General features: G+C 43.6%; 5 protein-coding genes across 10 annotated transcripts in view; 2 read left to right on the top strand and 3 right to left on the bottom strand.

Annotated features, from left to right (window-relative positions):
• Positions 1-5,601, bottom strand: part of LOC111955376 (oxysterol-binding protein-related protein 10) — an 88,653-nt gene extending 83,052 nt beyond the window's left edge. For both annotated transcript variants that reach the window (XM_023975602.2, XM_023975603.2), the window contains exon 1: positions 5,073-5,601. In XM_023975602.2, coding sequence (XP_023831370.1) covers positions 5,073-5,338 — 266 coding nt within the window. In that variant the 5' untranslated portion in view covers positions 5,339-5,601. The remainder of the gene's footprint in view (positions 1-5,072) is intronic.
• Positions 5,602-28,866: 23,265 nt separating this feature from the next.
• LOC111954742 (transmembrane protein 42) lies at positions 28,867-30,632 on the top strand. Its single transcript, XM_023974644.2, has 3 exons — positions 28,867-29,142; positions 29,785-29,931; positions 30,141-30,632. Exons 1-3 carry the CDS (start codon positions 28,966-28,968, stop codon positions 30,270-30,272), a joined length of 456 nt encoding a protein of 151 aa, XP_023830412.1. The 5' UTR covers positions 28,867-28,965; the 3' UTR covers positions 30,273-30,632.
• Positions 30,633-33,041: 2,409 nt separating this feature from the next.
• LOC111954964 (palmitoyltransferase ZDHHC3) lies at positions 33,042-43,738 on the bottom strand. 4 transcript variants are annotated; one of them, XM_070436230.1, is made up of 7 exons: positions 43,670-43,738; positions 38,856-39,190; positions 38,353-38,477; positions 37,389-37,485; positions 37,006-37,087; positions 36,449-36,579; positions 33,042-36,119 (listed from the first exon to the last, which is right to left on the bottom strand). In XM_070436230.1, the coding sequence occupies exons 1-7, from the start codon at positions 43,698-43,700 to the stop codon at positions 35,961-35,963; spliced, it is 960 nt and encodes a 319-aa protein (XP_070292331.1). In that variant the 5' UTR covers positions 43,701-43,738; the 3' UTR covers positions 33,042-35,960. The 4 variants fall into 4 exon arrangements, with proteins under 4 accessions (XP_070292331.1, XP_023830712.1, XP_023830714.1 ...); XM_023974944.3 differs by lacking the exon at positions 43,670-43,738 and adding an exon at positions 43,513-43,607; XM_023974946.2 differs by lacking the exon at positions 43,670-43,738 and adding an exon at positions 42,936-43,460 and having other exon boundaries at positions 38,856-39,193.
• Positions 43,739-50,610: 6,872 nt separating this feature from the next.
• Positions 50,611-52,095, top strand: LOC111955320 (tetranectin). Its single transcript, XM_023975522.2, has 3 exons — positions 50,611-50,861; positions 51,190-51,288; positions 51,407-52,095. Exons 1-3 carry the CDS (start codon positions 50,765-50,767, stop codon positions 51,802-51,804), a joined length of 594 nt encoding a protein of 197 aa, XP_023831290.1. The 5' UTR covers positions 50,611-50,764; the 3' UTR covers positions 51,805-52,095.
• A 136-nt stretch (positions 52,096-52,231) lies between these two features.
• Positions 52,232-69,620, bottom strand: LOC111955319 (CUB domain-containing protein 1-like). Of its 2 annotated transcripts, none has more exons than XM_023975521.2 (11): positions 69,396-69,620; positions 60,194-60,427; positions 59,568-59,918; positions 59,237-59,446; positions 58,706-59,065; positions 58,191-58,553; positions 57,717-57,914; positions 57,122-57,484; positions 56,125-56,481; positions 53,766-53,850; positions 52,232-53,630 (listed from the first exon to the last, which is right to left on the bottom strand). In XM_023975521.2, exons 1-11 carry the CDS (start codon positions 69,460-69,462, stop codon positions 53,114-53,116), a joined length of 3,105 nt encoding a protein of 1,034 aa, XP_023831289.1. In that variant the 5' UTR covers positions 69,463-69,620; the 3' UTR covers positions 52,232-53,113. The 2 variants fall into 2 exon arrangements, with proteins under 2 accessions (XP_023831289.1, XP_070292193.1); XM_070436092.1 differs by lacking the exon at positions 69,396-69,620 and adding an exon at positions 60,986-61,721 and having other exon boundaries at positions 52,233-53,630.
• Positions 69,621-71,587: the final 1,967 nt, after the last annotated feature.

The raw sequence follows: 71,587 nt of genomic DNA, 5'->3' as shown, positions 1-71,587 counted from the left end.
GAATTGAAGGGGCACACGCCGCAACACAATAGCACAGCAGGAAAAGCTTTCAACGTGGTTGCTCTCATTATTGACAAGTAGCAGCCAGGTAGGCACACCACTGCTATGACTCAGGTAGGTTCAATAGGCTAGCATTATTTTTCCCTTGACTGAAGAAAACAAAATTATACAGATCATTTGAGTTCTGGTATGGGATTTCATATCTTCAGCTGCTGCTCACTGTAGCTCACCCGTCTTATTTCTATGTACACATTGACGTGGGCCCTCAGACATGGCAACAACCCAGATCAATGAACCAAAACTAAATTTAAACTTGAAAGCCAAGACACCCAGCACTCTTTTTAAATTGAATATGGGACAGTTACCATGAACTCCAAATTACCCATTTGCCTCAAATACACCTATAATTTTGTAGTATTTTGTTCTTGTGGAAGAATCATCTTGAAACCCAACTCCTCGTGGCGTTTTACACTGCTTGGTGTGTAGTACAAGCGAACCTTTCGAAAGCGGTAGAGAATGTGTGTGCGTATATGCATCTCGCTCAGGTTGTGGTGAGAAAGGGTCACATACCCTTCAAACAGCTTTGGTTTTGAATCAATAACCACTATGAATCAATAACCACTCACCTCATTCTAAAAACACACCACATGTGCCAGCCCAAGTACCTTGCAGTCCTCATACACTACACTATTCTAGTGTATGAGCCCAGGACTGGGTGTCTGGTAAACACGTGTCACTATGTAGGGGCAGCTCAGCCAGGCTGGTGCATTTGGAGGTGGGCTGGGGACAGAAGGCCTGGAAGAGCAGCCATCCTAGCTGGGTGTTTGGGGCTGTGTCCCCAAATTACACCCTTTTCCCTATGTAGTGCACTACTTATGACTAGGGAATAAGATGCCATTTGAAAACAGCCACTATATCAAATCACCTGCTGCTCTGTTCTCCTCTACCAGCTTCCCACTCTCTCCGACCTCTTTCGCCGACCATACAGTACAGCATGTGTGTGTTCTAGCACACTGCTGTCCCTCAGCTCATCTCTGCAGCCCTATAGATACAGTGGGCCACACTGCACAGTGATATTTCACCAGGAATAATACCAGGATTCCCTGTTTACAACTGTTGGGAGTGTAAAGTCCCACAGAAAAAAAACACTAGTTTGTCATCATACTGGCCATTTTTTATTGTGAATTTGATGTATGAAACAGAATCCCTTTTGGTTCTCTTTTTGTCTAGAAGTGTATTCAAGTGGCCAATTAGGCACTATGACCATAAACCTTTTCTCTGTCATGACGACTTCTTCGTCCAGAAACAGACGCCTCAAGTTCTCAACTGGCAGCTTCATTAAACAGTACCCGCAAAACACCAGTCTCAACGTCAACAGTGAAGAGGCCACTCTGGGATGCTGGCCTTCTAGGCAGAGTTCCTCTGTCCAGTGTGTGTTCTTTTGCTCATCTTAATCTTTTCTTTTTATTGGCTTTTTTTGAGACATGGCTTTTTCTTGGAAACTCTGCATAAAAGGCCAGCATCCTGGAGTCACCTCTTCACTCTTGATGTTGAGACTGGTGTTTTGCAGGTACTATTTAATGAAGCTGCCAGCTGAGGATTTGTGAGGCGTCTGTTTCTCAAACTAGAAACTCTAATGTACTTGTCCTCTTGCTCAGTTGTGCACCGGGGCCTCCCACTTCTTTCTATTCTGGTTAGAGCCAGTTTGTGCTGTTCTGTGACGGGAGTAGTACACAGCGTTGTACGAGATCTTCAGTTTCTTGGCAATTTCTCGCATGGAATAGCTTTCATTTCTCAGAACAAGAATAGACTGACGAGTTTCAGAAGAAAGTTCTTTGTTTCTGGACATTTGAGCCTGTAAATCGAACCCACAAATGCTGATGCTCCAGATACTCAACTAGTCTAAAGATGGCCAGTTGTATTGCTTGTAGTAACCATAAAAAAAAGTGTTAAACAAAGCAAAATATATTTTATATATTTGAGAATTTTTTTATATTTGAGATCATCCGTTCACCTACTCTGCGTCTCACAAAGGAATCAAAAATCTCAAATTTGGACTCATCGGACCAAAGGACAGATTTCCACCGGTCTAATGTCCATTGGTCGTGTTTCTTGGCCCAAGTAAGTCTCTTCTTATTATTTGTGTTCTTTAGTAGTGGTTTCTTTGCAGCAATTTGACCACGAAGGCCTGATTCACGCAGTCTCCTCTGAACAGTTGATGTTGAGATGTGTCTGTTACTTGAACTCTGTGAAGCATTTATTTGGGCTGCAATTTCTGAGGCTGGTAACCAATGAACTTGTCCTCTGCAGCAGAGGTAACTCTGGGTCTTCCTTTCCTGTGGCGGTCCTCATGAGAGCCAGTTTCATCATAGCGCTTTATGGTTTTCACAACTGCACTTAAAGAATGTTCTTGACATTTTCCGTATTGACTGACCTTCATGTCTGAAAGTAATGATGGACTGTTGTTTCTCTTTGCTTATTTGAGCTGTTCTTGCCATAATATGGACTTGGTCTTTTACCAAATAGGGCTACCTTGACACAACACAACTGATTGTCTCAAACACATTAAGGAAAGAAATTCTAAAAATGTACTTTTAACATGGCACATTGTTAATTGAAATGCATTCCAGGTGACTACCTCATGAAGCTGGTTGAGAGAATGCCAAAGAGTGTGCAGAGCTGTCAAGGCAAAGGGTGGCTATTTGAAGAACCTCAAATATAAAATATATTTTGATTTGTTTAACACTTTTTTGGTTACTACATGATTCCATGTATTATTTCATAGTTTTGATGTCTTCACTATTATTCTACAATGTAGAAAATAATACAAATAATGAAACCCTTGAATGAGTAGGTGTTCTAAAACTTTTGACCGGTAGTGTACATACACACATTTTTTGTGTGCCTGTTTTGCATGTTATTTTGGAATTAATGTGTGTCACATATCACTTTAAAAACAATGTCAAATAAAATGTAAAAAAAACATTGAGTTAATAAAGCCGCATACAAACACGGTCTCTTTTTTCTTTCTTGAGTAAGGCAGCTCCAAAATGCAGGTGTTTCAGCCTAGCTCAGTGCTTTGTGGTGGTGGGGCAGGCAGCAGAATATACAGAGAGTGGGGGTTGGTAATGTTCTCTAGTTGCGCCGTGATTGGCTCAGTGTTCTGTCACTCATGGGGACACTACGTCACTGAAAAATCTAAGGGTAGAGCTGGAAAATTCAAGCACCATGGGTGCTGCCATAGAGTTACATTGGAAGTGCCCATCCAAGATGGCTCAAGGTCATTGGCCACAGATAAAATGATGTCAAATCATGTTATATCTACTGTAGCTTTGATTGGACTGATCAAGTCAACATCATACTTTCAAAATCTTAGCTAGCAGTCATCATGAATCAAGTCGACAATCTACGGGCAAATCCTTTTCAAATGAAGAGAAATTATAGATAAAACGACTATGAACATTACACAACAAGTTGGAAATCGCAAATTCAACAATGAGTGGTTTGGAAGGAATCAGTGGCTAACTGCAAACATTGCAAAGCAATCACTAGCCTGCTATTCAGTGGAGTGGGTGTGTGGTCCAAGTCTGGGTTTAAGGGTCTCTTTTCCATACTTAAAAAGGATAAACATTCAACATTGGCCATGCTGTCAATCCAGCATGACTTCTGCCGCGCTCAAAACAACTGGAAACTCGGAACTGGGAAAACTGACTTCAGAGAGTTCAAGAAAACTGGGAACTCGTTAAAAAACTAGCTCCAACTGGGAAAATGCATTTTGAGCGGTCATCCAAATCGAAATTGCAAGTTGGGAACCCGTGTCTCTTTCACTGACGTCATCATGATTCAACCTTGTTTTTTTTTCTAGTTCCCAGTTGTCTTGAAAGAACCATAATTCCAGAGAATGCCAGACTTTGATAAAAGTTTGATTACAAAATTTTCCCATGAAGGACCGTTGCACCACCTTCCTGTTCAAGTGAGCACAGCACAGCAAGGTGAGTCCAAAAATATCTGGTATGCAGCGGCATAAATTATGTAATATGCTAGGGAGATATGTACACTGTAGCTAAGAAAGTAATACTAAGTGTATGTTATGTAGTGAGCTGTTAGTAGCCCATGTGCCTCAACCTCATAATTTCGCCAACCGTTCTGACTTGGTGGTAAACATTTAGCCTATTTTAGAGAAATGTAAACATAAAATATTGTAAGAGCTTTCATTGTCTGCTTAAATTCCCCCTTTATTTATCATACGGTTCTGACTTGGTGTACAGGGAGAATACTGTAAGATAGCCAGGTCTAGCAGTGGTAAGGTGTTGGGACAGCTTTATGTAGGCCCTAACAGTTTCTGGGCACTGTTTGTCACTGTTATAGTGCATTGAATGCATTGTTAGGGGTTGTGTAGTGTCTTTGCTGGCATGCACCTAAAAAAAAATATGGGGGGGGTTTGCCCCACCAAGATTTACCAGCTAAAAATCGCCACTGGTTGTAGAGAAGGCCTGCCCCAGTATCTATGCGTTAGAGATGTTGACTATGCAGGGAAGGCCTACAAATGCTAAATCATGCATGAGCAACTTTATTGTTATCCAATATGCACAGGCTCTGTAGCTGGCAAAATTACAATGTTTCAATTTTATAGTCTATGGCTGCAACCTTGTAGCCTTTGAAACAGTGACACGTTATCACTCCACACACGACTGACCTTTGCAGTACAAGGTGGAGGAAAAACTAACAGCATGTATGCACCAAGGAACATTACACTTTATGACACTACCCACTGGGCACAGACGTCAGTTCAACGTCTAGTTTTGATTTACATTTGAGTGAGTTGTCAACCAATGTGAATTCAACGTGTAACCAACAAAAAAATCTCACATTGTCATTGGATTTAGGTTAAAAGTTTGATGGAAACCATGACGAAATGCCCTTACATTGATTACTTTTTGCAAATCCAATCAGTTTTCCACGTCGATTCAATGTCACATAGATTTATGGGGTTGAAATGACGTAGAAACAACGTTGATTCAGCCAGTTTTTAACCAGTGGGTAAGAACCTCATGATTTAAAGTGCTGCTTACCTGTTCTGCCATCCTTGAATTAAGTTTGTGTATTTGCTCAACACTCCTTCTAACTGACGCTTACACGCTTGCTGAAAATGCATACTGTTTCCCAATAAACCTCCCCGACTCACTCCTCCACCGGCCCCGCTCCCAAGTGAAGCCGAGCCGGGGCTGTGAGAACCAGCTCGTCCGATCTTTCTCGCCGAATTCCCCTTGTCCGACAGCAGTGAACCAGAGTTCGTTTTATTTGTCCCAGGATGCGGACTGCAGATCGTCTTCTCCATACTGACGACGGGACAGACGGAGTCGAGCACAGCAAGGATAATTTTTTGCTAGAACATTGTGGTAAACACAGTCATGTATGTCTACTGGCCTAAATCAAAAGGTTAAATATGTAATATTCATGTTTCCCTGGTGATTTGAGCGTCCCTCTCTGCCCAAGAAACCAGGCATAATTTCCCGCATGAAGAGCACTGCTGTAGTTCCCTTGCTGCTGCGACGGAATCACCGTGGCGCTCTAACGTTTACGTTTCATTGGGAAATCACAGTGCAGACACCCCCTCTCCTGACTCTCTCAACCAACCCCCTCATATAACAGTCCAATCTTATTACACATCACAACCAAGAACACAGCTACAGAATGCCCCGAAGCGCACCGCTCACCATCATCCCCAAAATAGCTGAATAATATTATTTTCTAGTAATTCCAATCAGCTATACAACTAATTCACGTGGTATTCATCCATATGATGTAGGCCTAAATAGGCGAATGCACATTTTATTTTTAGGGGTAGCCTATCTCAATCACAGTAAATGAACGGTATTCTCAGACATATCGTATCTGACAACATGGTTCAAATTAAATAGTAATTTTCCATGAAGAAAAAGTGTGTGACTTGCTTCAGCTCTTTGAAAGTATTGTTGTGGTAATGCAAGAAGTTTAAAACGTTTTACTTAATTGAAGCGGTGAAATATAGTCAAAGTAACAAATATGAAAATATCTGTCTGGTCTGATTACTTTGACAGACTACTATATCAACCGTATTACTTTGGAGTGTGGAGCGGTTGTATCGCATATTTCAACACAAATAAAACTACTACACTTTTATACACTCTTCTACTAGAAGACCATAATATTTACTCATAAGGAATTAGAAAAGTTTTAGGCTATCATTTGGAGAGAAATATGATGGTGCCTCTGGTGGAGGAAGTTTGGAAGTTTGTTTTACAGTAGCTACAGTAACCTCCCCTCAACCATACATTGACAGTGCATTTGTAAAGTATTCAGACCCCTTCCCTTTTTCCACATTTTGTTACGTTACAGCCTTATTCTAAAATGTATTGAATATTTTTCCCCCCTCATCAATCTACACACAATACCCTGTAATGACAAAGCAAAAACAGTTTTTTAGACATTTTTTAAAATGTATTAAAAATAAAAACAGAAATACCTTATTTACATAACTATTCAGACCCTTTGCTATGAGACTCAAAATTGAACTCAGGTGCATCCTGTTTCCATTGATCATTCTTGAGATGTTTCTACAACTTGACTGGAGTCCACCTGTGGTAAATTCAATTGATTGGACATAATTTGGAAAGGCACACACCTGTCTATATAAGGTCCCACAGTTGATAGTGCATGTCAGAGCAAAAACTAAATCAGGAGGTCGAAGGAATTGTCCGTAGAGCTCCAAGACAGGATTGTGTGCAGGCACAGATCTGGGGAAGGATACAGTATCTACTGTAGATATTTGATTGGACTGATCATGTCAACATCATACTTTCAAAATCTTAGCTAGCAGTCATCATCATGAATCAAGTCGACAATCTACTGGCAAATCCTTTTCTATCCTTGTCATGTAAAGAGAAATGACGAGGAGAAATTATAAATAAAACGTATCGGTGCTCATCGACCATTGGACATGAACATTACACAACAAGTTGGAAATCGCAAATTCAACAATGAGTGGTTTGAAAGCAATCAGTGGCCTGATATTCAGTGGAGTGGGTGTGTGGTCCAAGTCTGGGTTTAAGGGTCTCTTTTCCAAGCTTAAAAGGATAAACATTCAACACTGGCCATGCTGTCAATCCAGCATGACGTCTGCCGCGTTCAAAACAACTGGAAACTCGGAACTGGGAAATCTCAGACTTCAGAGAGTTCAAGACAACAGGGAACAAGCTACGACTGGGAAAATACGTTTTGAACGGTTATCCAACTAGGAATTCCAAGTCGAGAACTCGGGCCTAAAGATCACTGACTTCATGATTCAACCTTGTTTTTTTCCGATATCCCAGTTGTTTTGAAAGCACTATAAATCCAGAGAATGACAGAATTTAATGACAATGTTTGATGACAAAATTTGCCCACGAAGGACTGCCGAGCCACCTACCTGTTCAAGTGAGCACAGCACAACAAGGTGTGTCCAAAAATGCATTGTATGCTGCTGTATAAATGATGTAATATGCCAGCGAGATATGTATACCGTAGCTAAGAAAGTAATACTGAGTGTGTGTTGTGTAGTAAGCTGTTAGTAGCCCATGTGCCTCACCTTAATCATTTGGTCCCTTTTCACCTCATAACTTAACATACTGTTCTGACTTGGTGGTGCACATTTAGCCTATAGCCTGTTTTAGAGAAATGTCATCATTGAATATTATAAGAGCTTTCATTGTCTGCTTATACGCCCCCTATTTATCCTATGGTTCTGACTTGGTGTACAGCGAGAATACTATAAGAACGGCCCATGTTCTGAATTCTGTCGCAGTACATTTAAAAATTGCTGAACAAATATTCATATTAACTTCGTCCGTCCTAGCTCGCTCATTAATGTCTTAATTGAAATTACGGATTGCCTCTTATCCTCTCGTCATCCCCTTATGCCATAGTTTGTACATCTCAATTATCAGTAGAAACCACATGTGCTTTAGGCAAGTCAGCCATATCAGGTATGTTTTTTTTAAGCATTAAATGAGGCTGAATGAACTGTTTCGATGCCAGACAAGGCTCCACTGATAGCAAGGTGCTACACCTGGTTGGGACTGTTGGGACTGCTGTAGGCCCTAACAGTTTGTGGGCACCATTTGTCACCGTTATAGTGCAATTAATGTATTGTGTAGTGTTGTGTTGTGTAGTGGCTTTGCTGGCATGCATCTACAAAAAATGGTTTACATTGCCCCACCAAGATTTACAAGCTTAAATAGGCACGGGTTACTCCACAATACTAACCTAAATGACAGAGTGAAAAGAAAGAAGCTTGTACAGAATACAAATATTCCAAAACATGCATCCTGTTTGCAATAAGGCACTGAAGTAAAACTGCAAAACATTAACTTTATCTACTGAATACAAAGCATTATGTTTGGGGCAAATCCAACACCATACATCACTGAGTACCACTCTTCACATTTTCAAACATGGTCGTGGCTGCATCATGTTATGGATATGCTTGTCATCGGCAAGGACTAGGGAGTTATTTAGGATAAAAAGACACGGAATAGAGCTAAGCATAGGCAAAATCCTAGAGGAAACCTGGTTCAGTCTGCTTCCAACAGACACTGGGAGACAAATGCATCTTTCAACATAAGGCCAAATATACACTTGAGTTGCTTACCAAGGCGACATTGAATGTTCCTGAGTTGCCTAGTTACAGTTTTGACTTAAATCGACATGAAAATCAATGGCAAGACTTAAAAAATGGCTGTCTAGGGCCTCCCGGGTGGCGCAGTGGTCTAGAGCACTGCATCGCAGTGCTATCCTGCGCCACCAGAGTCTGGGTTCGCGCCCAGGCTCTGTCGCAGCCGCCGCGACCGGGAGGTCCGTGGGGCGACGCACAATTGGCTTAGCGCCGTCCGGGTTAGGGAGGTTTGGCCGGTAGGGATATCCTTGTCTCATCGCGCTCCAGCGACTCCTGTGGTGGGCCGGGCGCAGTGCGCGCTAACCGAGGGGGGCGGGTGCACGGTGTTTCCTCCGACACATTGGTGCGGCTGGCTTCCGGGTTGGAGGCGCGCTGTGTTAAGAAGCAGTGCGGCTTGGTTGGGTTGTTGCTCGGAGGACGCATGACTTTCGACCTTCGTCTCTCCCGAGCCCGTACGGGAGTTGTAGCGATGAGACAAGATAGTAATTACTAGCGATTGGATACTACGAAAAATTGGGGAGAAAAGGGGATAAATTTTTTAAAAATAAAATAAAATAAAAAATGGCTGTCTAGCAATGATCAACAACCAACTTGACAGGGCTTGAATAATTTTTTTAAGAATAATGGGCAAATATTGTACAATCCCGGTGTGCAAAGCTCTTATAGATGTACTCTCCCACTTTATTTGGAATGGAAAGACCTCGAGTCAAATTGAATGTTTTACACTTACCTTATAAAGCTGGAGGTGTCGGACTACCTCATATGAAAATGTATCTCTGGGCCACGCAACCTCGTTCACTTAAACAATGGACAGCAGACTATCCTTGTGCTTGGAGTAGTATTGAAGACATAAATGTGATGCCCTATGATTTCAAATGTATTCACTACTTTGGGTCCAAGGCTGTAAAGAAAAAAAAAATGACAATCAAATGATTTTCAATTCAATTTGTGCTTGGAAAAATGTACTTCAATTCATGAAATGGAAGAAAACCATAATGCCAGGCACAATTATGTGGAATAACCCCACATTACCTCCAGCATTTAATGACAATACCTAAGTCCTGGTTCTTAAGTGGCATTGTGAATTTTTAACAATATGTACTATAAAGACTCTGCACTGTCATTCAATAAATTCCAAGAAGAAGTTGGGTTAAGTTCTTACAACTAAGAAATCTTAGTCCACAGACAGTGCAGAGCCCACAGGCTCCATCTAATCAAACAAGTCCTGTCGTCTTGATGTTGGAAGATTTAGGCATGAACACACCCCATGGTGTGTGGGGGAGAGGAGTATGATTTCATAGATATTCAGTAAATGGTTAAGGCCTATTGTTGATTTACAGAGCATAGACATACATCTGTGTCCCAAATGGTATCTGATTCCCTATATCGTGCACTACGTTTGACCGGAGCCCCATGGCCCTGGTCAAAAGTAGCGCACTATATCGGGAATAGGGTTCCATTTGGAACGTAGTTCCAGTCTCCCTGTGGAAGATGCAGTGGCATGCTGGCCTTCATACCTTTGATTTACCATGGGTTCTTGACACAAGAGGACTGGGTACATGAATTGCTCAGTCTTCCTGTTCATCCCCTGCATTCATAAAACCCTTCATTCCTCTGCTAGCAGTCGTAATGTATATTCATGGTTCCACCCTTCACCCGTATAGGCATGCATACACAAATGCACACACACACACACCTTGTCAGTATGCAGGGTCAGTAGCCCCCTCTAGTCCATTGAGTACTTACTGTGGAGTGTGGTGGGCTTTGTGAATAATGCATGTGTAGAGCAAACATCCACAATCTTTGGCAGGCCTCACATGACCAGATGTCAAGTCTTTCAGTGAGCTGCATGACCCAGAGAATAACAAAATGACACTTACCATCCATTTGCTACATTAAAATGAAAGTGATTATCACTACATAAAGATTCAATCACAATATTACGCTAACTGTTGTCTGGATTTCATGTTCTACTCCCCCAAAAATATGAGAGAGAGAGAGAGACTGTAACGTAGACGCAGGGAGTCAGGAAGCAGGTGCAGTTAGTGAGTTTAATGACAACGAACATGGAATGATACAAAACAAGAGAAGCGTCTGACATGGAAACACAAACAACACTACCTGATGACTGACAAAACAGAGTGCTAGATAAATGGTAAGTAATGAAAGTAGTAATGAAGTCCTGGTGTGACTGATGATAGGACGCAGGTGTGCGTAATGATGGTTGCCAGGTGTGAGTAAAGATGGGTTGCCAGGACCGGTGGTTAGTAGTCCGGTGACTTCGAGCGCCGGAGCTGGAAAGCGGGAGTAGATGTAAAAGAGAGAGAAAGAGAGAGAGATGAGCCTGGAGAAGAGTCCCCTAAGCAAGCTGGTCCTGGGGCTCTGTTCACAAACACAAACAGACCCCACAGAGCCTCAGGACAGCAACACAATTAGACCCAACCAAATCAATTCCCTGACACATTGGAAATAATTAACAACAACAAAACAGAGCAAACTAGAATGCTATTTGGCCCTAAACAGAGAGTACACAGTGAGTACACAATACCTGACCACTGTGACTGACTCACAATTAAGGAAAGCTTTGACTATGTACAGACTCAGTGAGCATAGCTGTCACGATCGTGTGGAGGAGAGACGGACCAAAACGCAGCATGTGGAAAATAAGCCATCTTCTTTTATTTTACTACGAAGATGAACATGAAACGAAACACTATTACAAACTATACAAAACAACAAACGACCGTGAAGCTATAAACGTAGTACGCGCACGCGCTACAAACATTCAACATAGACAATTCCCCACAAACAGCTAAAGCCTATGGTTGCCTTAAATATGGCTCCCAATCAGAGACAACAATAACCAGCTGTCTCTAATTGAGACCCAATTCAGGCAACCATAGACTTTCCTAGATACCTACACTCAACCATAGACACAGCTAGACTACTATACTAAACATAAACCCAACTACTCTAATAAACCCCCTAAACCTTACAACCACCCTAGACACTACAAAAACCACATACATTCCCCATGTCACACCCTGACCTAACCAAAATAATTAAGAAAACAAAGAATACTAAGGCCAGGGCATGACAATAGCATTGCTATTGAAAAAGTCACCGTAGGCACCGTACACTGCCCACAAAATGAGGTGGAAACTGAGCTGCACTTCCTAAATTCCTGCCAAATGTATGACCATATTAGAGATAAATACTTCCCTCAGATTACACAGAGCCACAAAGAACTCGAAAAACAAATCCAACATTTGATAAATACACCTATCTATTTGTGAAATAGCACAGTGTGCAGTCAGCAGCAAGATTTGTGACCTGTTGCCACAAGAAAAGGGCAACCGGTGAAGAACAAGCACCATTGTAAATACAACCCATATTTATGTTTATTTATTGTCCCTTTTGTACTTTAACTATTTGCACATCGTTACAACACTGTATATAGACATAATATGACATTTGTTATGACTCTATTCCATTGGAACTTTTGAGTGTAATGTTTACTGTTCATTTTTATTGTTAATTTCACTTTTGTTTATTATCTATTTCACTTGCTTTGGCAATGTAAACACATGTTCCCCATGCCAACGAATTGAATAGAGAGAGAGATTTCTCAAGTAGCCTGACAAGGACAGGGATAGCATCAGACAAGCTGTCTGAAATGTGTTCACATTGACTGGGATTCTGTTCAATTTCAGCCACCTTCCTGGATGTGTACGTAACCCTTACTGAGCCTTATATACATGTTATCCTTGTTCCTTTTCCATTTGGCTGTTGTATACAGAACACACATTGGTGCTTGTAAGAAATGACTATACAACGAAGAGTGCTTACGCGGCACTTCTGTTATCACTGCAGGTTTGCAAACCAACAGAGACCTTGAGGTTGTCTCAGCTGCTGCCCGTGTCAGGCACCATATAACTCCTTTACGAGCACAGACCTTGCCAACAAACTTTGAGAACTTGGCAGTCACTGAAATGGAACATTCAGACAGTAGATGCTACTCTAGAATGGCCCATTTAGTCCATGGCTAGAGGGCCAAATTTCACATATTTGTCCACTTTGGTGGTGACAAAGTCTACTAAGATTTTCATGAAGGTCCATGTCTGTGGGTTATATTTTGGTATGATAACCACTTATCGGAGGTGGCTGGGTAAATGTGGTTATCCCTGGCATTAATGTTATGACCAATATGTGGTTAGTTGGGCCAACAGGAATGTGGGTAGGACATTTTATTACCCGGGGACAATCTTTGAAAACGAAGGACATTTAATAAGGTATAAACAAATGAAGGTATGAAACGATAGGAATGGTAATGCTATCTCCAAGGGCCCATCCTGGGAGGTCAAAGGTGATACATGTCAGCATTCTGGGGTATATCAAGACAGAATGGGCCGTATTGGGATGTACTCTATTATCACATGGTACTCTAGGTCACGGTTTCCAAAAGTCGGTCCTGCCCCCCCCCCCCAAGCTTACAGAACAGGGCCGCTGAGTGCTGAAATGCGTAGCACATAAAAATCGTTTGTCCTCGGTTGCCACCTTCACTACTGTCACGTTCCTGACCTGTTTTCTGTTGTTTTTGTATGTGTTTAGTCGGTCAGGGCGTGAGTTGGGGTGGGCATTCTATGTTATGTGTATCTATGTTGGTTAATGGGTTACCTGATATGGTTCTCAATTAGAGGCAGGTGTAATTCATTTCCTCTGATTGAGAACCATATTAAGGTAGGATGTTCTCACTGTTTGTTTGTGGGTGATTGTCTTCCGTGTCTGTGTTTGTCGCGCCACACGGGACTGTTTCGGTTTGTGTAGTCTATTCCTGTTCTGCGTGTTTATGTAAGTTTTTCCAGTTCAGGTCTGTCTACGTCGTTTTGTTATTTTGTTAATTATCAAGTGTAGTTCGTTTTCGTCTTGTTTAATAAATTCATCATGTCTTCATTACCCGTTGCGTCTTGGTCCAATCTCTCTCCTCAAGACGATCGTTACAGAATCACCCACCAACCAAGGATCAAGCAACGGGGGAGAAACAGCAACAACAGCGCACGAAGGAGAATGGAACATGGGAGGACGTTTTGGACGGCAAGGGTTCTACACATGGGAGGAGATACTGGCTGGAAAAGATCGCCTCCCATGGGAGCAGCTGGAGCGATTAGGAGAGCAGAGGCAACCGGAGAGAGGACCGGCGTTATGAGGGTACGCGCTAGCACAAGCCGTGAGTCAAGCCCAAAAATTTCTTGGGCTGAAGGGTAGTGTGGCGAAGTCAGGTAGGAGACCTGCGCCAACTCCCTGTACTTACCGTGGAGAGCGAGAGTACGGGCAGACACCGTGTTACGCAGGAGAGCGCACGGTGTCTCCTGTACGTGTGCATAGCCCGGTGCGGTACATACCAGCTCCTCCTATCTGCCAGGCTAGATTGAGCATTGAGCCAAGTGCCATGAAGCCGGCTCTACATATATGGCCTCTCAGTACGTCTCCTTGGGCCGGCTTACATGGCACCAGCCTTACGCATGGGTCCCCGGTTCGCCTACATAGCCCGGTGCGGGTTATTCCACCTCCCCGCACTGGTCGGGCTACGGGGAGCATACAACCAGGTAAGGTTGGGCAGGCTCAGTGCTCAAGGGAGCCAGTACGCCTGCACGGTCGGTATTTCCGGCGCCACCTCCCCGCCCCAGCCCAGTACCACCAGTGCCAACACCACGCACCAGGCTTCCTGTGCGTCTCCAGAGCCCAGTTCCTCCTCCACGCACTAGCCCTGTGGTGCGTGTCTCCAGCCCATTACCACCAGTGCCTACACCACGCACCAAGCCTCCTGTGCGTTTCCAGAGTCCTGTGCGTCCTGTTGCTGCTCCCCGCCTAGCCCTGAGATGCGTGTCCCCAGCCGGTACCACCAGTTCCGGCACCACGCACCAGCCTAATGTGCGTCTCCAGGGTCCAGTATGCCCTGTTCCTTCTCCCCGCACTAGCCTTCAGGTGCGTGTCCCCAGCCCGCCGTACCACCAGTCTGGCACCACGCACCAGGCCTACAGTGCGCCTCAGCCGGCCAGAGTCTGCAGTCTGCCCAACGCCGTCTGAGCTGCCCGCTCTGCCAAGTGCCATCTGAGCCATCCGTCTGCACAGCGCCATCTGAGCCATCCGTCTGCACAGCGCCATCTGAGCCATCCGTCTGCACAGCGCCATCTGAGCCATCCGTCTGTCCAGCGCCGTCTGAGCCATCCGTCTGTCCGAGCCGTCCCGTCCAGTCAGGAGCCGCTAGAGCCATTCGTCAGTCAGGATCTGCCAGCCGCAACCAGACAGGATCTGCCAGAGCCGCCAACCAGACAGGATCTGCCAGAGCCGCCAACCAGACAGGATCTGCCAGAGCCGCCAACCAGACAGATCTGCCAGAGCCGCCAACCAGACAGGATCTGCCAGAGCCGCCAACCAGACAGGATCTGCCAGAGCCGCCAGTCAGCCAGGATCTGCCAGAGCCGCCAGTCAGCCAGGATCTGCCAGAGCCGCCAGTCAGCCAGGATCTGCCAGAGCGCAGTCAGCCAGGATCTGCCAGAGCCGCCAGTCAGCCAGGATCTGCCAGAGCCGCCAGTCAGCCAGGATCTGCCAGAGCCGCCAGTCAGCCAGGATCTGCCAGAGCCGCCAGTCAGCCAGGATCTGCCGTCCTTCAGTCCGGAGCTGCCGTCCTTCAGTCCGGAGCTGCCGTCCTTCAGTCCGGAGCTGCCGTCCTTCAGTCCGGAGCTGCCGTCCTCAGTCCGGAGCTGCCCTCACCGGAGCTGCGCCCTCAGTCGGAGCTGCCGTCCCTCAGTCCGGAGCTGCCGTCCCTCAGTCCGGAGCTGCCCCTTATCCCGGTGCTGCCCCTTATCCGGCCGTGCTGCCCTTGTCCGCTCGCCCCTGTGCGCTGTGCTGTCTTTTGTGGTGGCTGTTATTTAGTGGTGTGTAGTTGGTGTATGAGGTGGGTGAGTGCTACAATGATGACATGGTGGGTGGACCACGCCCAGAGCCTGACGCCACCGGACAGATGCCCACCCAGACCCTCCCCTAGACTTATGCTGGTGCGTCCGGAGTTCGCACCTTGAGGGGGGGGGTTATGTCACGTTCCTGACCTGTTTTTGTATGTGTTTAGTCGGTCAGGCGTGAGTTGGGTGGGCATTCTATGTTATGTGTATCTATGTTGTTAATGGGTTACCTGATATGGTTCTCAATTAGAGGCAGGTGTAATTCATTTCCTCTGTGTCAGGTTTGGCCAGGACTGTTCTGTTTTTTTGTCACTAGATGTCCCCATTGCACCTTTTTTGTACCTTTTGTTTTTCCCTTGCTCTAATTATTGTTTGCACCTGTATGTCGTTCCTTGTTAGTATTTCATCCCTGTGTGTTCCTCAGTTCCTTGCTCAGTGTTTGTATGTTAGCACCCAGCCCCAGCCCCAGCCCAAGCCTTGTTGTGAACATATATTTTTCTCTTGTTGGATTTTCCAGAGGTTCTCTGGTTTTGTTCTTTTGTATTTTGTATTAGTCTTTTGAGGTTTGTTTTTCCCTTGCTGTTTTTACCACTTTGTGGATTTTCTTTGTATTTTGGAAGATATCTATTTTTATTTAAACCACCATCTCTAGTACTGCTGTGTCTGCTCATCTTCTGGTTCTGCCGATTTAGTGACTGTTTCTCGCACCGGGTCCTGACAGAAACACTGAGCCATTAAAATGAACCAGAGGCAGCCAGTACCCAGGACTTTTTCCCATGCTGTCCCACCACGAGGGACTGTCCAACGTCACGAAGCTGCTCTGGTTCAGCAAAAGGCCTTAATGGTGGACATTCTCAACTTCTGTTGGAGATGATGACTTCCATAAAGCAGATTTCTGATCAACTTTCTCCTGCAACCGCTTCTGCTCCAGTTCATCAGATTCAAGTGCCGTGGCAGTTAACCCCTGGCTGAACCTCGTCTGCCGCCTCCCCAACGGTTCTCAGGATCCGAGTGGTTGTAAGGGTTTTTCACCCAAGTTCTCTCTCCTTCGAGCTGCAACCCTCGTCATTTCCCACCGACCGGTCCAAGATAGCATATATCATCACCCTGCTGTCGGAAAAAGCCCTAGCCTGGCTACTGCTGTGGGATGCCCAAAGTCCCTGCTGTGCCAGCTACTCTACCTTTGCTGAAGAATTCAAGCGAGTGTTTCAAGGTCCTACCAGCGGTCCTGACTCAGCCAAACAGCTCCTGACTCTCCGCCAAGGTCGGCGCAGCGTGACGACTATGCCATCCAGTTCCGCACGGTGGCAGCAGCGAGTGGCTGGAATGACGAGGCGCTCACAGTGTGCTTTTTGAAGGGTCTTTCCGACACCATCCAAGATGAACTGGCCACTCGGGAACCACCGGACAACCTCGAGTCCCTGATCAAGTTGGCTTCACGCATAGACCAGCGTCTGAGAGAGAGAGAGCTCAACCGTAGATCTCTCACCCTAGCTCCTATCGTCCCAGCTCCGAGTCTCCACCTTTATCCCCGCGACTCCACCGGAACCCATGCAGGTTGGACGCATCTCCCAGCTGAGAGAGACCGCGATGAGGGAGCGATGCTGTCTATATTGCGACAAACCGGGCCATTTCCTCTCCACGTGTCCCGGGCTCCACGGGAAAACGCACTCTCCGTGCAGGCCTGGGAGGACGGTAACGGGAAACATAACCTCCTCTCATCCATCCAACTCCCGCCTGCTCATTCCAGTTACCCTTTCCTGGGACAACCACGAGCTTCCCCTTAAGCCTTGGTAGACTCTGGAGCCGCAAGGTAACTTCATGGATGGTGTCTGGGCGAAGGAGAATGCGTTCCCTCTGAACCTCTAAGTGACCCCATAAGGGTTACTACGTTGGATGGAAGCCTTTGGGATCTGGACTTGTCACTCGTGTCACTACCCCTTGCGCTTTCAGTTTCCCAACACCAGGAAGTGATAACTTCATCTGACCTCGTGTTCCGAGTTCCCTCTCGTCCTTGGATACCCCTGGCTTCACAGCCATAACCCTCACATCACTGGGTCGTGGGCACTATCAAGCAGTGGGGTCCTACGTGCCAAGCCACTTGTATCTTCCCAAGTTCCCCGAGTTCCCCTCCCGAGTCTCTAGAAATCCATCGACCTGTCCGAGTTCCCGAGTGTTACCATGACCTCAAACCGGTATTTAGCAAACAGAGGGCCACCAAACTACCACCCATAGACCTTACGATTGCCCATCGACCTGTTTCCGGGCACCTGCCCCCAGGGGTCGGATCTTTCCCTATCTCCTCCCGAACGAGCTGCTATGGATACCTACATCAAGGACGCTCTGGCAGCAGGCCTCATGCGTCCATCCACCTCGCCGGCGGGAGCAGGGTTTTTCTTTGGCCAAAAAAGACGGGGGATTACGTCCTTGCATCGACTACCGGGGACTTAATGCCAAACCGCCGTAACGCTACCCGCTACCCCTTATGGCCACAGCCTTTGAGCTGCTCCAGGAAGCAGTGTCTTCACTAAGCTTGACCTGCGGAACGCATACCATCTTGTGCGGATCAAACCCGGTGACGAGTGGAAGACCGCTTTCAACACGCCTACTGGTCACTACGAATACTTGTGATGCCCTTCGGCCTGACAAACGCCCCGGCTGTGTTCCAAGTGCTCATAAACGATGTACTTAGGGATATTTGCAACATTCGTGTTTGTTTACTTGGATGACATCCTCATCTTTTCGAGCTCCCTTCAAGAACACACTAAGCATGTCAGACAAGTGCTCAAACGCCTCCTAGACAGCCATTTGTACGTAAGCCGGAAAAGTGTGAATTCCATTCCTCTCGAGACAGTTCCTGGATTTGTAGTGGAACCCGTCGAGTCCAGATGGACCCCAAGAAGGTAGGGGCGGTAGCAGATTGGCCCACCCCCAAGTCCGTTAAGGAGTAGCGTTCTGGCTTCACTAACTTCTACCGCAAGTTCATCAAGAACTTCAGCTCGGTGGAGCCCCTCTTCTCACTTTAACCAAGGGTTGGCAACACAAGGTTCTGGGGGAAGAAAGCTGAGACGGCCTTCCAAGGGCTTCAGCAGCGGCATCCTCTCTGCCGCCCCACCTGACACTACCGACGGCGGATGAACCCTGTTTGTGGTGGAGGTAGCACGCGATCAGATTGTGGTGTTGGAGCTGTCCTGTCTCAGAGGGGTGAAAAGACAAGAGGCTATCCTTGCGCCTTCTTCTCTCACCGGCTTACCCCGCGCCGAGAGGAATTCGATGTGGGGGATCGTGAAAAACTTCCTAGCGGTTAAGATGGCATTGAAGGAATGGAGGACCACTGGCTCGAGGGGGCTTTCTCAACCGTGTTCAAGTGTTTACGGACACAAAAATCTGAGTATATCCATGCAGCGCGAAGCGGTTGAACTCCAGAAAAGCTCGATGGTCTCTTTTTCTGGTCAGCCTGATTCCAGTTATCTCACCTGATAGACCCCGGGTCGAAGAATCTCAAACCGGATGCCTTGTCACGAGTCTACTCTCCTTGCCATTCGAGAAGATCTGACATGGACTGTTCTTCCTGCGCTAAGATCGTGGCTCCGATCTCGTGGCAATGAAGGATACCCGTGAAACAAGCTCAAGCCATCGAAACCGGGCCTGGAGGAGGTCCTGCTAATCGGTTGTTGTTCCCAAGGCAGCAGGTCCCAAGTCCTTCTGTGGGGGCACTCCTCTCGCCTCACTGTCACCCGGCGTAGGTCGCCACCTTGGAGTTCATCCAGCGTAAGCTTCTGGTGGCCCACCATAAAGAAGACGTTGCCACTTTCGTCAGGCCTGTTCCAGTGTGCTGCCAGGGCAAATCTTCTCACCTCCGCCTCAAGGACTCCCTTCACCCTTTATCTATTCCCCCAACCGACCCTGGTCCACATTATGCTCGCTGGACTTTCATTTACTGGCCTTCCTCCCTCCCATGGTTAAAATAACTACGATCCTAGTCATCATCGACAGGTTTTCTTAAGGCGGCCAGTTTGTTCCCTTGACCAAATTACCGTTCTGCCAAGGAAACAGCTGAGTTGGTGATTAACCATGTGTTCCGAGCTCTTTGGCATCCGCAAGATATGGTTTCCGACAGAGGTCCCCAGTTCGCCTCAAGGTTTTGAAGGGCCTTCTGCCAACTCATAGGGGCACGGCCAGTTTATCTTCAGGGTACCATCCGGAGTCCAACGGCCAAACTGAGAGGATGAATCAGAGCTGGAAACCACCCTCAGGATGTATGGTTTCCAACAAAACCCATCCACATGGCATCCTTCATTGTTTGGGCCGAGTACGCGCAGAACACCTTGTGGCTCCTCCTCCACTGGTATAATCCCCGCACGAGTGTCGTTTGGCTATGCTCCTCTATTGTTCCCGGACCAGGAGGCAGAAGTCAGAGTGCCTTCAGCCTCGAGGTTTCATCAGACGCTGTCGGCTTACGTGAAGAAGGCCCGTCTTTAATCTTCTCGTCCTCACAGCAGTTACAACGACAAGCCAACAGACGTCGCCGTCCCGGTCCTACCCTGTACCACCGGCCACGAAAAAAAGAAAAAAAAAGGGGAAGTTTGGGGGGCTCTCAACAAAAAACTTACCGCTACGGGTGGAGTCTCGCAAACTGTCCCAGAGATTCATCGGACCCTTTAAGATTGCCAGGAGAGTCAATCCCGTTACTTTTCGCCTGCACTTGTACCCCAGATCCCTTAAAAATCAACCCACATTTCACATGTCGTTATTAAACCGGGTTGTTTTCTCCCTTATTCCGGCACGGCAGACCTCCCCCTCCGCCCCGTTGTCATCGGAGGCAAGTCGGCTTTACCACCTCCACCGGATAACTGGACTCCCGCCCGGTGCAAGCGGTCCTGGCATGTACTGGCTGGACGGGGAAGGCTACGGTTTCCGAGGAGCGCTCCTGGTTCCTGCCCAAGGACAACTGACCCTGACCTCATTCGTCAAGTTTCAGGGCCCTCCACCCTGAGAAGGCTGGTAGGAAAACGGCAGGAGCCGTTCCTAGAGAGGGGGATTCTGTCCAGGTTTTGGGCAGGACTGTTCTGTTTTTTGTCACTAGATGTCCCCATTGCACCTTTTTTGTACCTTTTGTTTTTCCCTGCTCTTAATTATTGTTTGCACCTGATATTGTGTTCCCTGTTAGTATTAGTAATTCCCCTGTGTGTCCTCAGTTCCTTGCTCAGTGTTGTATAGTTAGCCAGCCAGCCCCAGCCCCAGCCCAGCCTTGTCTGTGAACAATATATTTCTCTTGTTGGATTTTCCAGAGGTTCTCTGGTTTTGTTCTCTTTGGTATTTTGTAATTAGTCTTTTGGGTTTGTTTTTCCCTTGGCTGTTTTTCCACTTTGTGGATTTTCTTTGTATTTTGGAAATATCTATTTTTTATTTAAACCACCATCTCTAGTACTGCTGTGGTCTGCCTCATCTTCTGGGTTCTGCCGATTTAGTGACTGTTTCTCGCACCGGGTTCCTGACCACTCTAGATTTGGAGAACCATATTAAGGTAGGATGTTCTCACTGTTTGTTTGTGGGTGATTGTCTTCCGTGTCTGTGTTTGTCGTGCCACACGGGACTGTTTCGGTTTGTGTAGTCTATGTTCTGTTCTGCGTGTTTATGTAAGTTTTTCCAGTTCAGGTCTGTCTACGTCGTTTTGTTATTTTGTTAATTATCAAGTGTAGTTCGTTTTCGTCTTGTTTAATAAATTCATCATGTCTTCATTACCCGTTGCGTCTTGGTCCAATCTCTCTCCTCAAGACAATCGTTACAACTACCGAGTTCCAAACTGCCCCTGGAAGCAACGTCAGCACAATTAAACCTCCCATTTTTGTTAAAAAATGTTTTACTTTTCACCCCTTTTTCGGGATATCCAATTTGTAGTTACGGTCTTGTCCCATTGCTGCAACTCCCATACGAAGTCCTCCGAAACACAACCCTGCCAAGGGGGTCTACCGGTCGCGGTCGGCTGCAACAGCCTGGGATCGAACCCGGGCCTATAGTAACGCCTCTTGCGCCTTAGACCGCTGCGCCACTCGGGAGACCCGCTCTGTCTTTGTATGGTCTCTTTGGCAGAGAACTCACAGAAAATTAGAGAAAATTAGAATACATGTAAAAAAATTAAATGTAGAGGGCATTTTCACTGAATCTCTACTCATCTTAAGTCTGCCTCTTTTTCACCTTATCAAATTATCTCATCTTTTAAGATCACCCCATTTAGATTGGAAATTAGACAGACAATTACATTGACTAGTCACTTTAAATAATGCCTCTTTAATAATGTTTACATATCTTACATTACTCATCTCATACGTATGTACTGTATCTTATACCATCTATTGTATCTTGCCTATGCCGCTCGGTCATCACTCATCCATATATTTATATGTACATATTCTTTTTTATTTATTTTTTTATTTCACCTTTATTTAACCAGGTAGGCCAGTTGAGAACAAGTTCTCATTTACAACTGTGACCTGGCCAAGATAAAGCATAGCAGTGCGACAAAAATAACAACACAGAGTTACACATGGGATAAACAAACATACAGTCAATAACACAAAAGAAAAATCTGTAAAAAGTGTGTACAAATGAAGTAAGGAGGTACGGCAATAAATAGGCCAATAGTGGCGAAGTAATTACAATTGAGCAATTTACACCGGAGTGATATATGTGCAGATGAGGATGTGCAAGTAGAAATACTGGTGCGCAAAAGAGCAGAAAAACAAAAACAAATATGGGGATGAGGTAGGTAGTTGGTTGGATGGGCTATTTACAGATGGCTCTGTGTACAGTTGCAGCGATTGGTAAGCTGCTCTGACAGCTGACGCTTAAAGTTAGTGAGGGAGATATAAGTCTCCAACTTCAGTGATTTTTGCAATTCATTCCAGTCATTGGCAGCAGAGAACTGGAAGGAAAGGCAGCCAAAGAGGAGTTGGCTTTGGGGACGACCAGTGAAATATACCTGCTGGAGCGTGTGCTACAGGTGGGTGTTGCTATGGTGACCAGTGAGCTGAGATAAGATGGAGCTTTACCTAGCAAAGAATTATAGATGACCTGGAGCCAGTGGGTTTGGCGACGAATATGTAGCGAGGGCCAGCCAACGAGAGCATACAGGTCGCAGTGGTGGGTAGTATATGGGGCTTTGGTGACAAAACGGATGGCACTGTGATAGACTGCATCCAATTTGCTGAGTAGAGTGTTGGAGGCTATTTTGTAAATGACAATCGCCGAAGTCAAGGATCGGTAGGATAGTCAGTTTTACGAGGGTATCTTTGGCAGCATGAGTGAAGGAGGCTTTGTTGCGAAATAGGAAGCCGATTCTAGATTTAAATTTGGATTGGAGATGCTCAATGTGAGTCTGGAAGGAGAGTTTACAGTCTAGCCAGACACCGAGGTATTTATAGTTGTCCACATATTCTAAGTCAGAACCGTCCAGAGTAGTGATGCTAGTCGGGCGGGCGGGTGCGGTCAGTGATCGGTTGAAGAACAAGCATTTAGTTTTACTAGCATTTAAGAGCAGTTGGAGGCCACGGAAGGAGTGCTGTATGGCGTTGAAGCTCGTTTGGAGGTTTGTTAACACAGTGTCCAAAGAAGGGCCAGATGTATACAGAATGGTGCCATCTGCGTAGAGGTGGATCAAAGAATCACCCGCAGCAAGAGCGACATCATTGATATATACAGAGAAAAGAGTCGGCCTGAGAATTGAACCCTGTGGCACCCCCATAGAGACTGCCAGAGGTCCGGACAACAGGCCCTCCGATTTGACACACTAAACTCTATCTGAGAAGTAGCTAGTGAACCAGGCGAGGCAGTCATTAGAGAAACCAAGGCTGTTGAGTCTGCCGATAAGAATACGGTGATTGACAGAGTCAGACTAGTAATAGGGATTGCAACAATGGATAATTTTAGGAAGAGAGGGTCCAGATTGTGTAGCCCAGCTGATTTGTAGGGTTCCAGATTTTGCAGCTCTTTCAGAACATCAGCTGTATGGATTTGGGTGAAGGAGAAGCGAGGGGGGGTATTGGGCCAGTTTCTGCGGGGGTGCAGAGCTGTTGGGGTAGCCAGGTGGAAAGCATGGCCAGCCGTAGAGAAATGCTTATTGAAATTCTCGATTATCGTGGATATATCAGTGGTGACAGTGTTTCCTAGTCTCAGTGCAGTGGGCAGCTGGGAGGAGGTACTCTTATTCTCCATGGACTTTAGTGTCCCAGAACCTTTTGGAATTAGTGCTGCAGGATGCAAATTTCTGTTTGAAAAAGCTAGCCTTTGCTTTCCTAACTGACGGTGTGTATTAGTTCCTGACTTCCCTGAAAAGGTGCATTCCATCCCTTATTATTCCATCCCTTTATATTTGTGTGTATTAAGTAGTTGTTGTGCAATTGTTAGATTACTTGTTAGATATTACTGCACTGTCGGAACTATAAGCACAAGCATAATAAAAGATTGCCTCATTTAATATGAAATTTAAATTGGCCCCATATACTGAGGCAAAGGTTAAGGTCAAAGTTGTAGTTTACGAATGATCTTGGTCCCTTCACCTTGAAGTCAGCCTAGTTAGCCCGTCCTGTAAAGTTAGGATTGTAAACGGAAAACATGGCTGCCTTTTCAGCTAATGGATATCGATAGGAAGCTCCATGACAGGTCCTCAGTTGTGAGCGTTAGTTTGTTCTCTGTGGACTCTTATCTCCCAATGAACAAGAACAGGATCCCAATTAGAGCTTTCTCTCGACACCTCAGTGAGTCATAATCTGTGTCCAAAATGGCACCCTATAAACTATACACTGAGTGTACAAAACATTAGGAACACGTTCCTAATATTGGGTTAAACTCCCTTTTGCCTTCAGAACATGGACGCTACAAGTTGTCGAAAGCGTTCTACAGGGATGCTGGCCCATGTTGACTCCAATGCTTCCCACAGTTGTGTCAAGTTGTCTGGATGTCCTTTGGGTGGTGGACCATTCTTGAGACACACAGGAAACTGTTGTAGTTCTTGACACACTCAAACCGGTGCGCCTGGCACCTACTACCATAACCTGTTCAAAGGCACTTCAATATTTTGTCTTGCCCATTCACCCTCTGAATGGCACACAATCCATGCCTCAATTGTCTCGAGGGTTAAAAATCCTTCCTTAACCTATCTCCTCCCCCTTCATCTACACTGACTGAAGTGGATTTAGCCGGTGAGATCAACAAGGGATCATACCTTTCACCTGGATTCACCTGGTCATGGAAAGAGCAGGTGTTCCTAATGTTTTGTACAGTCAGTATATAGTCCACTACATTTGAACAGGGCCCATATATAGGGAATAAGGTGCCATTTGGTACACAGCCGTACACTCTCCACAAGCATGCACATTCAAATGTGAAGATGACATTTAATTGGCCCCTTGATTTAAAATGTATTATTTTCTGAGGGTGGCGATGATGACTTGCTAATGACTGGCTGGGTAGACTTGTCTCTGTCAAGAGGCCCCAGTGAGACATGATGATGGAGAATGAACCTAATGGCCTAATGAGAGGAGAGCTTTGACGTGACTAGTCACAAATAACATAATGGTGAGATAATAGATATTACAGATAAAATAGGGAAATATTTGAGATAAAATACCCGAAGTAATCAAACCACCAGTCGTTTATAATCACATTTATTTGAGGTAATATTTTTTATGATACATGACTAATAATAACAACAGTCCATTTTATAATGGTTCCAGAAATATTTTCTGCCTGTTTTTCAGTTTATCCAAGCAGTCACTTCTGAAGTGCATCACATATTCTAGGTTTACATGCTGACTTGCATACATTTGAGGAAGATGTCTGCAATCAAAACTCATTAACTGCTTGATTTCTGTAGATATGCTGTTGCTTGAAGAACATTAGAGACATCTACTGGCCAGAGGTAGGATCAGTTAAATAATGGGAATGGATGGATAAGGTTTGTTTCAGCTTGAGTCTATAACAATTTGTGACCTTAGAATTATTAATTAAATAGGCACTGTGCAAAAATCCATACAAAAGTAAACTACTTGACACAGCTGAGAAAAACAGTGGCCCAGTGTTATTCTGATGGTCCTTGGAAAGCATTCATAGCATTGTTAGGTTCATGTTTGGGCTCCCAAGGGGCGCAGAGGTCAAAGGCACTGCATCTCAGTGCTTGAGGCGTCACTACAGACACCCTGGTTCGATTCCAGGCTGTATCACATCCGGCCGTGATTGGGAGTCCCATAGGGGGGCGCAAAATTGGCCCAGCGTTCTCCGGGTTTGGCCGGGGTAGGCCGTCATTGTAAATAAGAATTTGTTCTTATCTGACTTGTCTAGTTAAATAAAGGGTAAATAAAAAATAAATAAATCATTGTTTCAGATGGGGTATCTTAGATCGATCTCATACAGTCTCAAATCTGTAATACAGATAAGATTCTTCTTTGATAATAGATAAAGAAATGGGAGGAGCGGATACTTTATTCCCTCTCTGTCTGCACATAATGAGGATTTCAAGTCTTCTCCCAGTTCCCTCTGTGACAGCTCCATCAATCTGAAGGGCAGAGATATGGCTGAACTAAGTGCCGTCACTCTCCCCTCCACTTGTTGAGGAGACAGGGTATGCGTCCTAAACGGCACCCTATTCCTATGGGGTGCACTTATTTTGACCAGAGCCTATAAGGATCTGGTAAAAAGAAGTGCACTATATTAGGAATAGGGTGCCATTTGGGACGGAAACAGGTGGAGTTTTTAGGTAATGAACCTCTATGATCCATGTCATCAGTATGCTGAAGGGGACATTTATTCTGAGGGCCCCACTGTCTGGATCAGGATTGGGCTGTGTGAGTGAGTGAGTGTGTGTGTGCATGCAATATAGGCTACTGGGCTGATTTACTGAGAGTAGCCCTGCCTTGCCCCACTCAAAGACATTACATTAGCATTGATCCTCCACTCCACCCAACATTAAAATCGAGTAGATTAAGAAAGTAGTAGGCTGTAAGGCTAACCTGCCTATTGCCTAATGCAGGGGTAGGCAATTCCAGTCCTCGAGGGCAGTGGCGGTTCTAGCTTGTATGGCTCCCTGGGCGAACCCCACCTTGTACAAAGTTACAGGTGAACGATTTGATAGATTCCCCTGCTCCCACAACCTCGGGCTTCCAGTGGGGAGACCTGAGGTCAACCTACCCCCGCTCCCCTCCCCATCTCGTACTTCTCAGTGGGAGATCTTTCCAGGCAGTGACCTGCCTAGCTCACAAACTAGAATCAGGGCGCCSACTCCGACAAGGTTAATTGAGCCACAGTCCCACACGGGGACATGATATCATTGACGCGACGTGCAAATGCGCGATAGAAAACCGATCGCGCAAATGTCACCATTCCAATTTTTTTTTGTGCCCGCCCCGTGCCGCCCCCGGCAAGATGCCGCCCTGGGTGGCTGCCCATGTCACCTATACCTAAATCCGCCACTGCTCGACGGCCTGATTGGTGTCACAGTTTTGCCCCAGACCCAGCTAACACACCTGACTCCAATAATCACCTTATCATGATCTTCAGTTTAGAATGCAATTTGATTAATCAGCTGTGTTTGCTAGGGATGGAGAAAAAGTGTGACTCCAGGCCCTGGAGGACTGGAGTCGCCCACCCCTGGCCTAATGTATGATTATTTTTGTGACTAAAATAGAATGTCTGGCTTTTAATTTAATTTAATATTCTGAATATTAATCATACTAATTAAAGGTATATTAAACGCCTCGGATGCTCAGCGTTCAACAACATAGTGCCTTTAAAGCTCATCAATAAGCTAAGGACCCTGGGACTAAACACCTCCCTCTGCAACTGGATCCTGGACTTTCTGACGGGCCGCCCCCAGGTGGTAAGGGTAGGTAACAACACATCCGCCACGCTGATCCTCAACACAGGGGCCCTTCAAGGGTGCGTGCTCAGTCCCCTCCTGTACTCCCTGTTCACTCGTGACTGCACGGCCAGGGACGACTCCAACACCATCATTAAGTTTGCCGATGATCACCGACAACGAAGAGACAGTCTATAGGGAGGAGGTCAGAGACCTGGCCGTGTGGTGCCAGGACAACAACCTCTCCCTCAACGTGATCAAGACAAAGGAGATGATTGTAGACTACAGGAATAAGAGGACCGGGCACGTCCCCATTCTCATCGACGGGGCTGTAGTGGAGCAGGTTGAGAGCTTCAAGTTCCTTGGTGTCCACATCACCAACAAACGAACATAGTCCAAGCACACCAAGACAGTCGTAAAGAGGGCACGACAAAACCTATTCCCCCTCAGGAGACTGAAAAGATTTGGCATGGGTCCTCAGATCCTCAAAATGTTCTACAGCTGCACCATCGAGAGCATCCTGACTGGTTGCATCACTGCCTGGTATGGCAACTGCTCAGCCTCCGACCGCAAGGCCATACAGAGGGTAGTGCGAATGGCCCAGTACATCACTGGGGCCAAGCTTCCAGCCATCCAGGACCTCTATACCAGGCGGTGTAGAAGGACGGCCTTAAAAATTGTCAAAGACTCCAGCCACCCTAGTTATAGACTGTTCTCCCTGCTACCGCACGGCAAGCAGTACCGGAGTGCCAAGTCTAGGTCCAAGAGGCTTCTAAACAGCTCTAAGCCATAAGACTCCTGAACATCTAAACAAATGGCTACCCAGACTATTTGCATTGCCCCCCCACACCCCCCACCCTTTTATCCCGCTGCTACTCTGTTGTTATCATCTTTGCATAGTCACTAATAACTCTACCTACATGTACATATTACCCACCGCTACCCCCCTGTATATAGTCTCGCTATTGCTATTTTACTGCTCCTCTTTAATTATTTGTCACTTTTATTTCTTATTCTTATCCATATTTTTTTTAACTGCATTGTTGGTTAGGGGCACTAAGTAAGCATTTCACTGTAAGGTCTACACTTGTTGTATTCGGCGCAAGTGACTAATACAATTTGATTTATATTATGATTAATTGGGTCTTGCATTTGAGGGACGAGAAGTCACTCACAGACCTAAAGATTCCTGAAAGAAATAGATTCTTATCCAATATCAACAGAATTCCTAAACACGTGATGCCGCTGAATAAACTACTCATCCCACAATGCTACACAGCTGTGGAGTTATTTTGTCCAACCACGTCGTGCACCTACCCGCTGACAAAGTATTTTGATTGGTGTGGCTGCCTCGGGACGGTTGTTGGTAGGAAGTAGCCTACAGATTCTGCCCGCACTCTCAGCTCAATACCGCTGTAGGAATGTGATGGATTAGAAAAATATGTGCCTCGGTTGTCAATATGTTCCCCGGCGTTTTCTATGCGCTTCTGGCGGGGTTTCTCGGGGCTGTCGCATCTTCATCTGCAAAGCTGTCACTTGGAGCCGATTACCTAAAAGGTGTATGTGAAACGGGGCTACGAACATGGGGAGAGCAGCGGAAATTTAGACAACCTGACGAAACCACCGCTTGTGACTGGGTGAGGAATCGCCGCCGTTTAAGTGCCTGAATTATTAACGCGATGGGATTTGGGTGGCTTTGAATAATGTAGATGTCAATTTGTTAGCAAAGCAATTCGTCCGCGAGAAGGGAAGTTTGGGTTTTCCAGTGATGAGTTTAGGGGTCCAGATTCCAGCTCTTGCGCTCAGCATCAGCATCTCTCTCTGCTGGACAGGCGCATGCTGTCTGTCAAGCTCGTGTCGTACACGCGTGATTGAACGAGATACCTAGTGCAGTATTACATCATATATGTTTGTGTTAAACGAAGATATTTTCATATGTGTAGTCTATCATTTTATTTATTGCGGCCGAATGCGAGTCTGGTTTAACACATGGGCAATTTTCCATTCAATGTCAATATCGTATTGTTAATTGGGCTGCTTAAAATGACCTTCATGACGTTGGGTACGTGGTGACATGATTTTAAGGTTGATTTATTAGCCATATTATTTATTTGTATAGTCGTTAGGTAAATGCATGTAAAAAAATATATATATATATCTATCAAGAAAAATAACTAAAATAGGCCTCAAATCCATGGAATGCAGCTCAACTATTTGATGTGACTCCAGTCCAAAACAACGTTGTTTTCATTCATGTTGTTTGTGTGTGTTTGCTTCAGCTCCACATCCCACTGAGGCTGCTTTGTGGGGGGCTGCTCTTCACCTGTAATGCTGTGATGTGGACGTTCCTCGCCAAGGCGCTCCGGTACTCTTCCTCCTCCACCCGAACCACTGTGACCACTACCGCTTCCAACTTCGTATCTTCCGTAAGTACATGTTTCCCTGTGGAAAAGACACTTCAAATTACTTGTAAATAATGTATAGGCCTAATAGCCTACAAGTGTATGGTTTGAATTAATAAACGTAACACAGATTTTCCTTTTTAAAGGTTGTCAACAATACAGAGAAGTGTAATGTATGAGAAGTAAGTGTAATGTATGGTGCACTAAATTGAAATACCTGTATTGTGCCACAGGCCTTTTTGGGGCAGCTTATCTTCGGGGAGACCCAGATTGCGTTGTGGTGGGTGGGAATCTCCCTCACGTTCTCTGGCCTCCTGGTGCTTCAGAGGGCGGCCCCCAACGACCGAGCCAGGAAGGACGAATGACAACCTGTCGGAAGGCACAACTCATTAAGTGATATAGAACGAAACCAGTAATGCAACCTATAGCCTACTATCTGTGACAAACCATAGCATTTCTCGGGTGAATGGCAGTCATGGCAACTTTGGAAGGTAAAGCACTGTCAAAACATACCATGTATGGAACATACAGGGATTTATGGTTTGAAACACTTTGACATCCTGCTTGCCATCGATTCTTCACCATGCTTACACTCGGCTTCAGATCACATAAAAGCTTTATTTTGCTCACCTATCCTAACATGACACGCACTGTAGACTTCCACACCAACATTGCGTCATTGCGTGTTCAAGGTGACGTGTGAACCGAAGTGATAAGTCTCACAAATGCTGCTACTGCTAGATATGCGCAAATACAGCAAACGCATAGATATTCTCATAGCTTATTACAGTGTTCATACATGATGTGGCTCAGAGAATACACGTCACGGCCTTGATAGGAACTTCTGTTGTATCATGTTTGTAGCCGAATATATTGAGTGCTTGACACTCACACGTTTTGTGGATTCTGAGGAGGTTTGGCCTTGCCTGCCTTTTATAGCAAATGTCTAAAAGAAAGTTCCTAACTAGGTCTAAACCCTAATAAATCAAACCAAAGTACACAAATATGTTGATCCTGCCTGGTATCCACTGTAACCACAGCAAGGCTCTGTCAATGCAATGTGAAGTCAATCTGCTAAGTGGCCCAAAAAATCCTAGTGACCTTCTCAGCTGCCTGTAAAGTGATACGGTTTAGTTCACTCCAAAATCAAAATATGTAAGACATTTTCAAACCTCAAGTGGTCTAATGTCAAGATGAGACAAACTCCAATGATTGGAAAGGATAGGCACTGTCTAACTTAATACTTTTTAGAGGGTGCCTGTCTTTACAATTCATTTGGATTTGAGGCACAGAGCTGGATCTACACAGTAGACGGCCTGGACTTCTTGACATTAGCCCACGTCGGACCTCAACTTACATTTTGGAGTGAACTATCGCTTATTCCCTTTGGCAGAAGAGATTAATTTGACTTAATTCTGACTTAATAGGGTGTCCAAACAACAGTTACTCCAATGTCTGGCCTTTTAATTGAGTGCCACCAGCTTTTGCTTTTCAGCTGTAGACCTGTGTCATGTACAATGTCCATCCTAGTTTTCCATTGCAATTAAAACCAGTGTGAGGTTATCCTCGGGGTAAGGGAACTATCCCGTAGCACAGTCCCTCCCTCTGCATCTTCCAAGACTTCCAAAAGGTCAAATGTTGTTGTGGGGTTTCGAACCAAACTACAGAAAGTGGTGTTCTATTACAGGCATGTTTGTACTCCCAACAGTGTACTTCCCTGATATTCCTTAACACTGTGATGTGCTATTGTGGAAATGGGTTTTGTGCGTAATACCGACAACAAACGTTACTGTAGACAGGAGTATGACTTTACAACTTTCCTATACGATCAAACTTTGCCGGTTTTTTTTTTTTATACACATCATATGCATGCAACAACTAATAGTAGCTACCTGTATTCTGACTGTATCTATTAGACGATGATGATATGTCTGTGTAAATGCAGAAGAACGCACACTATGGAATCGGTTCTCCGTCCAGTTGCAGTACATTACAGACTGCAGGTTTTGTATGTAATGTCATCTACTTCCCTGGCAATGTGACTATCTATGCTATTGAATCAGGACGGGAGACATTGGCGCCGACGTTTCTCCTGTGTTCTCCAGTCAGGCATAACTGGCGATAAACATTTACCTGTGAAGCCACTGTCACCGAGGGCAAGAGGAATCAAATGCATTAGAATAGTGGTTACATGAAACTTTTCTTTTGTCGCCAGCCCCTGAATGGGTCACATTTGTTTGAACGAGTATACTGTAGATATGGATATTATAAACTGTAGAGATTAGTTTGGGAGGTGCATATGACTGACCTGATAAACTCTGTGTTCCTGATTAGTGCAGCACGGGGGCCCTACAAGAGGAATCAAGAAAGGGAATGTATTATAAATAAAAATGTATTATTAAGAATCCTTGAAATGGTTACTTGGACAATCCACCTCCCCATCCTTTGAATATGTTGCTTGGCTCTTAGTAAGTTGTGTATGACAAGTGAGGATTTCTCAGAAAATGGCTGTTAGCCAATAGAATTAGATTGCACATACTGCTGCTGTGTCTGTGTGTGACAAACTGTCATCATTTCTTGGACAACAGATGCAGAGAGAAACAGGTGTTTGGGCAGACCTAAATCGCTTTTTATGAACCATATCTAGTCTAACAACCTATTTTAAACTAACATTTGTAAGTGTCAATATTTTCAATTTGATGGTGCACAATATTGAATAAACCTCATCTAGGAAAGTGAACTTTTATGTTGATAAATGATTCATTATTCTAAATGACTAATGAAATTAAACGACCATCAATGGAAAGAGATGCACATCCAGGCAGCATTTATCAGATTACAGTCCAGTAAACTTCTCAGATTCGCTCATAAATTGACTCCGACAAAGGCCAGTGTGCTATAAGCATACCAAGTAAGGCATACAATAAATTGAAACTGTACAGAGAAAATAGGCCTATGAACACATAAAGGTCATTCAGAATGCAACACTACACTCCCGATTCCACAGGTGCAGTATAGTGTCTACCTGGATACAGTCTTAAAGGGGATAGTTCACTCAAACTCTCACTTTATCTACTAAAATACATTGAGTGAACAATCCCTTTAAGACAAAATAATGTTGACAGACGGACGACCATTTTCGGGAAAAAAACAATACATTTATTGTAAATAATTTCCATATGAAAGTAACTTAAACTTTTGCATTCGGATAAACATTTCAAAGAGATGCACATTGTGAATAATCTATTTACAGCAAGTGTGTGTGTGTTTGTTTAAAAAGTGTATAAAGAGAGAGACATGAGAGAATACAAGTCCCTTTGTCAGAATAGGATAGATTTGACAACTTCCCAGCATATCCTGTATTAATGAGTAGGACTCGGTCTTAGCGCTTCTGATCCGATTGATAGTAATTAAAAAGGTAGACTGAGCTAAATGACATTGCCACAAGCAGCACCACAGATATTGTGATGAGTGAGATGCAAAACTTCACTCTCACACAGTATCTGTGCATGGGTTCGCAGCAGTATGGAGTTTAGCCTCGCTCTTCCAACGATCTTAGTTGTTGCACAAATTGACCCACTATGCGGTTTTACTTTGTGCATCTATGTCATATAGCTGAGTCTACCTTTAATGAAAGGGGCTAGGGTAACATGAGCTTTAAGCCAGCCTCTTCCTACGGAACCTCATATACCCTTATTACACCCGTCTCTCCTCAAAGAGACTCTGGCACAGACAGACATAAATCAGATTCAAGAACTTCCCACTCCAGTACACAGATCTACAAATAATTAATACATGCCTGTGAAGCATACGGATATTGTACATGATCAGCTGATAATTAGTTGGAAAGGTACACTGGAATGAGCTGCAAAAGCACATTTGAAATATAAAATAATCAGTCTTGTTGGCGAAGCATTCATTCTGATAAGATAGTCAACTTTAAATCACAGTATTTGATGAGATATGTGATAGTCACTACATAGAGATAATACGGGTTCATCGGTTAGAGCAGGAGATGGCAGTATTGAGATGTAGGTAGAGTGTACCACTTTAAAATTAAATAAATGTGCATCAAATCAGAAAGACACAGTAGTAGATTTGACTGAAGCATCTTAAACTTTAAAGTCACCCATTCGATTAAAAAAAACTGCTTAGAAAAGGCGACTTTCACAATACAAGTCACTAAAAGTAGCATTACATTCAATCTTAATTGATTCTTTATAATATAGCATAAAAATCTATAAATGTGGTCCATACACACTTCAAATGGCATCCATGCCGTGCCAATGCACTCTGTATTCTAAATGTAAAATTAGCAAACAATTTAGTTTGATGAATACATAACCATTGTGTTCATACAGTGTGGGTCGTAAAACCAGAGAATATGGCAGCAAAAATATTCCACATAAATTAAGCTGCTTCTCAAATGGCACTCTATTACCTACACAGTACACTACAGCACTATATTGTGCCCAAAAGTAGTGCACTATATAGGGAACAGAGTGCCATTTGGGACACAAGCCATAGTCGTTCTATTCATCACCAACAGCCCATATTCTTTCTACAGTAAGGCTCGTGCACATAATTGATTGTGTTCTAATTTTCTCACAGACAAAAAGGCATTTTCACTGAAGTATCTGCTTTGAATGAGGCTCGATTGTTTGCAATCGATGCCTAACTGCCCCGAGGCAATCTACTTCGACTGCTATGTATCTAGGAGACCGGTCTGTGTCTAAATTTGAATTAGCTAGCATTGTACACAATGGAGACTTTAAAAAAAAAAGTCTACTTCCAGGCAGTGTCTTTCAGGCTTCAATGCACATGTTCCACTGGCCTAAATTGCGTCACCAATGTTTGCTCCAAAAAGCTTAGCTGTGCCAGATTCATAAACAGAATGTCAAGCCGATAACCAGTTTTTTTGACATGACATTTACAAATTCCATTAAGTGAACACAGGGAATTACACTTAGGTGCATGCTTCTGTTAAAAAAAGTTTAAAATAATATGTACATTTCATTGACCAGTTTTCTAGTTATTGGGTGACCAATTGAAAAATCTCAGAGGGCATCGTGATCATTTTTCTATAGAAACAGTTGTCACATACACCAACCAGTAAGACATCATGCCACACAGTGGAACAACAGAACCATCCACTGCCACCAGCCGGTTCCACAGTTGGACTTTCAAGCCATTGTTGTTCCCAACCTCATCTTCATCCTGTCATGAATTTTGGAGGGGACTCGTCCTGCACATAGACGTGACAGGAAGCAAATACCCTATTCAACTTAAACTTAAGGTTACAGAGTTACAAAAATCTCTTTACCCAATTGCAATTGTCTTATAAGGCAAAGAATCTGCAGCTTGCAGGAAAAGATTTGGCTGTTCTAAACCGCAAAGCCTTGTGGGCCGTTAGTACAGTGTGGCACTGGCACCAAAGCTATAGCTTACACCATTTAGGCTACATTACGGAAAGGCAGAGGTACTGCAACATTGGAAGACAAAATCTGCCTTTCGGAACTGATTGGCTTTTCAGCGGACAGAAAACAATATGAATTCAGCTCATGCGTTTGCTTTGTTTAGACCTAGTCCTTAAACAGGAAATGACCAAATACAGGAAATACTTTGGGTTTAAGAGCATTTCCATTTCCGTTTCTATCCCAAAGGCAAAGCCCAGATTTTTAGCCAGCTCAGCTACAGGCTCTGGCCAGGTTACATCAGTAAGTGCTTTCTTCAATGGTAAACGTGAGAAAAGCAGAGAGGCATTATACAGTTCATAGTTTTGTAGGGCTTGGCAGTGATTATAAACAGAAGGGAAAATAGATTATACTTAATACAGATATCCAAATCAGCACCAGGCAACAAAAAAAAAAAGGGGCAGGTATTCAAAACAAGCAGATAAAGATTTTTAAAGAAAAATGACCAAAAACAGAAAAGAAGAAAAAGAGTGTCAGAAGAGTTCATGCTCAGTGAAGTCAGGCGGAGGGAAGACTATCGCCCGTCCGCACCCTGAAAGACAAGCTGGTAGCACGGTTGCTGGAGCATGGCTTCCCGTCTCAGACAACGTACTGGTAATAGTCTGCCTTCCCGTGGTCAGGTGTTGCAAAGGGACTTAGCCAGGCTATAGAGAACGGATGGCCAAACACCACCCTCATGTTCATCCACTTTGTCCTTTTAGCCCATCTTCTCTCCTCCTTTTTCAACTGCTCTATGCCCTGTAGATAAGATCCAACAACATGCAAAACATCAGCAGGGGCAATAACGATGTCTCAACATAATCCTGGCTACTTACATCTTTGGGACAGTTCTATTAAGACCCTCAATAAAGCTACGAGCAATATGAATCTAAGCACTAAGCAGCAGGGTTGGGGTCAATTCCATCTAAATTCAGGAAGTAAACTGAAATTCTACTTCCAGTTTACTTCCTGAATTGAAATTGACCCCAACCCTGCTAAACAGCGACAGGTAAGAAGGTAGAGAGGAGCATTGAGTGAGGGACTGAATGGGAGCAAAGGAATGCTGGTGGTGTGTTCAGTTCACGTACCGTCTCATCGGAACAGATGGAATGGACCTGGGTCCCAAACATCACTGAGGTAAAAATGAAAAAGAGGAGTCCCTCAAAGCAGAGGAGGATGAGGAGGATGACGGTCGCTGGAGGAGAGAATGTACTGCACTCTTGGGAGGGCCGAGGGAGGGAGGGAGGAGGAGAGAAGGGAGAGAAAGGTTTAAACTGGAGGGCACTGATGGTCTGGAAGCTGAGGACAGGTGGGCTGGATTCCCTCTCATCAGGTAAGTATTATCTTAGGACTCAGGGGGCAGGAAAGGTGAGCCAAAAGTTGAAATCTTGTATGTATCAGGTAAATTGACCAATTAAGTCATGCTCTAACAAAGTGAGCCAATCAAAGGATGTGAAAGGAGAACAATCTGGGTACTGGAGAGGAAGACAACATGACACTTGAAGAAATGGAAATAAATAGTTACAAAATGTAAACCACAACACCAAATCCATTAAACGTGTTTCTCTGTTGCAGACTTACCACGCAAAGTTAAAAACAGTATAGTGGATTTGGCTAATACATAGCGGAACAGCATGGTACTCACTTGTCCAGTCTGACTCAAAGCAGAAGATAAAATGAAAGGCAACCATGACCAGGGCATGGAGGGATATCAGTGCAATGTACATCTGAAGGGAGACAAAGAATATCGTAGTAACATTACATTACATTATTTAACCGTGCAGTACTCTTATTTTGAAAATGCAACTCTTATTTTGTCAAGATTTTAAATAATGTGATGCATTGGTGAATGTGAGGGAAAGCTTACAGGTTTGTAGGAGGAGATGGACAGTTGAATTAGTCAGCGTTAACTAAGGTGTGAATGCTTGGACACCAGCAACATCTCATGTGAGTGAATGACGGCGTGTAGTGAATGTGTGTTCGAGTAAATCGCAGCGTGTCGGGAGTCGCTCGAGGCTACACACTCACTGTGAAAAGCACAAAGAATTTCTGGTTCTTCTCTCCTACGCAGTTGTTTACCCATGGGCAATGGTGGTCCATCTTCTTGATACAGCGTTTACACACACTACGAGGAGCACGCACACGAGGAGATGACATGAAAGCAGGGTATAGCCACATACAGAAGAGGCCTGGAAATATGGTCCAAACCGTGACCTACACACGCTGCTCCTTCTGGGTGTATGAAGACCAGCCAGAATGCATAGTTAATTATCCGTCAACTCAAAAACACACACCAACGCAGCAGAGAGAGAGAGAGAGGGGAGAGACACACCACTCCTAGTTGCACGGTACACACTGTCTCCATCCCAAATGGCACTCTATTCCCTATGTAGTGCTCTACTGTTGACCAGAGCCCTGGCCAAAAGAGGTGCACTATATAGGGAATAGGGTTCCATTTGGGACAAACACCATGTTGACATTGATGGAGGCGAGAGATGGGAATGAGCTGCTGAGCTGGACTGTACTCTCCATCACACAGGGGAGTCAGAGGACGAATATTATCTGAGGGTAGCAGACTGACATCTCAACTAGGCCCTGAGACATCATCAATCAGTCATCTGCCCTATGGAGCTGCAAAGGCTGCAATATGCTTAAATAGAGGTGCTCTGATAACATGGCATTCTCCGAAGGTGGAACAAGTGTATAGTATACATATCATGATTCCATCCAGTATGTCACATCAATTGACATTATTTTGATCAAATATAAATACCAAGTGTTGCTCCTTTTTCCTAATTCAACTTTGTTTTTAGCCATTTGTCGTCCCTTGAAACTAGGTTCAAAGCACTTCAAAGTCCGGGGAACTCCTTCTTAGCCATCTAGTAAGTACCAGTGGGTATAAGTAATGCAGCAGGGCTGAGGCTGAACAACATTGGCGGGAAAGAACATTTGAAGAAAACAAGTGGAATGGGACAGGGCTCCTGTACAGAACCTGCAGTGGTGAGCTCTGTCGGGCTTGATACTGCAGCACTTGGGACATTTGTAGACCACCTGACCAGGCTTGAGCTGCAGGCTCTCGATAAACTCCTTGGTCGCGTTCCCTTTAGGCACCGCACCCTGGGAGAGAGGCACGGGTTAGGACAGGGGCATTCAATCATATCTGAAAGCAATACACAGTTTTTCTTGGGAAGACAACTTATTTCAAGATTGAAAGCTCTACATTTGACATTTTCGCCTGAGAGTCCACTCACTAGGTGAGTCTCAATAATATCTCCTTTCTCCTGAAGTGTGCACTCGTTCACTACTGCCCACAAATCTAAAAGCATTGGATTGGTGGAGGCATGGGCTAGTGGGAATGTCCACCATATGTTTTTAATTCCAGTAATTTCCTTTTAAATCAGTGAAGGGACGTGAACAAGTGCACACTTTGGGGGAAGGAGAGACAATTGGAACAAAGCTACAGAATCACTGGCAGACAGAGACAGCCAGACTAACCGGGTCTGTGCACATGGCCCGGGTGTGTGAGGCCAGGGCGAGGAAGGCGAGGGTACTGAACAGAGCCCCGTTGATTAGACTATAGAGCAGGTTCTTGGCGGGCAGCAGCACGACGAAGAGCACCACGAACTCGGCGTAGAACACCAGGCACCAGGTGATGACGCCGCATACGATGCCGCAGCAGTCGCGGATGAACCACATGGTGTCGGAGTGGGGGAGGGTTGGGGGAGGGGCGCAGTGCTCGGGCTGCAGGTAGCCGGCTTGCCTCTCGATGTCCCTGCAACGGTTTGCCGGGCTCTTCTTCATTCTAGAGCGGCCGCAGCTCTCGCCGCATGCTGCTGGGAGAGAAGGGTTTGGACGGTTAGGGGTAGGCTACAGATACAGGTGTGTCAATGAAGTGATGTCTGATGTGCCAATGTTGCATTGCATTTCCTGTGTTGTTGGTATGAGCTGTCGTTGTAGTGTAAATATATAGAGGGGGGACGTGAGAAACTACAGGTGTATACGGAAGAGAGAAGAAAGTGAGGCGTCAATGTTTCACTGTCTGTGCAGACAGTATTGTTGTAATGTGGTCTCTTTTCTGTTATTTGTTTGAACGTGGTGTTGTAGACTGTAAAAAAAATGAAAAGGCTATAGACACCTAGATAATGTGTGGGCTTTTAATCTAAACTCATCTGAACTGTGGCGACGTATCAACTTTGACATGCAAATCAATCGTCTGTGCAAACAGACAATAACGGACAAAGGGAGTGAGAGAAGAGACGGCGGGGGAGAGTTTAGGAAGTTCCTGTTGGTCTGTTGAAGTATTCTAAAGTCTTTGAATTCAATTACCCTGGTCAAAATGTCCCTGCGGTCAGTTTTGGCCCACATTCACTAGAAACAGGAAGTCAGGGTAATAAAAATGGCCTATATCTCCAAAAATATTAAGAAACAGCATTACAAGTTAAAAACAGCTGACTATTCCAAAAATAAACACACTCCCTTTCAAATGTATTTATCAATCAAATGTGTTTTATAAAGCTCTTTTTGTACATCAGCATTTGTCACAAAGTGCTCATACAGGTACCAGCATAAAACCCCAAAGTGCAAGCAATSCAGATGTAGAAGCACAGTGGCTAGGGAAAACTCCCCCCTCTGAAATCTGGCCAATAAGAGGTCAGAATTTCATCCATCCACGTGGCCAATTCACTGGTATTTTCTATGTAATCTCACTTTTATGATTAGCCATACTAGCTTAATTGAGTTTTAGCCAAATCGGCTTACGGSGAACCCTGATGCAACTGACATATTCCTGCCAAAACCGTTTTTATATCATGTTTGTAAAAGCACACTATTCGGGCATCCCTAACAGCAGCACTGATATAGGCCAGTGAGTGTGTAGCCCCAGTGACAATCGGCCTGTGCTAAACACATTACCACACACAAATGCACTAAGACTACACCGTGCCCTCCCTCATCCCCTTGGCTGTCTCCCACATACACTACAGTATAGCACCCTGGTTAGTGCCTAGCCCCAGACTCTGGACAGTCTGCCTACACACACAAAAGGCTTTAGTGCTCTCCTGATGGTTAGTGGGTGGGAAGTCTGACCATGGACGTCACTTTCCTCACTCAGCACCAGGCATTACGATCTGCTGCTGTTAGCCTGGATGTGTTAGCATATCACTAACGGCATCTAGCTAATTCACCAGGTCAGTGTGTCACTCTCTCCCTCTCACACACCACTACAACACTCCCATCACGCAAGTCGTGCGTAACTAATAGCCAGAATGCAAGGATCCCTCTATGGATTTGATAAGCACAGCTGTGGAATGTTCCGTGTTAGCCTAGTTCATCATGAAAGCATATCATTCGTTTTGTCAAACTGACAACAATTGAAAGGCCTTTGATGTGATCCATAACATGGATTATTCAGTTTGAGGCATTTCAGGTTAAAAAAAAACTTGCTTTCCAGAATGCTAATATCTTGTAGGGGGTCGTTCCAAGCCATGACACCCACCATCTCAGATTGACCTGAAATCGTTTCTGTAGTTAGAAACAGATAAGATTAGCATTCCTGCAAATTATTTTGTTGAAATATAATTTGATCTCTGAGAATTTAAGATAATTGATTGCACCCAAATTGGCCATTTAAATGTATAGGATTCATATAATATTCAATACATATAATACCCATCATCAATTTGGACCAAATGTTTTTCGAACAATGAGTAAAACATRAGGAATCCCAAGAATTTGTCAAAAACCACCCACCAGCCCTGAATGCTGATTGGCTGACAGCCGTGGTATATCAGACCGTATACCATGTGTATGACAAAACATTTATTTTTACTGCTCWAATTACTTTGGTAAGCAGTTTATATTAGCAATGAGGCACCTCAGGGTTTGTGGWATATACTGTGTTGTGTCGTGCCTAAGAACAGCCCTTAGCCGTGGTATAGTGGCCATACACCACACCTCCTCGGGAATATTGTATCAGAACAACCCGTAGGTGAATCAATGTTGAGAGATGACTGAGCGTGTCGCTCCCATAGAGTGAACAAAACTAACAGTATCTATTGTACTACATCATAACTACTGTTCCATTGAAACCCAATAAGTCAGGAACCTCACAGAAACGTGGTACTATAAACATCTCTTGCTGCTGCATAAATCCAGTGACAATCTGTTACCAAGGACGTTGCTACATAATGAATTCACTATAGCTGCTTCGGGATTTGTACTTTCAAGAAAAACACTTAGGCAAGCATCGATTAGCTATTATCTGCTAAATCAATGCTCTTTTGTGGTTGACTAGAAGTGGGAGTGTATAAACGCCACCACCGAACGACACGAGGCTGTTATCCTGAATGAACTGATTGACTACAGTATCGTCTTTGTCTTACAGCAGGAACTCCGTTCACAAAACTGCCATTCTATTTTGCCGTTCAAGACAGCAATAGTTGACAACAGTCACACATTTAGCCTAAGTCTCAGAATTCAACTGAGACTCCAGTATTAATAAACGTAATGTCTAATAGATATGACACTAACAACTTCAATGGACCAATGAACCATTATGGAAGATTGGATTGTGAGCACTATACTGTATGAGCGCTATACAGCTGAATGAGGCATCAGTTTAATAAATGATTTGTGGGAATGCAGGACGCTCTGCTGCTTGGATGCCTCCAACAGTAATTAATAAAACCAAGGAATGATGGCAGACACAGAGGAAGAGAGCACAGGAGAACGGGAGTGAAAGATGGGAGTGGAGGAGGGATGTGGCTCAGTAGGATGAAATAGAAGTTAATTAACAGGCTGATGTGATTTACATTTATAACCTYTGCTGGCAGCCCCTGGCTTACATAAGCATGTCTAGGGTCTTATCTAATAGTCTAGATTTAATGTAGTAAGCCTTTGCTGTGTTGATCACAATGGTCAGTCTTGTCCTTAGTTTAATTGTTAAAATGTTGTATTTCGATTAACAATAAACAGAAAATGGTTGTATCAAGAACCTTGTATAAAGTTTTCAGTATGGAATTCCCATAGCAGATAAGTACTCTGGCGCACTAGAAATCCTAAAGATTTCCTGCAGCTGTAGATGCAATCCTAGGCAAAAGGCCGKCAGATGGCGACATTGATCTGGTTTTGACGGTATTGCAACCATATCTATTCATTTGGAGATTGTCCTAACAAAAAATTCCACTGGCAGTAATAGTAAAATGACCAAAATGGAATAAAAATTGTAAATTGACCTGTCAAGTCACAATCACCGTTATTGARCTAGAATTGCAAAGTAACATGGTTCATTAGCTGGCTATACTAATGAAAATCATATCGATTCKGTCAGATTCAGAATCTAATGCTAGCTAGCTAGGTAGTAGGCAGACACTAGGTTACTATTCTGTAGTGTATGTGGGAGACAGCCAGGGGATTGGGGGGGGGGGCACTGTGTAGTCTAGTGCATTTGTGTCTAGGTAGGTCCAAGGATTAGCGTTGTTTCACAGATTTGGTGGCTTGATTTAGCTAGTAATAAGCTTGCTGATTTAGTTAGCTAGCTAGGTAACGTTAGAAACAACCATGATGATTTCAACTCACCCCTTTCGTGGTCGAGGAAAGAATTTTCAGAGAATAATCTTCTTTTTGATTGTATGGCACGCTAACGTTAGCTAGGGTACACCATTCACAACAGCAAGTCGTAGTTGATTGTAGATAGTTAGCTAACTAGTTATCCTTGCTAGCGTRGGGTTAGTTAGCAGTACACCCCCTCTATGTGTCTCACGAATCACGATTCACACTTAACGTGTCGAGTCCATCGTTAAACCACTTGGTTTCGATGTTCCGGTTATTCATATGGAAATTCCCATACGTGCAGACCTCCTGGTTGGGTGGGTGCCCGTTTCCCTCATTACTTAATCTAGAAAGCTCTTTGGCAAGCAAGGAAACAACAGGAAGTGCCCTGCCTGCCTTCCATGCACAAGATTTATGTGAGCTCCAAGGTTCTCTGGCGTTCCAAACACCTGAGGTTGCCCCTTAGTTAACAGTATCTTTGTTGCCTCTGCAAGCAGATCTAGGAACATATTTCCCTACCAATCTACTAAAAACTGACCTAGGATATCAGCGTAACTAATAGTTTAAAGACCGACAGATGGCGATATGAGTCGTTTCATCTTACCGTCCAAAGCAAAGGCATGCAGCTGTCTATATAGTACATACATATTGACCAGTTCGTACATCAAACATTCTCCAATCCGGCTGCAAATGCATTGATTTCCTCCTTAACTCGATTTAATTGCGAGAAGGAATGTAAAAAACGTGGAAAATATACATACTTTCTTTATKAAATACTTTTTTCACCACCATGCTAGYGGCTAATGCTACTTCCTGATGATCTGCCCTGTATTCAGCCAGGGGTAAACAACAGACTACTGCAACCTGATTGGCTGAATGCAATACACAACATCTAGGGGTGTATTCATTAACGTTTACTGTTTAAGAACCAAACGGAAGCAGATGAAACGTGGAGGGACCTACCTGAATTTGTCCAATAGAAACTCTCATTTGCGTTTTCTATTTGGAGTAAACCAGAATCAGCTTAATGATTAGACACCAGGACTAGCATTCCTAGGCATTAGGCGCTCTAGCATGGTTGTGGAAAGGGGTGTTTYATAAAGAAAGTACACATATTATCCCCGCCTTCTCGCCATTAAATCRAGTTGAGGAAGAAATGTTTTATGTATGAACCAGTCCATGGGGGATAGGAGTGTATAGCTGGCTGCGTGTATTCCATTTGGACGGTAAGATGAAACTACTCAATATCGCCATCTGCCGGTCTTTGGGCTATGTAGCTAAATCAATTTAAACTCCCACTGCACGATAAAGTAGTCCTAGYAGATCTATTTTCCTCACCTTTGAGAAATAGCTATTGCTATTTTGTTCATAAAAATATGTCCAAATTAAACATAGCAGTAGTCGAAGAAAAATCTACMAAAAAAAATGTCTGAGTTTGAATGCGTAAGAAGCTCATTTACATGTTATCTGAAAGGCTATAAAGTACCAATTCAAACGGTCCAAAAATACATACAAAAATKTGTGCAGTAGAATCGAATGGTAGAACTGTGTTGATTTCTACACTGATCCAGGAACAATCTAAATAGGTTCAGGCACTGAGGTATAATAAGAAGCAGATAAATGTATATATATTATCTATGCCTTTTTGCCGCTCTTTGATGACGTGAGACAGCTGAAAAAGTGTTGACGCATCAAGGATACTGTACAAGTCAGTGAGGCCGAAAAGGTGTGTATTATGCATGGTTTATCGGTAGGTTTCATTCTGAAAGATATTGCTACATGCTCATGTTTAGTTTATTTTTTTGCGGGAAATAATTGTCCCAGATGAGGTCTACCTGGAGTTTTTGTTGATTGGTGAGTGCATTGTTGCTTCTGGTCGAGTACAGTATAATTCTAATATGAGGGACTCTGGACGTAGTGTTGTAACGAGTCATCTATGATGAGTCGCCCTCTTGCTGTCCCTAACCTAGCTCTGCCAATGCCACAACAGAGTTTTGGGGTGGTGATGAACTGGGCATGGAGTTGAGCAACACCCTGTCCAAATTGTTCAACAACAGATGCAGTGTGGACCTGAAATGCCTTTGCATCTTCCCTGGGGAACACTGCTGAGCGCTCTATGTGGTCGTGCTGGTGAGTGACTGACACCGAAACGGGGCCTCAAAGTAGAGGTCTTCACAGGTCCAAAAAGTTGGACCAATTCAGAAATGGAACCGTGGCTTTTCCACCTGACCGATATATATATATATATTATAATTTTTTGTGGTAAAGTTCCAAATGGACCCGAGAACAGTAAGACCCGTGGGAAAATAGACCCAAACATACCCTTGTCAGTTCAGATCCGAGAGACCCGTTCAGATCTGAGAGAGAAAGAAATCTCAGACGGGTTGCTGCCAGCGCCATTAATAAACGAGCGATATTGGCAAAATGATCCACAGTTACATGACCTTTAAACTGCCTAGAACRAATTACAAAAAAACGTTGTGTTTCGATGTGTAGCATATTAAAAACTTTATAGCCTATTGTTTTATTGTTTTTTACTTTCCTAAAACAATAATTGTCCAYCTCAGATGTTAGAGATTTGAGCGCTAAATGCGTTAGGGCATTGTATGCATGCACATAGGCCTATAGGCCTAGACGTCTACTGTATGATATTTATATTTTAAAAAGGGATATAAAGGAAGAGAAGCCTAGGCCTAGAGGCAGATGGAAAGGTAGAGATATGCAGGCGCTATGTTCCCGACATGCATTCGTTATCCTTGTCACAGATAGGCTACTACTGCTATACAGATGTAGGCGTACAGAAGGAGGCAAATTCGTTTTTTTATTTTTTATAAAGATAAGCATTGTATTGTTAGATTAAAGGAGCAACTCTGGTAGGCCTAAAACATTCTTCCTCACCTCAAGGCTCAACCTGAGTCAGTTGGCGCTCTGGTGCACTATACCACACCAAACCTTCATAAAAGTTTCTTAACTTTATTAGGTTAATATCAATAGTAAGTCAAGTCATTGCTCAATGTTTATGGGTGAAATACAAACAGGTTATTATATTGCAGCATTAAATTACGTTTTGCGTCTTGCCCTCTGGTTTGACCTTTTCATGGTTTGAGTGCAAGTAGCCCTATAGAAGGCCTGCCGGTAATTATATTACACTATACACTATATATACAAAARTATGTGGACACCCCTTCAAATGAGTGGATTCAGCTATTTCAGCCACACATAAATACTTTGTTGAGACAAAATGTACTTGCTACGATTGTGAWATGTTTTTTTCTCACCTAGCTATCTCAAGATGAATGCACTGTTTGTAAGTCGCTCTGGATAAGAGCGTCTGCTATATTACTAAAATGTCAAATGTTTACACTAATGCACTCCTATTTCAACATCCTGAACACTTCATAATGATCAATGTTGCCTTGTTTGCCACACTGTCATTATATTAGACTGTTGCAATCTTCTATCTTTCTGTATGCTGCCACAGTATCTGCTCTGGTTTGACATTCCGATCGGCTAGGCATAGGTCACTCTTTTCCAGGTATAGGTCTTCACGGTCCAACAGACCTGAAATTCTGAGATCCCGGGATCCTTCTTAAATACAGACGTCTGTCTCAGGTCTTGGTGGGTCTGATATACACTCAACAAAAATATAAACTCGATATGTAAAGTGTTGGTCCCATGTTTCATGAGCTGAAATAAAAGATCCCCGAAATGTTCCATATACCCAAAAAGCTTATTTCTCTAAAATGTTGTGCACAAAGTTGTTTACATCTTGTTAGTGAGCATTTCTCCTTTGCTAAGATGATCCATCCACTTGACATGTGTGGCATATCAAGGAGCTGATTAAACAGCATTATCATTACACAGGTGCACTTTGTGCTGGGGACAATAAAAGGCCACTCTTAAATGTGCGGTTTTGTCACACAACACAATGCCACAGATGTCTCAAGTTTTGAGGGAACGTGCAATTGGCATGCTGGACTGCTAGAATGTCTACCAAGGTTGTTGCCAGATAATTCAATGTTAATTTCTCTACCATAAGCCACCTCCAACTTTGTTTCAGAGAATTTAGCAGTACGTCAAACCGGCCTCACAACTGCAGAGGGGTCTGCTGATGTCAACGTTGTAAACAGAGTCCCCAATGGTGGCGGTGGATTATGGTATGGGCAGGCATAAACTATGGACAAYGAACACAGTTGCATTTTATCAATGGCAATTTGAATGCACAGAGATACCGTGATGAGATCTTGAGGCCAATTGTCGTGCCATTCATCCGCCACCATCACCTCATGTTTCAGCATGATAATTCACAACCTCATATCGCAAGGTCTGTACACAATTCCTGGAAGCTAAAACTGTCCCAGTTCTTCCATGGCCTGCATACTCACCAGATATGTCACCCATTGAGCATGTTTGGGATGCTCTGGATCAACGTTTACGACAGCACGTTCCAGTTCCCGCCAATATCCAGCAACTTCGCACAGCCATCGAAGAGGAGTGGGACAACATTCCTCAGGCCACAATCAACAGCCTGATCAACTCTACGGGAAGGAGATGTGTCTTGCTGCACGAGGAAAACATTGGTCACACCAGATACTGATTGGTTTTCTGATCCATGCCCCTACCTTTTAATTTAAGGTATCAGTGGCCAACAGATGCATATCTGTATTCCCAGTCATGTGAAATCCATAGATTAGGGCCTAATGAATGTATTTCAATTGACTGATTTCCTTATATGAACTCTAACTCAGTAAAATCTTTGAAATTGTTGCATGTTGCATTTATATTTTTTTGTTCAAGGCCTCGGGCATGTGCAATTAAAATTGATTGGACCCATCCTCTGTTAATTTAATGTGTAAGGTGATGAGAACTGCGCGAGCTCGTTATCTATGTCAGCCAATTCCAACTAAATAAAACGAATAGCTGAAACTGGTTCCGGCTGCTTACCTCACGTACGCCTGCTGCTGAGGAGAGAGCGAGTGAAATGAACCTTGGCCTAGGCTACTGTTGATTGCGAAGATATAGGCCTTTTTCATTAAAGTAAAACGAAAGTTACAGGAGAACGAGTATAGTGAAAAGAAGCAGACAATGGGAGTGTCATCCGTGGGGACAAGTTTTAATATTGTAGTGGACAAAGATGAGAAGAACGTTGGCACGGCCAAATGGACTGTCTCGCTATTCAGCATTGATGCAATTTTCAAACGTTAAATTATTTATTTTCGTAATTAGTATAATTTGTTTTATCTTTATTATTATGATTCTATATCAGTTAGGGCTGACCCCAATTAGTCGACCGAGATTGTTAGTAACACACACACACACACACACATATATATATATATATATATATATATATATATGCGCCCATCTCAGGGAACTAATCCATTGCGCAGGCCTAGACTGAAAGCCAATTTATACTTGATCCAAAAATGTGGTAGGAGGGAGGCTCCATGTGGAGGGTTTGACGCAATTGCTGAGCCTCCAGAGGCATTCAGAGGCCATCCTGTATGAACACAAACTCAGTTATATGACAACACCTCTGCGCTGCTCTGTGAAGCGCAGGAAATATGAATGCTCTGACTTCTGCGGAGGCCACATCACCATAAATGCTGCATGGCCAATGCAGACGTTGGATTGACCGTGCGCGCAGATGCACTTCTCCAGTGCGCTCTCTCCCGCCAATTTGTGCTCTTTAATTGTTTCATAACTTCATTGTGTGAATTGTTTGCGTTTGATTGTTAGTGTATATCAATTCCCAATTACATATCACCAGTAGTACATTTGCCGTTAATTCCTAGAATGTCTCATCTACAATGTTTGTTACTTTGGTTAAGGTAATTTATTTGAAGGCATTCAGTATTATTATGCCAGTCTTCCGGTTCTCATTGTCGGAGTGSACACATTGTTTGCAGAGTGCACAACCTATGCTAACCTTATGAGAAACACGTTTTCGTTGATTTCATTCCTTTTATGAGTTTTGCCAATTTAGTCATTGTCTTTTATTTGTGGTGGACGCCACACTGTAGGAGAAGGTGGCCGTGTTCAGTGGCCATCCTGATCATCTCTGTCACACACAAGGGGACGGTCACCTGCGTCGGGAARGTGGGAGGAGGCAGCCTGGAYCCAGAGAGCATCTTTGAGATGACAGAGGTGAGATAGGACGCCTGCGCTCCTCTTCATATCATCTGTCATCTCTCACCACAACAAACGTATTAGCATTGAATGTTCAGCTGTATCAAAGTTGAACCTTATCAGCACATCACAAAGTTGTTAACACAATTATACCCTTTGGGGGAATTTTGTGCAGAGGAAATTCATGAAGTGTGTGTGAATGTACAGTTAATTTTGTTTATGTGAATGCAATGCAATGTATATTTATCCAGGTGCTGTATACCGGAGAACGCCACACACACACACACACACACACACACACACACACAGTCTTGTACAACTAACCTAGTGGGGACACACAATTCAGTCCCATCCAAAATCATTTTTTCCGTAACCCATAAACCTAACCAATACCCTTAAACCTAACCTTAACCTGAAAACGTAACCTTAACCTTAACCCTAAACCAAACCATAGCTGCTAACCCTCACCCTAAAACTAAGCCTAGCTCCTAACCCTAAACCTAATTCTAACCTTAACCCTAAACCCCCTAGAAATAGTATTCGACCTTGTAGGGACAATTTTTGTTCGTTTACTATTCTTGTGGGGACTTCTGGTCCCCACAAGTATAGTTACACACACACACACATTTTTATGCTCTGTTGTATATCTCTACAGACAGGGAAACGGGTAGGGAAAGCCCTCATGGAGCTTCTGCAGAAGGAGTGTCTGGGAAAGAAGAGACAGAAAGTAGGCTTTAAAAAAAAAAAAACATTTATGCAACAGTGTTAAATGTGTCTGTCTTCCCTACACTTCAAAGCAGGGAAATTTTGAATCACCTATAGAAATGACCTGTATGAGTATTTTGATAAAAGGTTAATGATGTTTACTTGAATGCTGAACTAAGGTGGAGGCGGCAGATGGCAAACATGTTTTTACCACTATTGAATGTACAAATAATGACCAAATTCAACAAATGTGTAACTTGAGCAGTGTGTTCTTGCCATTCAAATGGCTCAAATAAAAACTAAGCCTCTTACTTTTGTCTTCCCGATTGGTCAGGATTACAACGAATGTTCAGCATTTAGTGAAGTTAAAACCGAAGACTACTTATACTGTATACCTCTATAACTGAATATCTCTGAATATCTTTTTCTGTAATTGAGTAGATATTCTGATGGCGATAGTCACTGTGTCCTATTGTCCTTAACACGTGTCAGATTCATCAGAGGAGCATAAAGTGCACAACCAAAAGAGCAGATGTGAGACAGGACCATTTCCACTGCTTAAGAACTGTGGCCTGGAGCAAATGGTCTACTTTGCCAGAGAGGATACCGGTCCAAAGAAACACGTATGTATCCTACTTCACCATTTAAAAACCTGACCAAGATCCTGAGTTTAAAAAAATAAAAGCAAAGAAATGAATTTGCRTTGCAATAATACCAAAGACAACTGATTTAGTTGACCATAAAGTGAATAAGAGATGCCATTTGACTCATATTAGAACCACTACACCCTATTTTTCTTTTTCAAAGTACAGGGTGGGACCGCTGGGACGTGCAGAAATCAGATAAGGATGTCACAGTGCATGCGATGTCTGGGACTGAGAGAGTATCAGGTTCTGAGGTTGGACAGCTCCAGCTCCAGGCATCAGTTTTCAATTACACTGTGTTTTTCCCTTTTGTGGAGGAGAGAGGACATAAATTGCCAGGCTCCACATTGAAGCAGTCATTCAACAACAGATCTAACCATGGAGTTCAGAAGAACCTGTTTGGTTTTTGGAATACTCCTCTTGGTGAACTGCTCATTCCAGCAGGCTTTCCCTACGAAGAAAACGGTTAAAAAGGGTAGGTGGTGGGTGCCTCACACTCTATATAATGGTCAGAATGATATTTACGTCCAGTGTTGAAATTGTTTTTAAATCAATCATTTTGAATCTGAGAGAAATKAAATGTTTGTTACACACAGCTCTCATTGTTCGGGAAGATTAACTATTTTGAGTAAAATATGATTTTATTAGTCTCGCCAGAACATTGCCTGCAATACACATCAATAATTTCAAGCAACACATCTGGCATTGCCACCTCACTGGAGGAGTAGCCTATTGCTCAAACTTTGTGTCATCTTTGAGTCCATCCTGTTCCCCTCCCCCGTTTCTGTTCTGTCGTGCTCCAGATGAAGGCAAAGATGCAGCCATAGAGGAGCTGCAGAAGCAGATCGACGACATTGTTCAGGATCTAAATATTATGAAGGAGCAACAGGCTTTGCAGTCAGGTGAGATTCACACATACTGGTATTGTTCAGGACCCTTTGGACATAAATAACAGTATCGGTTTCTGTTTGAACACTTCTAAAGATGCTCTGACACTACAATTTTCACTTGGCTCCTCAGTTTGTTTGAAAGGGGTCAAGGTTCATGGCAAGTGTTTCCTGGCTGAGCCGCGGAAGAAAAGCTACCACACAGCCTTTGACGACTGCATTGCYCTGGGGGGTGTACTCGGTACTCCCTTGTCCAAGGACCAGAATGACCAGCTCAGCGACTACGTCTACCAGAGCATCGGCCCAGGCGAGCAGATCTGGCTGGGCATCAGCGACATGGTGACTGAGGGCAACTGGATGGATCAGGTTGGCAACAGCATCCTCTACAAGAACTGGGACTCTGGTTCCAGATCCCCAAAGACAGATCGTTCCCAGAACTGTGTCATCCTCTCAGAGGCCACTGGTGGGAAATGGTTAGACAAGAACTGTCGTGAGGAGAAGGCCTCTGTCTGCGAGTTCAACATAGTCTGAGGCACACCATTTGTTAGCTGCATTTCCCATGCTTGAATTATATTTCTTGTTCGCTACCTTGAATTCTTTTCTACAATGTACGCTTTGGTTTTAWATTCAACCCCTGAAAATGTATATTTTAAGTTACTGACACTTTTCTAGAGCTGATACCCAGACAAAAATGTTGGAGAATTCTTTGTAAAACAGTGAGGTGGTTAATCTGTTGCTTTCCTTTCTAATTTACAACAATTATTTCAGAGAGCTAGCCTTTGAATACTTGTTTTTAATCACAAGATGTCTAGCCTGAACACATATACATCTCAATAAAAGTTATGAAATTATAATAGGGGTTTGTCTAAGAAAATGTAAAGACAATGAAAATCCAACTATTACACATTACTGAACAAAGAAAACATCTTAGGAAGACACGTTCATTTAACATGTATCAAATCTTAATATTGTAGCGGGAAAAGTTATTTTTATTTTTTTTTACCTTCGAACAGAGATGAGACAAAATTGTAAACACAAACGTTTATTACCGCAAGAGGATTGTCATAATCTCATAATTGTTTAATTCCTTTAAACGGTAACCTCTTGGTAACTACTCCAATGAAAACAATCATCCTGTCTTCCGTGGTTGAAGTTCCTGTTGTTATAAACTACAAGCCAGGACTTAAGGTCACAGGTTTTAGACAAAGGATGAAAGAATGTCACTTTTCTCATCACAACAAGACACCTTCTGAAGCAATATCGTTTTGGATCGATTCCCTTATCTATCCTAGATACAGTATTATTCACAATATCACACTGTACTCAGACCACTCAAAATGTCTAAGGAATTTATAAAAATACAAAAATTGGCAGAGAAATTTATAAAAACACATTTACATAGAAAAACCCTTGCCACAAGGCATAAACAATGCAAAAAAATGCTMGGTACAAAACTAACAAACAAAACAAGCATCCCTGCTCTTAAACCCATGACACACCAGTGTCAGGGCAACATTCAATGTATTAAATATATACTAGCATATAAAACAATTAAAATACTATCAAGAAATATACACAAAAACCAAGTAGACCAGTAATGTAAACACAGAAGAGCAGCACCATGTCGAGCTTGGAGGAAACAGACTGAGGCTCCAATGAAAGGCAGTAATAGTAATTTGTCTGATGGTTTTTGTGCAGTAGGCACAACACCACTAATACAGACTCCCTGAATGTTATGCAAAGGCACATTTACACCCCATTTCTCCACTACAGTGAACCTGAAACACTTTGAGCTATGTGAAATGAGTAAMAGTAGTCCATCTCACAGTACCGCCTCACGCTAAATGGGTCCCTCCCCCTTCGAGTCGATGAAGGTCTCTGGATTTAGGATTTGGTCTGCCCCCGACAGTCTAATCGTATTTATATCCCCAGTGCTCTTGAACGTGTACAGCTCATTGTCTACCATCCTGCGGTCCATGAAGCCCATGCTGTCCTGGCGGTCAATGGGTGTGCGAGGTCTCGACGGGATGAAGGTTTCCGACGGGTCCAAGAAAGGTCTATACTCGTCCAGTTCAGGCTCATGGTCTGCAGCTGTCTCTGTGATCTCTGGCACTCTGTCCTGGAGCGCCATGAATGTCCGATAGGTGTCGACCGGCTGTCCTTGGAAGTGGTCCTGGATGGTGCCCACGTAGCTGGGCTCGCGCAACAGGTGGCTGTACACCATGGTGTCTTCGATGGAGGCGTAAACGTGAGGCTCGCTGTCGGACCGAGTTTTGGGGAACACATGGTCGCCTGGGATGAAGATATTCCCTTTCCCTATGTAGATGGAAGCCTCTTTGACCATCATTCTTCTCTTCCTGTAAAGCACGAAAGAGGAATACAGATGGTTGAGTCAAGCAGACACCACACTATGGGGGGGGGGGGGGCAGTCATAAAATGACCTCAACATCAAAGCTATATATAGATTGTTATGGTAAGGCAGGTGTTCTCACCTTAACACCAAGAAGACTGTCAGCACAATAAGCATAAGGAGCAGCACTGCTCCCACAGCACCCAGGATGCCACTCAKGAGCAGCTCTACAGAGACACACACGAGAAAGAAAGAATCATGATTACATATGGTAAGAATGAGACAAATATAGCTGCAAGTAGCAATGACATGAGGTGCTGGCTTATGAGCAGGCTGGAACACAGTTGCATAGAAGCATTATAAACCCTTTGAAACGATTCAAAACACTCATCTTTGATGTGTTGTGTTGCTTTTCTAAAATAAACTAGAGACGGTAATACATGCTGAGAGTTAAGGTTCACACCTGAATTGCACGCAGTTTCATTAAAATGTTGTCATACATACACAGTGCCTTCAGACAGTATTCAGACCTCTTGACTTTTTACACATTTTGTTTTGTTATAGCCTTACTCTAAAATGTATTAAATTGTTTCCCCCCCTCATCAATCTACACACAGTACCCCATAATGACAAAGCAAAACAGATTTTTAGAAATGTTTGCTAATTTATTCAACAACAAAAAAAACTGAAATATCACATTTACATAAGTATTTAGACCCTTTACTCAGTACTTGAAGCACTTTTGGCAGCGATTACAGCCTCGAGTCTTCTTGGGTATGACGCTACAASCTTGGTACACCTGTATTTGGGGAGTATATCCCATTCTCTGCAGAGCCTCTCAAGCTCTGTCAGGTTGGATGGGGAGTATTGCTGCACAGCTATTTCCATGTCTCTCCAGATGTTAGATCGAGTTCAAGTCCGGGCTCTGGCTGGGCCACTCAAGGACATTTAGAGACTTGTCACGAAGCCACTTCTGCGTGTGTCTAAGCTGTGTGCTTAGGGTCGTTGTCCTGTCGGAAGGTGAACCTTCGCCCCCAGTCGAGGTCCTGAGCGCTCTGGAGCAGGTTTATCATCAGTAGTCTCTCAGTCCGTGTTGCTGAAAAACATCCCCACAACATGATGCTGCCGCCACCATGCTTCACCGTAGGGATTGCCAGGTTTCTTCCAGATGTGACGCTTGGAATTCAGGCCAAAGAGTTCAATCTTGGTTTCATCAGACCCTCAAAAAAATGTTGTTTCTCATGGTCTGAGTCTTTAGGTGCCTTTTGGCAAACTCCAAGCGGGGTGCCTTTTACTGAGGAGTGCCTTCCGTCTGGCCACTCTRCCATAAAGGCCTGATTGGTGGAGTGCTGCAGAGATGGTTGTCCTTTTGGAAGTTTCTCTTATCKCCACAGAGGAACTCTAGAGCTCTGTCAGCGTGACCATCAGGTTCTTGGTCACCTCCCTGACCAAGGCCCTTCTCCCCCGATTGCTCAGTTTGGCCTGACGGTCAACTCTAGGAAGAGTCTTGGTGGTTACAAACATCTGCCATTTAAGAATKATGGAGGCCACTGTGTTCTCAGGGACCTTCAATGCTGCAGAATGTTTTTGTTACCGTTCCCCAGATCTGTGCAGCGACACAATCCTGTCTCAGAGCTCTACGGACAATTCCTTCGACCTCATGGCTTGGTTTTTGCTCTGACATGCACTGTCAACTGTGGGACCTTATATAGTCAGGTGTGTGCCTTTCCAAATCATGTCCAATCAATTGAATTGACCTCAGGAGGACTCCAATCAAGATGTAGAAACATCTCAAGGATGATCAATGGAAACAGGATGCACCTGAGCTCAATTYCGAGTCTCATAGCAAAGGGGTTGAATACTTTAAATAAGGTAGTTCTGTTTTTTATTAAATGTGCAAAAAGTATCAACATCTGTTTTTGCTTTTTCATTATGGGGTATTGTGTGTAGATTGCTGAGGGAAAGAAGTATTTAGAATAAGGCTGTAATGTAACAAAATGTGGAAAAATTCAAGGGGTCTGAATAATTTTCGAAGGCACTGTGTGTGTGTGTATATATATATATATATATATATATCTCAACACCTGCTTTGACACAAAGAGAAGTTGAGTTATTAGGGTTTGATTGAGAGCGCAGTATTTATTTCTTAGAAAGTTGTGATTTTCTCTTCCATCTCTTGACATATCGCGCAGCTTTTTTCACACTTAGTAGAGGGATGAACATATATTCTGAGTTGAGTCAAGCTTCGCTGCCAGCACCCCTAAAATCTGTGTTGAACAGAACATAAAGTATCCCTAATAACGTGTATTGATGTCATTTAAGATAGACATCCAATTTTAAAAAACTATTATTGATTTATTTTTGCCCTCATTTTAGATCTCTTAAGAGTTATTGAAATAACCAAAAAGGTCTTGTGAGACGAATGCTAGAATTATGCAGATATCTTAGCACAAACATATTCAGTCACAACTCTATCGTAACAATACAAACAGGTCCCTTACTGCTAGTCTCCTGCAGGGTAACCATGCTGAGCACACTGAAGTGTCCGTTCTCCGGCATACAGTTGGACATGTTGAGATAGAAGCTCTCAGRGACCATCAGCTTGTYCTCTGCCTCCTTATCCCCCCTGCGACTCAATATCTCCTCTGGAGAGGCCAGGGTCTGCACCTTGATGAACGTGTGCCCCTTGCCACACTTGGGCTGGCTGATGTTGGTCAACAGCAGGTCGGCCTGGAGGTGGCCCGGCAGATTGATGATCCAGGACACGGTGGAGTATGGCTTCATGCCGCTGGGCCAGTTTGGGGTGGCCAGGAGGGCAGGGGAACCCATTCTGGGCTGGACTGTATATATGATGCTGTCTGAGGGACAAAAGGAAGTGACGAAGAACAATACATTTTCAATACAGTTTGAACACAGAGGTTGAAGAGAGTGAGAATGTAAATTTTCCATTGAACCAATTTTAAAACAAATCCCCTTGCCATTCCTGTATGTCTGTGCCCTCTTGTGGATGTTACCCAAGGAACCATAAAAAGGTAAGTGAAGAGAGTATTAAAGTAACTGTTTCCAGACTTCTATGAAATATGACCTATAATTAATTACAAAATGAGTGAAATTCTTATCCGTACAATTTTGTTTAATTAAGTATGTTCAAAAGCAGCGTTTCTGTGTTGGAATGGTGGTGGTGTACCCCAACAACAGAATGGTGTGGGCTTATACCGGTCATTAAAAACATTAATTAGAAATAGACCGCTGATTGGTCAGCTCATCCTCCTCATGCGTATGACATCATACTCTGAGGAAACGGAAAGCATTTTTGAAACTGTCTGAGATAAAAGTTTGAAGTGAATTTATGCTTTGGCCACCAATAGAGGTACAGGATGAGTCAACAACATTATTTGGGTATGAGTTAACAGAACTGTTAAGTGAGATTTTCACTGAATAGTTACTTTAAAAGATTTTTTTTTTTTAAGAAAAAAACTGCGAAACCAGTTAGCATACCTGAGATTTCTTCACTGAAGGACACATTGAGGAAAGGCCCTTGAATCAGGCTAAGGTCCTTCGCTGTGGCAGTAATAGAGACGTTGGAGTGCACTTGGATTTTGCGAATGATGCCTTCGGAGCAGAAGTAGCCAATGGAGGACCCATCACCCTCTGCTACGTGAAGGGAGACACTGCCATTGCACTCCTGTCCTGGCAGGGACTGCCTGAGGTTTCCTGTGGGGGACAGTAAATCCACGGTGCCATATACTGGGATAATGACGTGACAGGTGAAGCTTTGGAGTAGCGTAGGGAGGCACGTCGGCATTTTAGGGACCGTGAGGAGAGTCCCAGTCACRGAGCACGAGTCTAAACTCTGGCATCCTGGAATAGATCCACAGAGGCTTGAGATATTATAATGAGTTTACATACATTCATATTCTTAGTCCATCACATCTTTAGATAATAAACAAAACACAAAGACCATTTGTTCTAGCTTTGTCACAAATGTACTCTAATAAGAAGCTTAAGTGAGAATGGCATAGACACGATCCATAGTCGTTTCTATGTTTTGGAGGCAACACATGCAACGCTAATGTATGCATTGTTACAGTACCTATGGTTTTTACGGCTGTCAGGCGTAGGTCTTCACTCGGACAGTCCAGGAAAGAAAGCCTGGCTTTGGTCCCTGAGGGAACTGTGATCTTCTCCTGGAGCACAGAGTCCTTCCTCATCTCACAGTAGGGGTCCGATCCCCTCTTCTCAAAGTGGAGGACTAGCCTTTCATCCTCTGACAGATTTACAGTGCAGAGAACTGACCAGGGAATAAAAGACAAAACAGGCACAATCATCTTCTGAGAAATAGGTCATCGATCACCACTCAATTAATTTGATTGAATGAATGATCAGGCTAATTTTAGGCTACAATATGTTTTTTAAACATTTATAATGGAAATATTAGTTATATTGGTTTGGAAAAGTCTAGGGTTGGTTTAACAGATTGCATGTATAGAATAAAGAAGCATTTTTGGATATTGCTTACAACACAAATCATGTCATAACAATTTATGATTGCCAATAGCCTTTGTACCTGGATGGCCGCTCCTCATCACCGAGACCCTAAATTTGAGGGACAGGCCCGGTTTGGTCCTGTCGGTCTCACAGTTAAACAGGGTCATGGTGAAGCTGCCCTGCCTGTGTGTTGGCTGGGGGTCCGCCAGGTTCTTCTGGATGCCCACCTTCCCACGCGCCTTGTGGTACATCACCATCACTTCCTTCTTCTGGCAAAGAGACTCTGTGTGATTCAGGAAGTTAACCGTGTAGTTATGCATGCCGGGCACCGTGAAGTCCCACCTCATCAGGTCGTCATCAGGGAAACCTCTAGGGTAGTTGGCTGAGAAGAAGTCTGTATCTGACACCCCTCGAGGTAGGTTGACTTTTACCACAGCCAGCACTGGAAGGAAAGGGGGTTAAATGAGGTATAATGACATGAGTAATTCTGTAAAGGGAGGTCTCCCGAATACATACAAGCTAATAGAGATTAACTCAGTGACCTCAACAGGCATTCATTTTTTATGGCTCCTCCAACAGCTGCCAGACACTCACTTTTAATTTCCGGTCCGACGGTGACCTTGAAGTCCAGCGGCTCCTCCAGCTTCCTATCCCTAGGGACCTGCAGGGACACCCGGCCCTTGTACAACACCTGGACCCTAGTGATGCTGCCGTTTGGGCAAAAAATGCCGATGGTGGCGAGCCCGGTGCGCTGGTACGTGATGATGGCGTAGGTATGCTCGTCAGGACAGGTCTCAGAGGGTGGAATCTGTCTCATTCCCGGCGATGGGAAGTCCAGCTGGAAGGAAAGGCCAGGTGGAACTTTCAGGTCCCAGGTGAAGGTTCTGTTGAAGTCTGGGAAGAGGGAGGACTCCGCCTGGACGATGTTCCCGCTGCAGGTGATCTCTGTGCAATCTGGAGGAGAAAAAATATTGTATTCGTGAAGCTAACAGATGAGCAGCTTTTGCACTTTCGAGACTATTTCATTGGGTCCATTGTGTTAGGCATGCTCAATCAAATGCTACTAGAAAACCGGTCAGATCAGGGCCCTGTTTAGGCCAGGAAAATGGGTCTGAGGTGTCTTACCAATCTCCCTGTTGATCTCTACACTGAAGACATCTTGTGGCTGTRGGCAGGTGAACTTCACAGAGGTGTTGCGGGCAGCTCTCAGGACGAGTTCTTTGGGGTTGCAGGTAGGCCCSTCCCCAACRCACACACTGCACTCTTTRGCTTTGGTGTTTCTGCTGATGGTGACGATAGTGTCTGGCTCTGGAGTCACGGAGATCATCCGGCTCTCTGAAGAAAATTTGAAACGTAAGCACTAATTTATAGATCTGATTTCAACAAAAGATCATTCACTGTACATACACTTCTCACATTAGACTTAGACATGAACAGAACAGTTGAAAGAGCTTACGTTTCTTTATTGGTTTGGCCGTGAATATAGAGGAATCCACCTCTCGGCCTTTTTGAACTTGCAAAGACACCGTGGCTTGGCTCGGTATATGAAGGTGAGCCACGAGGCCATTCTTGCAGTATGTCTGAGTTTTGACCTCTCCTTCAGTGTTGGTCCTGGTTACAGTGTACTGGTAGCCATCTTGACACAACTCTGATTCAGTCATCTCCTTCAGCCTGTCAACAGGGAAGTCCAAACTCATAACGGTCTTCTCCGGCACACTTAGGTCCCAGACGAGTGTTCTAATGAACTCTGAGAACAGGGAAGGCTGAGCCACACCTGTGGCAGGGCTGCAGGTGTCATTGGTGCATTCTGGGTAAAATAAAATCACATAACAGGTAAGACGGGAAGAAACCTAAACAAAACCTGCTTAACGGTTCACCCTTGGGGCCAGATCTAAAAGGTAGCCTTAGCTGTTTTTAATGCAGCATCGTCGCTGACAACTACCACCCCAGGATGTCAAATTCTGAAGCATCTGCCTGTGTTGTACATATTTTTGACTGTGTAAATACGGCAATACTGGTTTGATCGAATTGAGCTGGCAGTCTAAAATGAAATCCAATACTACAAAGTTTCTCTAGACTCACTGATTTTCCTGTGGATCTGGATGACGAAAGCACTTTGTGGTGGTTCAGTGCAGTTGAAGAGCAAGGTGACATCCTCATCGGGGACCAGGGCCAGCGATGAGTGACAGGTCATCTGGGTGTCATTCTCAGCGCCATTGACCTTGCATACGGAACACTGTTCCAATGGAAGGAGCAGTGAGGACGACACAGTCACAGTAGCATCTTTGTCAGGGCGAACGGTCATGCGCAGACATTCTGAGTGAACAGAACGAAGAAAAGGTTATTTTTATATTTTGCAAAAAGTCCAAACTGAAAAGGCTAGTTCACTACTATGTCATTGTATTGAGTAGTACAACTGTTGTTGGAGTCAATGAACAGGCTAAGAGTTTTGAGCTGAAGGTAACAAAAATACATGGAAAAAAAGATTATAAAACAGTGACATAGTAGTTAAGTTTCACTGAACATTGGGAGCAGGCTAGAACCCATTGTCATGTCTGGACKTAAGGCTGCACCAGTTATTTCACAAATACACATCCTTACAGAACACATGTTCCTTCAAAGGAAAATATGAATGGAGGTTCTGGGCAATTCCACGGTAACGGAATTACGCTTTCACTTMGTTTTTTTTCACTTAAAAAAAATGTATGCCAAACAAAAACCATTGATTTCAAAATTTAACAAACCATACAACTCTATGCACAAGGACTACTTTGAACAATTTCCACTGAAAATGTTTCAGTTTCCACTGAAAATGTTACAAAAACCAAACAAGGGCACTGCGTTCATCCACCTCTGGCCTGCTCGCCTCCCTACCTCTGAGGAAGTACAGTTCCCGCTCAGCCCAGTCAAAACTGTTCGCTGCTCTGGCACCCCAATGGTGGAACAAACTCCCTCACGACGCCAGGTCAGCGGAGTCAATCACCACCTTCCRGAGACACCTGAAACCCCACCTCTTTAAGGAATACCTAGGATAGGATAAAGTAATCCTTCTAACCCCCCCCCCCTTAAAAGAGTTAGATGCACTATTGTAAGTGGTTGTTCCACTGGATATCATAAGGTGAATGCACCAATTTGTAAGTCGCTCTGGATAAGAGCGTCTGCTAAATGACTTAAATGTAAATGTAAAATGTAAAAACTAATTTAGTGGAAGAACTGTGCAGATGCAAACTTTGGTAACGGAAATATGGTCAAATCTCTTTTTATGTAAGCACGTTTTCCAAGAACTCTTAAATATCTGCTCTGAATTAAGATTCAAAAGATGTCTTCAGAAAGAATGGGGTGTCAAACTATGACATGGGACCCTGAGTTTGAAAACAAATCTATTTTGGTTATTGAACTACAGCAAATTAATTGGATTTACACCTGGTAACGGAATTATGGTAATGGATTCCTGGTCTGTACTACACAGAAATGCACTACACAGAAATGCACTGCTTCTTGACACAATGCCCACTTAACCCGGAAGCCAGCTGCACCAATGTGTTGGAGGAAACACTGTGCACCTGGCGACCATGTACTGCGCCCGGGCCCTCCATAGGAATCGCTAGTGCGCGATGGGACAAGGACATCCCTGCCGGTCAAACCCTCCCCTACCCCGGACGACGCTGTGCCAATTGTGCGCCACCCCATGGGTCTCCCGGTCGCGGCCAGGTTCGACAGAGCCTGGACTTGAACCCAGAAACTCCAGTGGCACAGCTAGCACTGAGATGCAGTGCCTTAAGACCACTGCGCCACTCGAGGCCCTCATGGGTCATTTTTGATGGAAATGCCCTTCTGTTACAGCGTACTTCCTGTCAATTTGAATGTATCAAGTCCTGTGTCAGGTGACTGGTCTATGCCCAAACTTACCATGGTAGGATCTCTTTTGTCTTTGAATAGCATATCGACACATTAACAATTCAACATTAATAACATACCCAAACAATGAAATATACTCTACCGGCATATCCAAGTTCCAGAGTGGGATCTGATACTTTTACAGTTATAATATAATTTGTACGCATTACCAACAGAGTATCCTCTACCAGGCTTTCACCTTTATATGAAAKCCTGTAGAAGTTCTTGTCAGACAGAGGCTTAAAAAGGGATAGTTCACCCAAATTACACATTGGCTTCCTTACCCTGTAAGCAGTCTATGGACAAGRTATGAAAGCAATCCMTGCCTTGGTTTAAATTCCTTGGCACGGTTTCCACATGCTAACGTTTGAGTAYTTGTGGCACAAATCCWATTCAAGTTATGGGACCGATATTAGCCTTTTTGGCCATAGACTGATTACAGGGTGAGGAAACCAATATGKCCTTCTATAATTTGGGTGAACTATATCTTTAAAGAAGTTAGAGTATCTGGAGACGGAAGCGAAAGCGAGACATCAAATCAAAATACTACTCATATTACAGAGCAAGCGGTAAAGCTTAATATTGTTGCTTTGTTGCAACTGGCTATGTAAAAGGACCCATGAGCACCAAAATGCAAGAGTCTATATTTTTTTGAAAGTAAGGTATATCAAGCAGATGGAAAAGGGTTTTAGAAACATCTACCAGAAAGTCTTAAAAAGGTATTAGAAATACATCAAAACACTATAATGTTGAAGACCCTTGCCAACTAATATCAACATTTATATTAACTTTTGCTAAATTAATTTGCCTCTTGTAAGTAAAAAAAAAATATTGCCTAGGGTCTTGTCATCMTGTTACCAAAAACCCACATACACTATACAGTTGAAGTCGGAAGTTAACATACACTTAGGTTGGAGTCATTAAAAATCGTTTTTCAACCACTCTTGTTAATAAACTATAGTTTTGACAAGTCGGTTAGGACATCTACTTTGTGCATGACACAAGTAATTTTTCCAACAATTGTTTACAGACAGATTATTTCACTTATAATTCACTGTATCACAATTCCAGTAGGTCAGAAGATTACATACACTAAGTTGACAGTGCCTTTAAACAGCTTGGAAAACTCCAGAAAATGATGTCATGGCTTTAGAAGCTTCTGTTAATTGACATCATTTGAGTCAATTGGAGGTGTACCTGTGGCTGTATTTCAAGGCCTACCTTCAAACTCAGTGCCTCTTTGCTTGACATCATGGGACAATCAAAAGAAATCAGCCAAGACCTCAGAAAAAAGAATTGGAGACCTCCACAAGTCTGGTTCATCCTTGGGCGCAATTTCCAATTGCCTGAAGGTACCACATTCATCTGTACAAACAATAGTACACAAGTATAAACACCATGGGAGCACGTAGCCATCATACCGCTCAAGAAGGAGACGCATTCTGTCTCCTAGAGATGAACATACTTTGGTGCGAAAAGTGCAAATCAATCCCAGAACATCAGCAAAGGACCTTGTGAAGATGCTGGAGGAAACAGGTACAAAAGTATCTATATCCACAGTAAAACGAGTCCTATATCGACATAACCTGAAAGGCCRCTCAGCAAGGAAGAAACCACAGCTCCAAAACCACCATAAAAAAAACAGACTACAGTTTGCAACTGCACATGGGGACAAAGATCATACTTTTTGGAGAAATGTCCTCTGGTCTGATGTAACAAAAATAGAACTGTTTGGCCATAATGACAATCGTTATGTTTGGAGGAAAAAGGGGGATGCTTGCAAGCCGAAGAACACCATCCCAACCGTGAAGCACGGGGTGGCAGCATCATGCTGTGGGGGTGCTTTGCTGTAGGAGGGACTGGTACACTTCACAAAATAGATGGCTTCATAAGGAAGGAACATTATGTGGATATATTGACGCAACATCTCAAGACATCAGTCAGGAAGTTAAAGCTTGGTCATAAATGGGTCTTCCAAATGGACAATGACCCCAAGCATACTTCCAAAGTTATGGCAAAATGGCTTAAGGACAACAAAGTCAAGGTATTGGAGTGGCCGTCACAAAGCCCTGACCTCAATCGCATAGAACATTTTTGGGCAGAACTGAAAAAGCGGGTGCGAGCAAGGAGGCCTACAAACTAGATGTCGACCGAATTAATCGGAATGGCCGATTAATTAGGGCCAATTTCAAGTTGTCATAACAATCGGAAATCGGTAATTTTGGATGCCGATTTCTTTTTACAAATATTTAACTAGGCAAGTCAGTTATGAACACATTCTTATTTCAATGACGGCCTAGGAACGGTGGGTTAACCTTTACAGGCTGCAATCCGACGTCGGATTAATATGACAACAGCCACTGCATGCAGACGCGAAATTCAAAATCTATTTTTTTAAAATATTTAACTTTCACACATTAACAAGTCCAATACAGCATTTGAAAGATAAACATCTTGTCAATCCAGCCAACATGTCCGATTTTTAAAAGTTTTACAAGAGAAAACACCACAATATTTTATGTTAGCTCACCACCAAATACAAAAGTGGAATTATGATTATGATTATGGAATTATGATTCAAGTAGCATGCACAAACCAACCGAAATAAACTAAAACCAACCTAAAGAACCCAGAAAAAACTACCTCAGATGACAGTCATATAACATGTTACACAATAAATCTATGTTTTGCCATAAAAAGTGCATATTTTAGCATAAATCAGTTTTACATTGATGCTACCATAAATGCTACCACATAGCTAAAGTCTGAATCCAGACGGGATGCCAGAGAAAATACATACACCAACGTCGACTACTAATTACACCTCATAAAACATTTCAGAAAAACATATGGTGGATAGCTAATGAAAGACAGATATCGTGTGAATAAAGCCAATATTTCCGATTTTTGAAGTGTTTTACAGCGAAAACACAATATATCGTTATATTAGCTAACAACATAAGCTAGCATAAGGCAGCACTAGCATAAATCAAGCGCTAGCCTAGCACAGTTAGCATACAACAGTTCGACAGATATATGAAAAAGCATCCCAAATTGGGTCCTTATCTTTGTTGATATTCCATCAGAATGTTGTAACGGGGTCCAATGTCCAGTAGAGTCTTTAGTTGGGTTCCAAAACGAACTATTTCCCTCTTTGGTTAGCAAGCACAATAGCATTGCGGCGCTAATCTGTCTTTCTTCAAAAAATTCTTCCGTCTCATCACATTCAAAGTCCAGAATAAATTGCAATAATATAATTAAAGTAATTGAAAAAACATACTTTAGGATGATTTTGTGACATGTATCAAATAATATCGAAGTCAGAGATCATATTCACCGTTATCGACCTTCTTCCAGTAGCCGAGACCAAATTATGCTTCGCGCCCGCGAATTTTTTTTTAACTGCGCAGGTCTCACAAGAAGGTGTGTTATTCAGTCCATGGACGAGATATTCGACTGCTTTCAATTCTCACTTCCGCATTACACCCTGATGAAGGAGTGTGACGTGTTCTACGGTCCCAAGTCTAATGACCTTTTATTATAGACAAGGTCTTAAAGACACACATCGCATTTTGGAGAACTCAATTCGGCTGGGAAAATGGCTTGTAAAAATATTCTGTCGACTTAGAGAAAATAATTCAAACCTTTTTAGAAACATAGACTGTTATCTATCCAACAGTAGTAAATATATGCATATTGTAAAATAAAAAGTTTCTTAGGAGGCCGTTTGAAAATGTGCCACATATTTTCCAGTTTTTTTCAATATTCACCTTGCAGCCATAAGAGGTTAACGCCTTTTCAGGGGCAGAATGACAGATTTTTACCTTGTCAGCTCAGGGATTCAATCTTGCACCTTACGGTTAACTAGTCCAACGCTCTAACCACGCCTCACGAGGAGCCCGCCTGTTACGCGAATGCAGTAAGAAGCCAAAGTAAGTTGCTAGCTAGCATTAAACGTATCTTATAAAAAACAATCAAATCATAATCCTAGTTATAACTACACATGGTTGATGATATACTAGTTTATCTAGCGTGTCCTGCGTTGCATATAATCGATGCAGTGCGCATTCGCGAAGAAAAGGAACTGTCGTTGCTCCAACGGTACCTAACCATAAACATCAATGCTTTCTTAAAATCAATACACAGAAGCACATATTTTTTAAACCTGCATATTTAGGCTAAAAGAAATCCAGGTTAGCAGGCAATATTAACCTGGTCAAATTGTGTCACTTCCTTGCGTTCATTCAGGCAGAGTCTCAGGTGTATGTGCACAGTTTGGGCCACCTGGCCGTTGCGAACTAATTTGCCAGAATATTTACAGAATTATGACATAACATTGAAGGTTGTGCAATGAACAGGAATATTTAGACTTATGGATGCCACCGTTAGATAAAATACGGAACGGTTCGTATTTACTGAAAGAATAAATGTTTTGTTTTCGAGATGATAGTTTCCGGATTCGACCATATTAATGACCTAAGGCTCGTATTCTGTTGTGTTATTATGTTATAATTAAGTCTATGATTTGATAGACAGTCTGACTGAGCGATGGTGGGCACCAGCAGGCTCGTAAGCATTCATTCAAACAGCACTTTTGTGCATTTTGCCAGCAGCTCTGCTGTTTATGAATTCAAGCCTATCAAACTCTCCGAGATTAGGCGGTGTAACGTGATGTGAAAAAGTTAGTTACGCGTGCTACGTTAGCGCGCTGGCGTAATTAGCGGTTTCAAACTCACTCGCTCTGGACTTGGAGGTAGTTGTTCCCCTTGCTCTGCATGATACACGCTTGCTTCAGAGGGCTTCGTTGTTCGAGGGTTCCTGTGGTTCGAAGCCCAGGTACGCGAAGGAGAGAGGATGCTCCTCTGGTACACTGGTAATATAAAAGTGACCTATTCATATAAGAAACATCCAATTAGTCAAGCGTATATGAAATTACAAATCGTAGAGAGAGAAATAGTCCTATAATAACTACAACCTAAAACTTCTTACCTGGGAATATTGAAGACTCATGTTAAAAGGAACCACCAGCTTCCATATGTTCTCATGTTCTGAGTAAGGAACTTAAACGTTAGCTTTCTTACATGGCACATATTGCACTTTTACTTTCTTCTCCAACACTTTGTTTTTGCATTATTTAAACCGAATTGAACATGTTTCATTATTTATTTGAGGCTAAATTGATTTTATTGATGTATTATATTAAGTTAAAATAAGTGTTCATTCAGTATTGTTGTAATTGTCATTATTACAAATAAATACTTTTTATTTTATTTTTTATATCGGCCGAATAATCAGTATCTGCGTTTCTTTGGTCCTCCAATAATCGGTATCGGTGTTGAAAAATCATAATCGGTCGACCTCTACTACAAACCTGACTCAGTTACACCAGCTCTGTCAGGAGGAATGGGCCAAAATTCACCCAACTTATTGTGGGAAGTTTGTGGAAGGCGTTTGAAACGTTTGACGTAAGTTAAACAATTTAAAAGGCAATGCTACCCAATACTAATTGAGTGTATGTAAACTTCTGACCCACTGGGAATGTGATGAAAGAAAAGCTGAAATAAATCATTCTCTCTACTATTATTCTGACATTTCACATTCTTAAAATAAAGTGGTGATCCTAACTGACCTAAGACAGGGAATTTTTACAAGGATTAAATGTCAGGAATTGTGAAAAACTGASTTTAAATGTATTAAATGTAAAATCAACAGTCAGTATCTGGTTTTCCACCAGCTGCATTAAGTACTGCAGTGCATCTCCTCCTCATGGACTGCACCACTTTTGCCAGTTCTTGCTGTGAGATGTTACCCTACTCTTCTACCAAGGCACCTGCAAGTTCCCGGACATTTCTTGGGGGAATGGCCCTATTCCTCACCCTCCGATCCAACAGGTCCCAGACGTGCTCAATGGGATTGAGATCCGGGCACGTCGCTGGCCATGGCAGAACACTGACATTCCTGTCTTGCAGGAAATCACGCACAGAACAAGCAGTACGGCTGGTGGCATTGTCATGCTGGAGGGTMATGTCAGGATGAGCCTGCAGGAAGGGTACCACATGAGGGAGAAGGATGTCTTCCCTGTAACGCACAGCGTTGAGATTGCCTGCAATGACAACAAGCTCAATCCGATGATGCTGTGACACACCGCACCAGACCATGACGGACCCTCCACCTCCAAATCGATCCCGCTCCATAATACAGGCCTCGGTGTAACACTCATTCCTTCAACGATAAACGCGAATCCGACCATCACCCCTGGTGAGACAAAACCGTGACTCGTCAGTGAAGAGCACTTTTTGCCAGTCCTGTCTGGTCCAGCGACGGTGGGTTTGTGCCCATAGGCGACATCGTTGCCGGTGATGTCTGGTGAGGACCTGCCTTAAAACAGGCCTACAAGCCCTCAGTCCAGCCTCTCTCAGCCTATTGAGGACAGTCTGAGCACTGATGGAGGGATTGTGCGTTCCTAGTGTAACTCGGGCAGTTGTTGCCATCCTGTACCTGTCCCGCAGGTGTGATGTTCGGATGTACCGATCCTGTGCAGGTGTTGTTACACGTGGTCTGCCACTGCGAGGAAGATCAGCTGTCCGTCCTGTCTCAGGCGTCTCACAGTACGGACATTGCAATTTATTGCCCTGGCCACATCTGCAGTCCTCATGCCTCCTTGCAGCATGCCTAAGGCACGTTCACACAGATGAGCAGGGACCCTGGGCATCTTTCTTTTGGTGTAATTCAGAGTCAGTAGAAAGGCCTCCTAGTTTTCATAACTGTGACCTTAATTGCCTACCCGTCTGTAAGCTGTTAGTGTCTTAACGACTGTTCCACAGGTGCATGTTCATTAATTGTTGATGGTTCATTGAACAAGCATGGGAAAGTGCTTAAACCCTTTACGATGAAGATCTGTGTAGTTATTTGGATTTTTACGAATTATCTTTGAAAGACAGGGTCCTGTCCAGTGTCTATTATTTTGCCCATCTTAATCTTTTCTTTTTATTGGCCAGTCTGAGATATGGCTTTTTCTTTGAAACTCTGCCTAGAAGGCCAGAATCCCGGAGTCGCCTCTTTACTGTTGACGTTGAGACTGGTATTTTGCGGGTGCTGTTTAATGTACCCGCAACATTAAATGTCTACAATGTATTTCTGATCTAATGTTATTTTAAAATGGACAAACAGTGCTTTTCTTTAAAAAACATGGTCATTTTTAAGTGACCAAACGTTTGAACGGTAGTTTATATCAAACTAAAAACGAGTAACCACTTTAGTATATAATTCTTCAGTTTATCGACATATTTTGCAACATTGAGAATAGGAAGGCCACACTCAATACACAACTAGCAACTGATTGTTAACGCCTGCTTGCTAAATTTGAATGTTTTGAACGTTCTCTCACCTGACAGGTTGAGGTGCAAAGTCACAATTCCCAGGAGCGCTCGAGCGCAATTTTTTGTGAGCCGCATGTCCACTGATAAAACAACAAAGAGATGTGCTTAAATGATTCCGGATAAATGTTATCAAACCCACGATATTTGCAATTTATAAAATCCCAGGTTAAAACATTGTCGATGGCGGTGACAGAGCAGTAACTTCCTGATGTACATTACCTGTTAGACGCAGAGGGCGTGTACGCACCATAAATGGGTAACCTGTTGAAACTTGACCGAATATTGTAGTTGACAGGCTGGTCTCATAGACTAGACGTAACATACTAAACGAAAATCCAGGACACTCAAATTAGTATGATACAGTATGTTGAGTATTGGTGTGGTTACATAACACAGAGGTTACTTAAGGCAAAAACAAACGCAGGGTGGTTGATCCGGCGTATAACGTGAACATATGGCAAAACATTTTAGTTATTTAGAAGACGATATCATCCAGAGTGACTTACAGTAGTGAGTGCATACATTTTCATACTTTTTTGTCATACTGGTCCACCCCCCATTCGTGTTCCTATCTCATCATGGACAACTTTAGAATTTTAGCTAATTAGTAACTCTGCATCTACTTAATCGTTTTAAGCTACAGTACCAGTCAAAAGATTGGACACACCCACTCATTCAAGGGGTTTTCTTAATTTTAATATGTTYTACATTGTATAATAATAGTGAAAGCATCAACACTATGAAATAACAGATATGGAATCATGTAATAACCAAAAAAGTGTTTAAGATTCTTCAAAGTAGCCACCCTTTGCCTTGATGACYGCATTGCACACTCTTGGCATTCTCTAAACCAGCTTCATGAGGTATTCACCTGGAATGCATTTAACAGGTGTGCCTTGTTAAAAGTTAATTTGTGGACTGAGCCAATCAGTTGTGTTGTGACAAGGTAGGGGTGGTATGCAGAAGATAACCCTATTTGGTAAAATACCAAGTCCATATTCTGGCAAGAACAGCTCAAATAAGCAAAGAGAAATGACAGTACATTATTGCATCAAGACATGAAGGTCGGTCAATCCAGAACATTTCAAGAACTTTTAAAGTTTCTTCAAGTGCAGTTGCAAAAACCATCAAGTGGGGGGCGGAGCTTGCATGTTGGAGTGAACGGCGGTGTGTGAGAGAGGTTCCTGTAACTGTTTTGCGAAACAATCTAACTTAACCTACTTTACTCCACGTTTTACAACAAACGTCTCTTTCTAATACAATATTGTAACTTTCTATGTGAACCTGCCGAGTAATAGGCGATCAAAGGACAATAAATCCTCATCGGAGGCCTCCGCCCCACCAAACAACAAGACAGACATGGCGGAAGGCACAGGTAACAACGTGACACTTACAGAACTTACCCGGGCTCTGGGAGAATTTCGTGTTGCTATAGCTGAGGATTTTAAAGCTACTATTGCTGAACTGGACACCAAAATCGAGAGCACCATTCGATCGGTTGCTTCGCAGCAGGGGCGTAGACAGAATTTTTGGGGGGTGTTACGTTCCCCAGTTTCTGTRTTGTAGCTTTTGTATTAGAGAGTGTGTGTTTCAGGACATAGCTTCCYGAGTTCTCCCCTCGTCAAGAAGCAGCTGACTCTAATCACCATTGCCACCTGAAGCTATAAAAGCCAGTGTTCTGTTCAGAATGGGGAGATTGAATGTTTTGGAGAAATCATTAGAGAGAGAGAAAGAGAGAAGAGAGAGAGAGAGAGAGAGAGAGGAGAGAGAGAGAGAGAGAGAGAGAGAGAGAGAGAGAGAGAGAGAGAGAGAGAGAGAGAGAGAGAGAGAGAGAGAGAAGAGAGGAGATGAGTAGAGAGAGAGAGAGAGAGAGAGCAGAGAGAGAGAGTAGAGAGAGAGAGAGAGAGTAGAGAGAGAGATAGAGAGAGAGAGAGAGAGAGAGAGAGAGAGAGAGGAGAGAGAGAGAGACGAGAGAGAGAAGAGAAGAGAGAGAGAGAGAGAGAGAGAGAGACGAGAGAGAGAGAGAGAATATTTTTCAATATTTATATCAATGAATTAGCAGACATGTTGGACCATTCTCCAGCCCCAGGACTCACACTATTTGACCAGAGGTGAAATACCTGCTATATCTGCTGATGACTTGGTACTTCTATCACCAACCAAAGAAGGTCTTCAACAGAACATTAATATTCTAGCAATG

The sequence above is a fragment of the Salvelinus sp. IW2-2015 genome, linkage group LG30 (assembly GCF_002910315.2).
Source record: "Salvelinus sp. IW2-2015 linkage group LG30, ASM291031v2, whole genome shotgun sequence".
NCBI lineage: Eukaryota > Metazoa > Chordata > Actinopteri > Salmoniformes > Salmonidae > Salvelinus > Salvelinus sp. IW2-2015.
This window is presented reverse-complemented; position numbering and strand designations above follow the sequence as displayed.

Bases quoted from the DNA above. Each gene is read 5' to 3' on its own strand.
- LOC111954964 (XM_023974944.3), bottom strand. From the start codon at position 43,573: ATGTACGAACTGGTCAATATGTATGTACTATATAGACAGCTGCATGCC. The intron at 39,191-43,512 runs GTAAGATGAAAC...CTCTCCCAGCAG, and splicing joins GCATGCCTTTGCTTTGGACG to CATGCGGCGAGAGCTGCGGC. The intron at 36,580-37,005 runs GTGAGTACCATG...GGCCCTCCCAAG, and splicing joins CTTTGAGTCAGACTGGACAA to AGTGCAGTACATTCTCTCCT.
- LOC111954742 (XM_023974644.2), top strand. From the start codon at position 28,966: ATGTTCCCCGGCGTTTTCTATGCGCTTCTGGCGGGGTTTCTCGGGGCT. The intron at 29,143-29,784 runs GTGAGGAATCGC...TGTTTGCTTCAG, and splicing joins AAACCACCGCTTGTGACTGG to CTCCACATCCCACTGAGGCT. The intron at 29,932-30,140 runs GTAAGTACATGT...ATTGTGCCACAG, and splicing joins CTTCCAACTTCGTATCTTCC to GCCTTTTTGGGGCAGCTTAT.